The sequence below is a fragment of the Stegodyphus dumicola genome, chromosome 10 (assembly GCF_044657685.1).
Source record: "Stegodyphus dumicola isolate Sdum_Otavi_A_Nest chromosome 10, ASM4465768v1".
In the NCBI taxonomy this organism is placed as follows: Eukaryota; Metazoa; Arthropoda; class Arachnida; order Araneae; family Eresidae; genus Stegodyphus; species Stegodyphus dumicola.
In genome coordinates, this window is record NC_140777.1 from 4,403,123 (window position 1) to 4,475,211 (window position 72,089).

The window sequence follows — 72,089 nt, forward strand, 5'->3', positions numbered from 1 at the left end:
CAAAACATTGGGTCATTTACCATTGAGTTCTATGGGATTTGACGCGTTCGGGTGTAAATATTTTGTAATTACGTCGCAAATGTACATATAAATGTATATATTTTCTTTTTCTACAACACTTCAGAGTCCTAAGTATGTGAAAACAACATATTTTAAAACAACATTTCATTCTGAACGGAATTATATGCTATACTTTTCACAGGACAGTTTTCTCAGAATGGTTTAATTTGAATGAAATATTTTCACAAGTTTTCGTTAATTACATTAGAAAAAAAAAATTAAGGTAATTCGATTTTATTCGGTTAAGGTACACAAATTAAGATCAAAATTTATTGCATTATTAGTATTAAAATTATGCATTATTTCTTTTCTATTTATAGAGCTTCTTCCTAAAATACTTTCTTAAATATGACATGATTTTTTGGCTTCTTTTAAATCGAAAAATGTAAGTCAATTTATAATTAATGCTCTATTCGGTTCATTTTAAATTAGAGAATTAATAGGAATTAGCGAAATACTTATTTAAAGTATTTCGCTAATTCCTAATAATTAAATAGGTATTAAATAGTATTTGACTTTCTCTGAACATTTCTGAAAGGGAATAAAATAAGTTCTCTCTCTCTCTCTCTTTTTTTTTTTTTTAAGTATTATTTAAAACTTGTAACTGAGTTATTATAAAATGTAAAGGGAATAATTCTTTTAATTATACTTATCAGATGCAACGATACATGCAACGATATATCAGCGCGTTGCCTGAAATTGCCGTATTTCGTAGCATAATTTTCCTACTTTTTTATTAATTTTATAAATTCGGAAGTCGAGGGGGGACGATGCGAGCAATATAATTTCGGAAAGACGCTGTTAGAATACAACAATGTTCTGTTTTCCCTCAATTTTTTATCTCGTTTTTCCTTATACATCTTATAAAAAATATTTATTTAGTTAATTTGTGATTAATAAATTTTAAAAATGCCTTTTTCTGCAATCTCTTGCACACTTCTGGGTGAATTTGTAGGATGTTTTTATCTAACTGGGCAGGGCGGGATTGGACTTGATGAGGCCCTAAGCTATTTGAAATATGGCACCATTTATAAGTCTCTATATTTTGATACTATATTTATACTTATTTTAAATTTTTTGGTGCCCTCCCCCCCAAGAAACTAGGGTTCTTAAGCTACCACTCGTCAAGAGCAGAAGGCACCCAGAAGACAAGACCGCTCTGTCCCCACCCTCAGTCCAGTTGAAGAAGACGGTATGGGATTGGTCAAATGGCAAAAGATATACTTTGCGGGGATGGAGGGAGAATTTTGCTAATGTGCAACACACACTATGACCCACGTTAACAATAATAATAAAAAAGGAACCAATATAATTTCCTTTTCTGGAGTATTTACTCATTAGGATCCCCTTTTTAGAACAGGAAACTGGTAAGGGCTGAAGACCAGTCACTAGGAAAAGGATAAGGAAAGAAGGAACGCTCATTCTCCTCATTCCTGGCGCTGAGCTCGTTGAAACCATAGAGCTGTAATGTACTAGAGAGAGAAACGGCAACTCTGAAGGGGAACAGGAATGCGAACCACGTGACATTTGGAACATTTCCCAAATCGTATTTCCCGCGGATCTTCCTTCCCATTACAGTTCTATGGAGAATTTGTGAGAAGCAAATGTTTTGCATGTACGCGCATTGTTTCGGACTTCAAAAATGGTACTTTCGTGCTCCGCATATAGATGAAATTCCAGATACGTGAAAGGTGGAGGAGTAACATTTCACAGCTGAGCTTTTTCTAATGTTTTAAAACGTAATTATATAAAATGTAAAGGTTTTTTTTATCCACTCTACTTGCCGTTTTCTAACAAAAAATAGATTTTCTAATTTTATATAATATATGCATACTTGAAATAACACTTAAATAAAAGTATCTTAATATATATGTATGTTTCTAATAACTGTGTTCCGAAAAAAATGTTAAAATTTTAGTAATACAATATAATTTTAATTAGTCTAGTATTCTGCTTTGGCGACATTTTTCATACGCCAACAGACTGCTTTGAATGCGTTTGTTTATATATTCTTTGTATGCGTTTGCTTATGCGGACGTGTGCGAAGTAGTAATGTATGTATTTAATACTTGGTAATGTTGATGTAACACTGTGTAAGAACTGCATAAAATTATATTTTCTTTGGGGGGGGGACATGAATGACTTTATTTTATCCCCTTTTCTTGCATCCAAATATAACAAATATGTTTAATTTCAATCACGTATTTTCTTTCTTATATCATGTTTCTGGCATTTATTCCAATATTAAGAATTTGTTAAGTATTAAGAAAATAGAAATTATATAGCAGTTAAATTTCAAAACTTTAATAGTTTTAAGTTTCTTTTTAAAAATAATGAGCATTATTTAAATTTTACCTTCTAAAATTATTTAAAATAAGTGCGACTACATTGTGCAACATGCATAATATATATATATATATATTTGCTAGTAAAAGGAAGTCTTAATTTACCACCTTTTAAGTTTCTTAATTTAATTATTTACCACTCTCTCTCTTCCTTTTAACTTATATCTACTATATTGACATTCATTTTTAGTTCAATTAATTTAATATCTTTCTCACTTTGATTCACCTACTCTGTAGTTCTCTGTAATACACCGTATTAACATTAAATTTCCTTTTCGTATTTATATTAAATTTCCTTTTTGTCCTATTTTCTGTTTTCACTCATTTTTCTTATGTTATCCATTTTTTTTATTCTGTCCTAAGTACTAAAAAACCTTCTTTTTTATTTATTTATTTTTTAGTTTGTTATTAGTTTATTATTTATTATTTAGTTTATTATTTATTATTTAGTTATTAGTTTATTATTTAGTTTGTTCTCTCCAGTTTTTTTTATTTTATTTTAAATTTTGTAGACGCCGAGGAACATATTACAAAATATTATTCTACAGCATGAGAATTATTTAAATTTTAAAAATTAAAATTTAAAATAAAGTTAAATTTTAAAATAAAGTGTCCAATTTTAGGGAAATTAATAATTTTGGCTGGTGTTTATCGATCTAACCTCTTCTGCAAATTCAACGGCAGCTTCTGCGAAATGACATCTTTCCAAGTTCGCATTTCAAACTAAGAGAAAAGAGAGGAAGAAATTGCCAGCCATGGCGATAGTACGCCAAAGTCTGGGTTCAGTTCCATTTCATGCCCATACTCCTGCAGCTCATTCCTGTGCCGCTTTTTCACCCGGTTTTGAATGGCGATACTCCGTCTAGTATATAACAGGTCTATGGTTGAAACGCTTCCCCCCCTAAAGTTCCCAAACTTGACTTCTGGTGAATATATTGTTTATTATACTATATTATGTTTGCTTGGTATTAAAGCTTGAGCAATTGTTATCATGGAGAACACAGAGGATGGAACACCTATTCAAACAACTGAATCTGTTACATGCAAAATTAATTCCCTGAAAATGGCTAAATTCTTCAATAATTCTCAAATTCAGGACAAAGAATGCGGAGAAAAATCTTTTAATCCGTTCCAAAAAAGGTCAGGTAATTCCAAAAAAATTAATAATTAATAATTCCAAAAAAGTAAAATTCATTACAATCTGAAATCACTTCTCGCGAAACTACAAAAATCTCAAGATTCCACTTCTCAGCAAACCGTCGAAGAAAGCCTTTCTAAAGTTTAAATCAGCTAAATTCATCATGGACAAAAGTTGCAAGTTGGCATAGCTGCCGTAGACTATTTCTCAAGCTTTCTTGATTTCAATTTATCTTGCACTTAAATCATAAAATTCAGTTCAAGATCAATATCGCAAAATAATTTTAAATTGAACATATTTTTAGTATTTCCGATACACAGTCTCACGCGCTAGAGATAAAATGTTCCCGCTTCGAAATCGTAGAGTTTGTTAATCAAAAATTCGTTAAAAGTTTTACAAAATATGAAATCGATAATGAAACAAATTTCAAATTTGGGCTTTCAATGCCTGTATTCGCAGAAGAATTAAGTCATTCAAAATTGGATGGCTCTAGGTACCGTTGTTTTATCACAATGCGAGAAACATGCATACGCAGATTCTTCATTATTTAATTTCTTCAAATATAATACGAGGCGATAATATTTGGTGGCAACAGTTCGACGCAAAAGGAAAACTATAGTCCTCAGGGACAAAGCACCTTTGGACTAATAATCTAATGTATAGTATATTTAATAATTATATTTAAAATCACCAAAGAAATAAATTTTAATATATTTTTAAAATTATTTATCACTTTAACCATTAATTATTTTAATGATTAATGATTTTATTAATAATTTTATTTATTTCTTGTTCTTCTTTCCTGAGGCCTACGGTAGTGCTCCGGCTTTTCTAATTTTAGAAATGAACCCTACCCTGCATCATGTTGCCAATTGGCTACAGAAAAATGTAGCCATGAGGCAACACTGTGCATTAAAAGTATGTTTGGACTTCTTTTGATTCAGTTATCACCATTTATTCTCAATAGATGGCGGTAGGTGTCCGTGGATAACAGTAAATGGAATCATAGCAGTAGACTTTTGAAATCACATAAATGGCCATATTTTGAAATTTTTATTTACTATTAAATGTTTTCCTAGGTCCATTAAAAATCATATGCATAAAATGAACTATTAAAATTCGTTTATTAGGCTTTTTATCTTAAAGCGAATATTTAAAAAAAATTTACGCCATAATATGTATCTGTAGCCATTTGGCAACATCATGCAGGAAGGATGCGATGACCAATTCAACTCAACACAGTAGTTCAGAAAGCATGTGCTTTGTTTATGGATCTTACGTTAGCTTTTGTCTTTCTATTTTGTCTGTGGAGTTTTAATTATGAGTTATGTGATATAATTAGAAGCAATTTATTTTTTATTTGAAATTCTATGAGCTAGAATAATGGAAGGGCATAGGTCTGTTTACTTTGTTGACACAAATGGTAAAAAGAAATTATTGACAGATGAAATATGGAATGCTCTTTCAAGTGAAAGTGATGATGATTCGGATGATAGTGATGAAGATCCTACATTTAATCCTAATGTTCTCTTCAATAGAAATCCAGAGGATATTTCTGACAATGAAAATGATTCTGAATCATGTGAAAATGAAGTGAATATTCAAAACGAAAGTTCGACTTCAGGTAACAAGACGTTAGAGAAAAAAAGTAAGAAAGTTAAAAAAGCAAAAATTAAACTTGTATGGAAGGAAAAGTCTTTGCAAGTAAATCCTGAACTCATAACTTTCAGTGGAGATACACAGTTACCTCAAAATATTTTGAATTTAGAAACACTTTGTGAGTTTTTTTCATCCAGATCTCAACTTTTATTACTGAACAAACTACACTGGTGTACAAAAATTAAGGACGAAATTAAAAAAATTAGCTTATTTGCGAAACGAAGAGGAAAATCAGACTGAAAGATGAATCAGGAGATTAACTAGGGTCAGGTACGGTAGCACATGCGCATTTTTGCAGCTAGACATAATGGGGGAGTGTCGGAGGAATATAAAGATTGCTGGAGGTGTGAGCCCAGCATTTCTGGGAAGCTATTGCATGGCGTATATCAGTTTAAACGACGTCGAGTTGATGCCTCAGTGTGAAATGTTGAACAATCAATCTGTTAGATGACATCTGAATGATTTTACCCGAGGTTGAATTATTGGAAAGACTGATGCATGTCGAAAGGTAACAAGTGTGGCTACGAAGTTCGGGATTACACACAGCAATCTTTCACGACTTTGGAAAGCATTTCAGACTACTGGAACAGCTATCCGACAGATCAGCAGTGGTTGCTCACGAGCAACCACGGCAGGACATGACTGGTTTATTCCCCTACAGGCAAAGAGGACCAGGTGGCAGTCGAAGGGAGAAATTTCAAGACACATGGAACAGGCGATTGAACAACCGATATCGTGTTTTACTATGGCCAGGAGGCTGCACAATGGTGGTCTATTTGCATGACGACCTGTACGGCGTATGCCATTAACGCCTATATCGTAATAGGCATTTTCTGTGGTGCAGGTAACACCGTAATTGGACAGATAATCAGTGGGATCGAATACTCTTTACAGATGTGAGCAGATTTAGTCTGAGTAGCGATTCTAGATGCACACACATCTGGAGAGAGCAGGGAACCCACAATAACCCCTCTAACATCATCAAATGGGACTGGTTCGGAGGTCGCGGATTTCTCATTTGGGGAGGCATAATGCTTGCTAGCCGTACCGACCTTCACATCTTCCAAGAAGGTTCAATCACCGGGGGCCGTTGTTGTAACGAGGTTCTCCTTCCTTACGTGCCTCTTTTCAGAGGTGCTTTGGGTCCTTAGTCCCTCTTCATGGACAATAATGCTGCACCTCATCGTACAGTTGCTGCCAAAGAGCTGTTGGAGAGTGAGGCTATTGAACACATGGACTGGTCAGCAAGGTCTCCAGACCTAAAGCCCATCCAGCATGTATAGGGCTTTCTATGGAGACACGTGGCAGAACGTAACTTATCGCCAGTAACGATTCCGGATTTGCGATTGGCGCTACGAGTGGAATAGGCAACAGTGCCACAACAACTCATTGACAACCTGATACTCAGCATGGACAAACGATGTTAAACCTGCCCAGCAGTCAGGGGAGATCATATTCCGTAATAAAGGCTTGATGTTTCTTACTGGACACCTGTCACATGGATGTTTCGGCCTTCAGTCACATTGCGCTCCATGCAACTTTTTCAATAAAGTTCTTTTTTATTCTTTTGATTTCCTTTTTTGGGACGGTTTTGCTTACATTACCCATGTTCTTACGTCTTGTAGTATTATTGTGTTGATTTGGAAAGCTTTTGCACAATGTTATATTGAAAAACCGTCTTGTCCTTAATTTTGGCACACCAGTGTATTCTATATAGTGTACAACAGATACTTGAGAAACCTCTCAATGTAGGGGTGCCCCTTGTCTTTTGGGGATTCTTTTTTGACGCCAAGATCGGCTCCAGGAAGACACAATTTCAAGATGGCCGCTACACAAATCCAAAATAGGCACAGCTTTAGTATTAGTCCTTTTTGGTGAGAAATTATTTTGGCACGGTGAATGAAAAATTATGATAACCTTGTTATGTATGGTAACCCTAAATACTGAGGTGAAAAACATGCCGCCATTTCTGTCCACGTAACTTTAACGAATTTGGTAGGTATCAGCATTGATGGCAAGAGGTATAAACAGCATGTTTTTCTTAAAATTACTTTCGTGTTAGGAAAGAACAACATTTAAAATATTTTTTAAAAAGCCATAATTTGATATTTAAAACTGATGCTTTTAATATTACATCATATGAGTCTTGATATTTCTTGTGTCAACTCTGCATATTATAAACCATGGTCTAAAAATACCTTTTTGCCTCATTTCTTAAATTAGAACTATAGGGATGTGTAATTGCATGAATTCATAGACCAAAATCAGGTTTCATTAATGCTTTTATAACATTTTTAGAATTTGACTGTAAAAAATATAATGTTGCTTAGATTATGGAATAAATTGCGTATAATTTACAGTTCTCAAATTTTGTAAGTCTCACAATCTAATAGCTGTAAATGAATAACCTTCACTGAGTATTATTACTTTTATTAAAAGTATGTTGACATAACAGTCGACGTTTTATTTTAAATTTTATGCAAATTTTCTACGTTACTTTAACATTTAATCTAACAGAAATCTGATTTTTTTTTGTAATAAAAACTCTAATAAAAGTAAGAGTACAATTTATATATAAAAATTTGACTACATGGCAAGCACTTAGATACTGATTTCAATGTCTTTAAATGTAATTATTATAAAGTTTAGATATATTCTTATTAAGATATACTCTTATTCTGTTATAAAGTTTAGATGTACAGAACAGAAGGCACACTTTGTGCTTATGACTCAGTCAACCACTTGTGGCAAGATAACTTATGATAACAATTAAGTTCAAATGTAAAATTTAAATTCAAATAAATTTGTAGCCAAAGGCTACACAAATCAATTAAATGCAAAGTTGGTTCAAAACTTAACCAGGATGGAATTCAACTATCAGCAATTATAATGCAAGACTACAAATCTTATCTTATCTAGCAACCTAGTAACATGGCCTCTAAAGGCAAAACATCATTTGTTTTAGAAACTAAAAATAAAATAACTCTGGTTACAAAATAAAGGAATGTTGCATTATACATTGTTCCCTGATTAATTATTCACTACATGAAATAGTGTAATGCATTTTTGTTTGCATCAAATTATTTATTTTATTTAAATGCTGTCCAAAACTGAATAGGATTTTGCAAATATATTGACCATATTTTTCGACCTATAGATGCAACACTTCTTCACTTCAGAAGTAAGATTTAGAGTTAAGAAATAAGAAGAGAGAGTATGTAAGAATAGAAAATAAATATATACGCTGGCTAGCAGAAGGATGCTTTCATAAAGGACTTTTTAAGAGAAACTGGCTCAAATTCACATTGCATGTAAGGAAAACCACAAAAACTCCAATATAGCCAGCCTGAACTACCACTGTTCAGTGGTTTATCACTCCACCGCTAGTGGATTCCAATGATTGTTCGAATCTTTCACAGAAATCATCAGTTATGATGATTGTTGTTGTTTATTATTACCATTGGTACAGAATTTACTAATTATGATAATTTAATTTTAGCTTTTAAATTATAATCATAAATTACTTGTAATAAATAGTGATTAAAAAATACACACTTCTTAATATTTTTACCATTTGCAAAATTTAATCATAAAAAGTATTTCTAATGCTGGTACAAAATTTACTCATTATAATTTAATTTGATTTCCTTCACTTTGAAATATTTTTTTACTTTCTTTTAATAACAGAATCTAAGAAACTAAAGTAACATATACTAGTTTGAAATGCATTTATTAACCTTTTGTAAATTTAAAATATTAGCTAAATATAACATAAATATTAACTAACTACTTAAAATATTAATGTTTAATACATTAATATTATATTTTGTAATTTAAAATACTAAACTTTTGTAAATTTCATTACTCATAACATAATCACTGCCTAAAATTTCCAAGAATTTATCATAGCAGTACTAGTTCAGTGTTGAAAATTAGAGAAAGGCTATTTGTTCTGATCAAGAGCTTATTTTTTAGAATTGTTTAGTCTAGATCGGGTTTTGTTGACAATCCGCCATTTTTTTACGATCTTCAAAGCCGGGTCTACCTTGGCGACCGAAGTTTGTCGCCTAATCAAAAAATCGCCAAAAGAACCAATACTAAAGCTGTTCCCCAAAATAATAAGCCAAAGAATTGCATAAACTTTGTGTTCATGTACACATCGATCTGTTTTCACTTAAAAAAACATCCCAGAATTGCACAAACTAGGCATTGCGCACTGCTTTAAATTTGTCCATGTACACAGCAATCTATTTTTATTTAAAAAAATTGTCACTAATCGAAGAGGCACCCAATTCTACACTAGAACCCTCAATGTAACATCATCTGATATAAGAAAATATTTGGGAATTTGTATATTTAGTTCTGTATCAAGGGTTAAAGACTTTAGATTGTACTGGAATCCTGTTGTTGGAATATCTCTCATTCAAAATTCTATGCTAGTTAACGAATTTGAAAAAATAAGAAGATATCTTCATTTCAATGACAATAATGCATTTTCAACTGATTTGCAAGGAGGCCAGGATAAGTTTTTCAAACTGAGACCTTTGACTGATGAACTTCAAAAATCTTTCCTTTCCATTCCTATGGAAGAATCTTTTTGTGTCGATGAACAAATGCGTGCTACTAAAGCTAGACACCATTTAAAACAGTATATGCCTGACAAGTCTCATACAAACTCTTCATTTTGAGTGGAATATCCGGATTTGCATACAATTTCTATATTTATGGTGGCAAAGAACTTGATGTTGCTCATATACCTCAAGAGCCTGATTTAGAAGCTAGTAGTAATGTAGTTATTAGATTAACTCGTCCTGTTCAAGAAAATGTTAATCACAAACTTTACTTTGATAATTATTACAATTCTATTCCTCTGCAAGTATATTTGAAGAAAAAAGGAATCTTATCTCTTGGAACTATTAGAAGAAATAGAATTACAGACTGCAAACTTCCAACTGAAAGGGAGCTGAAGTTACAAGTTCATGGATCCATCACTGAGTTTGTCGCTGAATATGATGGTTGTAAACTGTCAAATGTATCATGGAAAGATAATAAAAGTGTCACAATGCTCTCTTCATTTGCTGGTACAAACCCGGTAAGTGAAGTACAGCGCTTTGACAGGAAACAAAAATGTCATGTGAAAGTAAATTGTCCTTATGTTATAGCAACTTATAACAAGCACATGGGAGGTGTGGACTTACTTGACAGTTTGATTGGAAGGTATAAAATAATAATGCGAAGCAAAAAGTGGTATTATTGGTTGTTTTACCATTTATTAGACCTGACAATTATCAATGCTTGGTTGCTGTGCAAGAGAGTGCACAAACAAAAGTGTAATAGTGAAAAGCCTATGAAACTTGTTACTTTTAGATTGCAGTTAGCAAACCTTTGTGCTTACATGGACAAGTAAAATCACTAAAAAGAGGGAGATCATCAAGTGCAGAGGAAAGAAACAGTTGGAAAACAATCAAAAAAAGCTTCTCGAAAGAGCCTCCAAAAGATATCAGATTTGACAGAATTGATCACTGGCCAGAGCATTCTACAAATAAACAATGATGTAAAATGTTGAATTGCAAAGGATTTACAAGAGTACAGTGCATGAAATGCTCAATTCCTCTATGTTTTTATAAAGAGAAGAACTGTTTTAGAGACTATCATTTACAGTAATTTTTCTCTCTTGAATGTATGGTGTAGCCATTTGGCACAGTTTGTTTTTTTATTTTTTATGCTTAACTGTACGATGTTGCCACTTGGCAACAAACTAACATTTGGGTTTTCATCCGCAGAGAACCCGTTGGCGGCGTTGCAATTTTTACTCGCCAAGCTCGCAGCCGTAAATGTGATTTTTAGTGCATGTAAATTCAAGTTAGCAGACAAAATAGTATATTAAGCTTGCAGACAAAATAATATATTAAGCATATGGTAGTAAAAATTCACAGGTAATAAGCATGTAGATGTAAAACTAACCGGTTAAACTGGATATATGAAAATAAACCTATCTTTTTCATAATTTATTTGACAATACAAATAACCTTCAACAGTAATCAAATAATAATACTAGAACTAAACTAGTTATATATACTAGTTAATAAAACTAGAACTGGTAAAATCCTAGTATATGGTGCAACCTTGGCGTGACTTTGAAAATTATCGCCAATACCAAAAATGGTCCAAAGAACGTCTATATATATATGTACTATAACACACATAGTATATGTATATACACACATAGTATACATAGTATATACTATGTTTAACTGTATATGACCCGTTAACTACTCATCGTATATGTCCCGTTTTTACTGCTCATCATAAAGTCGCCAAAAGTAGCCAAATCCCGTGTGCACCAGATACTAGGATTAAACCCTAGAACTTTATACATTTTATTATTTTTCAAGAGTCATTTGAACTGTATTCCTTACACTAGCAGTGGTTTGCTAATTTTGATGACCATGGGGATGCATCAAACTACTATGTAATCTTAGATAATCAATAATATTTTTTATTTCAATTTAATCAGCTATTTATGTCACACCTGCCATCCTCTGAAAGGTTATTGTTAGAAAAGCATTAGCAATGTAGTATCTTGTTAAAATTTTACGCCATAAAGATTGGAGCCAAGAACCGAAATCTATCGATGAAAACTTCTTTAATTATACAAAAATATTTCTATCTATTCGTTGTTACAAAATTCAGAAAAAATAATATGGAAAAGCAGAAAAAATAATAATAAATAAGAGAAGAATAATATAAATCTCCAAATGCGAACAACGACAGGGATAATTCAACAAAATGAACACAAGAGGAATGGTTGTAACCTTCAAACAGAGGAATAGGATGAATCCGATAGGTTACCAGGATTGAACTATTATCGCCAAAGTTGGCGATGTTTACATTTACCGGGTTCTCTGCGGAAGCACTTCCTAACATTTAGTTAAAAATTAATGAAAATTTAGACTTAAATTTTTTAAAATATTTTTTCATGTTTTCTCATTACATATATATTTTTTTCAAGGAAAAATAAAAATGCAGTGTAGGGTTAAGCCCTGGATCAACCAGCTCATTCCGTCAAGCATACTTTTCAGTTTGTTGTTGGATCCTTTCGAGAAAATGAGGTAAGTTATTCTTTGATTTATAAGGTTTATAGTAACGACCGATTGCTTTTGATCTAATTTGTTTTGTATTTTTAATTTATTTTTAAAAATTCTCTTAATTAAATCTAAATATTTGTTTTCTTAGGGAGTTTTTAAAAATCACACCAATGTTATTTTAATATATGTCTTATTAAGCTTTCCATGTTTAGTTTTTGAAGTTATTTTAAAGTCATTTAATGTTCTTACAAATTCCGTATTTTAATATTAGAAATGTTTAAATATTTATTTTGTTTTCCAGTTACTCTAACCGTACTTTATTCTTTGTTTATTTTGACAAACATTTGATTTATAATATACATTTAATTAATAATAGGTGATGATCATGAGCAACTGCAGCATTTTCACAATTCATAAAAAATTTTCCAACTCCCTTATATTCATAGCTTGGCATTTCAGCATCTTTCTCATATCAAGCTTTCATGTATCTAGAGTTTGTATATTGTTTTATTGTATTTATGCCAACTTATATTTAAATAATTTTCATTAATTCCTGCATCATAATAATGAGCTAGATCGTCTGTATTCTCTACAGGAATTTATAATTCTACAGCTTGGAATTACGTACAAATTGAAATCTACAACTTAATATATGCATAGCATAAAACTGATACGCAATCAACCTATCAAATATCGGATTTGTTGCGCACTTTAAATTAGTTTACTTGTCTAGATAAATATTAATAAATCTTCTTAGACAGAATGGTTTTAAATTTCAAATATTTACCAATTATTGTTAAAAGTTCTAATGTTAAAAATTCTCTTTATTAAACCTAAATTTAGGTTTCTTACGAAATTTTAAATTCACACCAATATTATCGTAATATTATTAAGCTTTCCATGTTTAGACATTGAAGTTATTTTGAAGACATTTAGCTTTCTTACAAATTCCATATTCTAATATTATAAACTTTAAATATTTATTCTGTTTTCCAATTACTCTAACCGTACTTTATTCTTCGTTTCTATTGAGACACATTGAATTTCTAATACAAATTTAATTAATAATAACTAATAATTCTGAACATCTGCACTATTTCCATAAATAATGGAAAAAATTCGAGTTCTCTTATATTCATATCTTGGGAGTTTTAATTTCCTCTTAATTATTTGTTTTTCATAGATCGTTTTGTATTGTATTCAGATTTTTATCTATGTATAATTTGTATATTTTTGTACCGCATTTATGCCAATTTACATTTAAATGATAATTTTCATAAATTAGCATCATAAGTATAGAAGAGGTTTCTAACACTTTATTTTCCAGCCTAGTTTTAGGCTTAATTATTTGCAAAATTAATTATTTGTAAAGAAAGATGGTCACTAAATCTCGCTAATAATATTTCTAACTGTAGTAGTTATAGTACAACGAGTTCATGCAATTTATAATATACCTCATTTATAATTTTTTAAAAATGTTTCAACAGTATTGGAATTAACAGCAATACATATAATTTTATACAGTTGATTGCAATGACTTAGATTGCCATTGCCTTTTTTTGTTGAGGCTTTTGTGTTATATTCCTAATATTTCATAACGGCATACACATCAACTTAATCACAAACATGTAAATCTATAATTCAGCATACTTTTGTGTTTACTAATGCTGTGTCTTCGATTTTTTTAATACACTTTTCAACGCATAGCATTTCATCAGCCTAGTTTTAAAAGGTCTCACGTTCAAGCGGAAAAGTAAAGTCATTAAACATTGGTAGTTTGACCTGAGTTTCAAAACCTAGAGTTACCCCAACTTTTTCTTTCTCTGTACATATTTACTGTGGGAAAATGCACTGTAAAAATTTCAGTTTATGAAGTAAAAATATTTTTTAAATTTATTCTTTAAAAATATTCCAAAACTTTTCACCTTTACCTTAGCATATCTCTTTACAAATCCCTTTATTAAGAAAAAAAATAAGTAAAGAAATTAACTCGATTTCTGTGATCGATATCTTGGTACAAATTATATGTAACTTTTCCCCCAAACATAATATACGGATATCAATGAATTATGGATTACTTCTCCAAGTTTTGCTTACATGTTTATTCCAGAATTTTCCATTCATATTGAAAGTGTTTTAACTTTGTGAGCTTTATTTTATGACTTTTGGTTTAAAAAAAAAGTATGAATTTTTGGTAAAAGAAATTAAGCTATTATTTATTAAGAGGATTGATTGATTATTAATTTGCAGTACTCTTTATCTAATTCTTCCTTTCTAGATAAGTTTTAGAAAAATTTTCGGTACTTTTCCGTTTTGCCGGCGCAAGCGATAAAGTCGCCAATAATGGTACAATCGATGCCAAACGAAATATTCTCGCTGGTAACCTTTTAAGCCTCATTTTCAAAACAAGTCACAGCATTTTCTTATCAGATTGATTGTTTCTTTCAATACTGGCATATAATTACATAGAATTTTTATCAGGTAGTTCAGTTTTATGTCTAAGGCCATTTTCGGTAATTAAGTCAATCAGGATGCAATCACAGCACTTAACCCGAAGCCGAAAATATAGAAAAGGTAAAATCAAGGGTTAAATTCATCAATTCTAACGAGAATGCATTAGCGAAGTAAAGCACTGCAGTTTTACATAATTTCTGAGTAAGCTATTCGTACGAATTGAAATATTTCTTACATTTAAACTTGTGTTCCAAATTAAGATTTAACGTGAAATTAATGTAGATAATTACTGAGAGCATTAGATTTTTGTAGAGTAGTTTACGTGAGATGAGATCACTTGGGGTCACGTGATATAAACCGGCGAATCAGGATGTTGAACTATGAAAGCATAGTAAATTCTTAAATTAATGTCTTTTTATAAACTTATTGTCTTTATTTATTGGCTTTTTATAAAATTTTATGCGATATTAAAATGTTTATGCCTTCAAAAAAAAAGAATTCTTAGAACTAACGTTTTTTTAATATTTTTTATGTGTATACTGTATGTTGTCGCCAATAAAGTCTGCTTGGCGAGATTTGCGCCGGCGAAACTGAAAAGTACCAAATTTTCTTAGCATAATAATTTTAATTTATTTAAAATATATATATTATACGTCAATATTCCAAACGCGTAGTAATGTTTTTGTAATAAACGTCACACTAAGTTATTTTTTTTTAATCTAACTACTAATTTCTGTAAAAATTTACATGATTACTTTAATTAAAAAATATTTCTAGTACATTTTAACATACTTTTGTACCGAAAAATCGTTAATGAAAGACACACATTTCTAATGTTAACATTTGTCTTTACTAATAGCTTGTATTTTCTTTGCCAGTTCTTGCATTTATTAATGTTATTCAAGTAATTAACCTGTTTGTTCGATGACTCTTGGCTGCTATTGGCTTCTGAAAGTATAATTGTAACCTTCAGCTTTTTGAAAGGGAGAGGTCTTCTCAAATCCATCTTGATGGGAGAAGGCCAAAACTAACGTTTGGTGACGCCACAGCTAAGGGCAATCAGCCAAACTGATCTTGAGTCAGGGCGCTTTCTTTTTCCCAGTAGTATATAAGAAACAAATATATTCTTCTCTTCCTATAAGGAATATTTAAAAACAAATACCTGAAGAATGGATTACTAATCTTTTAAACTCAGATGACGGGACTGCATCTTAGGGGAGTTTCTCAAATAATATTAATATTTGCTTGCTAATCAATAGTTTACGATACTATAGCTTTTGTTACATACCATTATATGCAGTTTAATAGCATTAAACACTGTAAATTCAAATAGTTTTAAACTAATTAAAATGAATATTATATCAAATTTTTAACCACGGTGTGACTAGCATTTAAAACTAAATATTTTCTCTTATTTCCAAGCAGTACAAGAAATTATGTTTTTATTGTCTCATGTAAAAAATCGTACCCAGAAATTCGAGAGCTGCAAATATTAATATTTCATGTTAAGTTAAAAGGTTTGACATTCGAGAGAGAGTTATGCATTTCTTAGATATAAGATTTATCAATGTTTAGATTTAATTGTTAGTAGCATAATTTTAAGATAAAAATATATTATTTTTGAATTAATCTGGGAACATAGCGATATAAATGCATTCCATTTCATTATTTGGTTTACACATAGATTTTGACATATTGATTCTTTTTACATTTGGTATGCATAGACACATCTAGAAATATGTTCAATGTAAAAATTTGAAGCAATTAAAAATGCTCATCTTCATAACTAAACATCTGTTTCATAAATTTAAATACCCACCGAAATGTCTTCAACGAGATACTCCACATTACTAATATTAAATTAATGTATTAATAAGGATTGATTTTTAAATTTCTGGGATTTTGTTCGTTTTTTAAAACGATCATTATCATTAAAAATTGAATATTGGGTTTATTGAACTAAGGGAAACCTTACAGTGCTACAACAGTCTTTTTTTATCAAAATGTTAAACTGCAGTAGAAACATTTTGCATTTCTAAAGAGGTTGAATATAACACTTTTTTTCGAAAGTGCTTGAGCTATTTGTATAGAATGGTGCTGCTCTATGATATATAATTTTTTTTCAAATGGAATAGACTTGCATAATACAGCTTATTATCTGTATCATTTAAAGATTATGATTAAATGATTTTGAATGATTGGTTTCACTTTGGTTCAACCTATTATTCCTTATATATTTCAGTAAATAAACTAAATCAAACAGTAAAAAAATCTCTTTTCCCAAATAAAATTCGTTTTCAATAGCAGACACCACATGACCATTACATAGCATTTATAGTTAACATAGTTGTTGGAAATTATGGAAACAACCTCGAAGCCACAATCATGAAAACTTTTAACACCTGTAATGTCTGAATTTTTAAATCGTTTGGCTTAAGGTTATCTACAGGAAACACTGCAACAACTTCTTTATTTGAAGATATGATTGAAGAAATCACAATGGTTTGAATTGTAAGAGCTTTTTGAGGAACATTTGTACAAGACAAACCTTCAGTTTTACCGTTCTTATGTGCAATAGTAAGTTTAATACAAATCTTATCAAGTGAAAGATTCCCAACCTCTTCATGATTTTGTAGTCATGAAGATTTTTGAGATAAATACTTTGCATTTAACCTTGTTGTCGGGGGTTAAATGCAAAGTATTTATCTCGTAAGTACCCAGCATTTAACGTTAACATTTTTAAGAAAGAAGGATGCCATAAAATGAAGGACGAGCTTTCTTGTATCGGAGAATAACACGTAGGACTGCTTTAAAATAATGTGCAAGTTCATGTCATCATTTCAGCTGTGTAGGTTGGGAATTTAGCTTTCAATAATGAAATCTTTTCCCTAAAAACTTAATCGGTATATCATAATCTGTTCTCATGAACTTTCAGAACACAGATGCTGGATTTGGTATACCAAATGCTGGATTTGGTAACTGAACAGAGAGTTTCAGTTACCAAATCCAGCATTTCTTCGACTATTTTTGAGGTTTTCTTATAACTGTTCAATTGATTTGAAAGGTTTTCAAATTTTGACCATTTATTACATAGTATATCTTTTCCCAAAAGACATTAAAACATATTTGTTATATTTAAACTTTCACGAAAAACTGAAACAGTTCAATCATGCTCGACTTTAAATACACAATCACTGCTGGGCAACACTTCAACTCAATACGCAAAAAAGTATAGAATCAGATGCTTTCATTATTGCCCATGCATATGATAATATATTGCTATTAAGTTTCAAAAATTCTGAAAAGGAGGCAGTGTTGTCTGCAGCACACAGTTTTTTTAAGGGGACGGTGTACTTTAAAATAGCTGAAAATCAACCAAAATATTGAATCTGTGTTTTGATTCTCTCGTAATATTCCACATACATAACTACATCATATGCAAAAAAACGAGTTGAAATAGTCTAACTTTTAAAGAATTACAAGCATTTAAAATGTGTAAACAGCGAAAACTTTGCTCTTTAAATTTTGGAAAAAATGTAAAAAAATGTATTTCAACAGTTATTTACTGATGTTATAATTTATATATTTGGCAAAAGAAGTGTTTATTTTTTAGAAAAAGGCTATAAATGTCAGTATTGACAACTATTAATGAATTTAACTTTAGTTATGTAAATGCTATAGGCTTAGAACAGGAGGAAGCGTGATCAACGTCGCTTGAACCAAAGCAAAAAGAGAAGTTTAAAACTGGAAAAATAAAAAATAGTAAAAAATATTGTATTCGGAAAGTATTAAAAGATAATGTAAATGAAGGTAAAACATAGGATGCGGGTGAATTTTAAAAGTTTCATTCGATATAATGGATAAATTGCTTCTACCTCTAACTTTGAATCACATACGAATTTGCCATATGTTTATTTTTCTCAAATTTAGTATTATGAGATTAAAAATAGTTAAATCACACAAAACTATTATCCAGTGTCTATATATTCATATTTAAAGTTAATTTGCTGATTCTCATGACCATGTATTAAAGGTAAGTTTGAAGAAAGCTTTAAATTCGGTTTTCTCAAAACAAATCTTTTCGCAGTTCGCATGTCTTGAAAATGCTTCTCATTTTTAATTCAAATTGAATGATATTTGGAAAAAACTATCTTGTTATATGTTACAGTAGATCTGTGTACGCATTTTTGGATATGAGGTTATTAAGAAGTTTAAGCGTGTGATAAGTTTTAACAAAAGGTGACTTTTTCAGAAAACTGGGTTTAAGTTCACAAAAAGCCTTTTTAGAAATTTCTGATACATCATATTCAATAACGGATTACACAAAAACTTTATAACTAACTTAATCCCATCAAGATGGCCTTAATCTTCTTCAGAAAGTATGAAGACTCCCTGTAGTGTTCTAAGGGGATAGAAAAACTTTTGCTTTATGTGGTCGTTAAATTCTCCAGCTAGAAAAGGGGGACGAAATTTTGATTCGCTGTGTTGGGGTACACCCACATATTTAAATTATTTTGGAACCTCCGTATAGTTTCCTTAACCTTCATTTCAGTCTGCCAATTTGGGATAGCAATAATTTATTCGAAGAAGATTACATCTGATTAAAAGGGGACTTAGTACCCCCAAATCGATGAAATTTCCCTCTTTTTTTTTTTTTTTTCTTTTCCTTTCTTTTCTTTTTCTTTTTCTTTTTTTTTTTTTTGCTATAAAAATACCCTTTGTGATACGATAAGAACAGAAGTGGGGGTGTAATGAAAGTGATCAAGTTCCTGACTGTAGCATTATTGAATGCTGCTGGAACAAACAATTAAACTTTTTATTAATTAAAATACACCTGAATTAATTTAAAATGCGATTTGTATAGGAGAACAAATCGCTAAAAGAAGAAAAGAAATCACATATGTCACTGAGGGGTTTTAAATGTTTTATGTCTATTCAAATTTCAAATTTTACTTTTTTGAAAAAAAAATGAATAAAACGACAAATTAATATTATTACTATTGATTATAAATGTTTTAGAAAATATATTAAAATTAATTCTGATATTAAATGTGTTTTAAACATGTTTTAGAAACAAAAACAGGTAAAGAAAAATTCTACTTGCATTTTATGATTTTTTTGGCAATATTTCTGGCCACTTAAGGTTTGTAATTAAAGCTTGTAATGTATTTTAATATCAACCGTTATATCAATTGTATGCTTATATCAACTGAACAGTACTAGGTTTTATTATATATATAATATGTGTGTGTGTACTGAAATTCAGTAATAAAAATTTAAAGAAATTTGAAATGATTTAATAACCATTCAGACAGTTTACATTCTTTAAATTGCACTTTTTCAATACATCCTTTTACTTAAAGTCCTAAACTTGTACCGATATGGACTAAATTATTTAATATTTTTACTGCTTATTTAAAATTATTTGATTAATAGAACCAAGGATAAGTTTTGCAAAATAGTGAAAAGAAAAAATATAAGAAGTGAAAATGTATTTAAGATCATATGTTGTTTTTAAGTTTTTACATAAAACCCTGCTTTTTTTTTCTCAGAAATAAATTCATTAATTTAAAAATAAACCCTTAATGTTATGAAGAACACTAATAAATACAATAAAAAAATTTGGGACAAGTACATTGAAAATTGTGGGAGAAGAAAGAATTTTTATTGTTAAAGTTTTCTTCAGAAAATTAAAATTTAAGAACAATTACTAGCAAAAAAAAATTTTTTTTCAGCTTAAAATCATTTTGTCTTATAAAACCACTTAATAATATTCATAAAAAGTAGATGAAAGTTCTTAATCAAAAGAAATAACTTAAAATGTATTTTAAGTCCCCTTAAGGGAAGAATACTTTTTAAGTGAAGTCATTTAAAGTATTCTGTTCACTTTTGTTAATTCGAATTTTACTAAAGAATATTATCCTCCCTCAGTTCTCAAGAGTCTCGGACAATAACAGAGGACGGTCCATCCCGACTGATGATGTTTATGGAGGCTCGCCTAACGCTGTGTCGCCTGCTGTGTTGTAACGTCGATGTGCTGATGTTTCAGGAAATTAGAGCTTTAGTAAATCGCAGGAACTGTCAATGGAACCCTTATGAGAATGCTGACCACTTAGACGAAGCTTTTGCTAATTATAGGGATTTAAACGAGGCCTGGAAAGTATTCCAAACCAGTTACGAAGGTTTCGGAAATGTGTGTGAAGCTTCAGATGAAGGGATTGCTAGCACCTCTCAGCAAATAACATACAGCGTTTCACCATTTGATGACTCATTTTTCATCTGCTATCGAAAACAAATTTTAAATTTTAGAAAAATTGTCTCTATTATTACATCTGCATGGAATGAAGACTCCAAGTGATCACCTGAAAAAAACAGGTACTGTTTCTAAAGTTAAACTGTTGGCAAAAAGAGAAAAATCCATCGCTACAGACATTAAAAGTCTTCAAATACAGACAGACAGAAAGAAGTACAGGAGGCACCAAAACATCGCCATGGGCAAAACTTGTACCGCCCCACTGCACTAACCATCTATAGAAGTGTACCCTGACCGGGCACGCTAACACCATGCTCGGGAATTAGTTTACATTGCAGCAAGCAGCATTCATAATACACTGTTATATATTAATGGTGCATAATTTGCATTGCAGACAATATTGTCTCAGATATACTTTACACGGGTACTTTGCAGTTGAATGGATAGATACAATAATTACAATGCATAATTACAATAAGTTATTTACATATGTATATACATATTTCTTTTGTGTTTCGGTTTGGAGGTTTGTTGGTGGGGGGGAGTGTTTATGGTATGTGGTTCGTTGTTTATTTGGTTTTTTTGTTACACAATTAACAGTTTATAAGTTATTATTCATAGTGCAATTCATAATACAGCATACAGTTTATGAATTCGAGTATTTAAAATACGGTAAAATCCTAGCAAACGGTACGGCCTTGGCCCGATTTTGAAAATTGTAGCCAACACCAAAATAACGCGTTTACTTTTGTCGCCAAATCTTTGGAATTGGCAGAATGAAACATAGGCATAAGTTTGCGTATGTGAAACCCCAAACAAAATAATAATGTCACGATGAGTCTTTAAGAAGAGCAGAGCAGTTTCTTTGTGAATAAGTTAGTCTTCGTTAGATTGAAGACGTGTATTAGTTTAGGCTCCTTTCGAAATCTTTAGTGTCATTCTGCTACAACATTAGTTGTTATTTTCCCATCTTATGTTAACCAATATGGATGTTTTAGACATTATTGGAACTAAAAGGGGAAAAAATCTTTAGCCCTTTATAAAGGTTATCAGAATCGAATTCAGAATGAAAATAAGGAAAATGTAGTTTGTTGGATTTGCGTAAATGAAAGAATTAAAAGCTGCAAAAAGCGAAATTAAGGCCAACGAAGTCGTCGTGTTAGAAGTGAGCACGTAGTTTTAAAACGAATATTTATTCTGAAAGATTTTATAATAACCCACTTTTATGCAGAATTTTGGAGGAATATTGTTTCTTACTTTAGGAAACAATCTTTTAGTTCATTGCTAAAAATCATCGCAGAGTTTGAACATTTCTCTTCCTCCTTTTGAATACAGTATTAACTTCATTTATGCAAAGATCTGAGATTGTAAATATTTTTCGATTATTTCTTTTAAAAATTCTTTTTAAATCTAAAAATTTTTTGCCTTTCTACATTTCGGGAGAAGCCATGGTCCACTATGGGAACGGGGTAATGAAGATTCATGATTTCTCGGAAACAGGAACGCTTCTGACAACCGCGGAAACAGGAATCGAAGAGAAAGGAAGACACCACAGTGAGATAGATATGTTACGGCCAAAGCCCGAATTAGACGGCCAAATCGCGAAACAGCCAACATCACCTCACAATGATCGGCCAATGTCCGATTTTTTCTTCATTTCGGGGTTTGGCCAGCCAGTTCGCGAAATAGCATGGTGCGATAGGCCAAAGTCAGAAGAAAAAGGGTCATGAACAGATTTTGGGTGTTCGCATACCGTAATGCCAATGATAATCGCATTATAGCTGCGACAGAGGAGTTTTCAGACGAATCCGTCCCTCTTAGGTGCCAAGGATCGTCCTTCGGAACAAAGGCCAAGGAGGTACACTGGCCCTAGGTGGGCTGTAGTCTGAAGGGAGAAGTTTTAGTGAGTAAGGATCTCACAGCACCAGAAACCTCCTGGTCTCTTATGAAAATTTTCTCTCCCTTGGAGAAAACAAACAAAAAGATAATCACATTATCTACTGAGTTTATTACAGAAAATTATCAGTATCATCACTTGTTACAACAAGATGAACTTTTATGACATTTCGAATTGCACAGCAGTTTGCTATTTTTACATCTGAAGCGATTTGTTGAGCACTTGGTGGTGCAACTACATCGAGTGTAGGCCGCCAGTCAGCGATTGTGAAGAGGTAATGGTTCGTAATGATTTTTCCTCTGTGCCCACGGATGCCAATGTAAGTAGTTTCTCTTGCAAAATGGAAATCTCACTTCTCGAGTACAGTGGCCAGGAAGTTCCGGGCACTTCGCGAAGTGGCCGGCCAAAGTCGCATATACGCTATTCATTTCCAGTACATCGGACATTGGCCACACACCCCGGCCAATGTGGAAACTGGCCGAACTTCGGGCTTTGGCCGTAACATATATTAGAACAAAAGCAATCATTTAGAAATTGAAAATAAATTAGCATTTAGAAATTGAAAATAAGTTTTATGGGCTAATCTTTGGAATATGGTAACAGGTAGTTTGGCGACATTTTGGAAAGGCGATAAAGGTTACTAGCTAGGACTTTAGCTATGTACATGGATAAAGTCAAGAGTGTGCGCAATGCCATTTTTGTGCAATTCTGGGATTTTTTTTAAGTGAAAATAGCTCGACGTGTACATGGATCATACCGTGTATGTGCAATTCTTAAAAACGCGGCAAACAGTGGACGATTCTGCACTTTCTTCGAATTTCGCACCTAACCTTCGTCATGATTAAGCACTTTTGTTTCATAAAAGTTCTAGCATAAGCGTAATTCGGCTAGCAGATTCCTGAAAAAAAAAAAAAATGTTGAGTTAAAAAAAAACATGCCTTTACTTCGTGAAAACAAAATGGCGTCCCCCCCCAAAAAAAAACTAGCAGGTTGCTGTCGCCGGGTTGGTCGCCAAATTTTTGCCAAAAATCGCCAAGTTACTATAATCTAAAGATTAACCGTTTTATGATTCTTCACAACAAATATAAAACGAAACTTACTTCGATAGTAAGCTTGCTTCTATTGTCCATTGATGTAAAGCACGTTTTCGTTTTAGCTCCAACTTCAAAAAATATTTCGAATTTAAATATTGATCTTCCATTACACTGCTCATCGTAAACAAAAAATACGCTATTGAGCTAAAAAAAATCCTTATAAATCAATAGAACTAAAACCATTCATGTTCACTGTTTGGCTAAATCTCGTGTGAACCGTACAAAAATCCCTATAAATCCATAAAACTAAAATCATTCACGCTTACGAATGCAATATAACTGTACAAATGATAACTCAACAAAAAAACAGAAATTACGCATTAGTTTTAGCCTTATGGAAGGGAAAAAAACTAGAAACCCATCCCCAAAACACTGAGAATGTAAACTTTATCGCCTCCCGAATTTCGTCAAATCTTCGTGTGTACCATACACAAGAATTAAACCGAAAAAATACAATATACATTATTGAATTTTTGCAATAGAGTCATTTTTAAAAATAAGGAATAATTATATACATAATGCATGCATGAATTATATACATAATGCATATTTTACACAATATGTATGAACAACTGTTTGATTTTAATGTAATATTTCTGGTTTTATTTTAATAAGTTTTAATTTTTGGTAATTGAATTTCATGCACATTTTTTAACGTTTGGGATCGTTTTTCTAAATATTGCATGAAATTTCCAAAATTGGATTATTCAATCATCTCAAACACATTTCATACTGATTTCTAGTTTCTTTGCTTAACTTTTGAATAACAATAATTATTAAGAATTGATGCTTTATTTCATTAGCTTCTAATTTTACAAAGTTTAAATCTCTTACGTTTTTATTCAAAACATCAACTAAATTTCGGTAAAATCCTAGTACACGGTGCAGCCTTGGCGCGATTTTGAAAATTATCGCCAACACCAAAAATGATCCAAAGAACGTCTATATATATACTATATACTATGTGTGTATATAAACATAGTATATACTATGTATAACTATACATATTCTTTGAATGACCCGTTTACTACTCATAGTATATGTCGCGTTTTTAGTGCTCATCATAAAGTAGCCAAATCCCGTATGCACCGGATACTAGGATTAAACCTAAATTTCTACATTAGCTAAAACATTTATTTTCGTACCTATCAGATGAAACCTCAAGTAAAGACTGAAAGCTGTCTTCTGGTTTTTACACAGCTTTCCGCTTCTCCTTTCAGTGCAGAACACAATTAAAACAATTCTTAATGTTGCTTAGACATGTTTGCAACCAAATTATCAAATTGTTTTTTAAAATTACTTTCTCAATACAGGCGTCCATCTCTAGGAAGCTTAAATCAGGTAATTTAATACAAACAGACTTAGTATTCTCAGTCTTATTCGTCAAGGTATTATCAATTAAATTAAGTTTTAAAATAGCGTTTTAAGCTTACCTTTATTTCTTATACTCGGTCTTCCAACTCTTCAAATTCTAAATCCACATTTTGATAAATTTTCATCGTCAACATCACAATGTTCAAATTACAGCGATTCGGTATGAGCTATTTCCACGCCGTCGTATTTTCCGTGATGCAGGTATAATTTCCACGACGTCGATTAAGGAATTTTAGTTTTTCAACAGACAACAGTATTGTAGAACTTTCCTTAATTTTTTTGATAGTGATCAGAATTTGACATTTTACTTAAAAACCGTCAAGACACAATCGAAACCAATGTTTTTAAAGCTCAAAACGACAATTTATTTTGGATGATGCTCCTTTGGCGGATATATGACTAAGGCGTTCGCGGAAAAGAATACTGAATTCAAACGACACAACCAACATTTTATAATTAAAAAGAAATACTTCCTCTTAACCTTTAAAACAGCATATTCACCTTTGTATATGTTTAATACATATTACGATTTTTTAAAAATAAAAATGTGCGTTATTTTAAGAAATAAGGCTTACGGAATAAATAGTAATGGAACACCAACTGGCAAGAATAAATCTTTTCTGGATGTTGCCACTCAGCAAATCTTAATAGTTGCAAAAAGGCATTAAAATATATTTCCCCTCAGCAAATCTTAACAGTTGTAAAAGAAAATTAAATTATTTTGCCACTACAGAACCACATGTTCACCTGTTATCATATATACTATTAAATCCAAAAACATGTTAAAGTTTTTATTTTATTTTTTATAGAAATTCTACTTCCAAAGAAGTGCAGACGCCCGAAAGATTAAAGTTTAAAAACTATAATTTTTTAATGGCAGAAAAGGGTTGCCATACAAAGTATTACAAATACAGCCAACCGGATGCGATTACATTTTGTTTGTTTGTTTTACAGAGTGGCGCTAACAATATATTAAAATATTGATCCCGTGCAGTGTTCTAAAAAATTTTTCAACTAAAGTAGTAAGCAAAAGTAGCAAGTGACGTCAGAGATCACGTGACTTCTGTGACGTCATAGTTTCGCGTGCTCACATGACCTCTGACGTCATTACAAATTTACCGTCTATTGGTTCTGTGAGTTACAGACTATATTCGATTCTTAGTCTTCTTAATAACGTATCTTAGCTTTAACGAAAATTTTAAAACTATATTCAATTGTTTATATATCCATTTCTTTTTTAATTGATCCTATTTAATTTAAGTTTCTATTTTTAAATTAATTTGTGCATATCCATTCATAAGAGATTCCTCACATGTAAACTGTTATCGCTTTTGTACTAAATTTCTTTAGTTGGCAGTTAATTTTTTCTAGTTTATACGCCGTTGCTTGATTTTGAAGTCATTCCCATTTCTTAATTCGTAACAATATTATAATCAGGAGAATGAATTTCATCTCTTTGTCTGGGTACCCAATATATGGCGCGCAAACTGCGAGTTCTTTTGTCCGTTCCGTTATTACCATAGAACTGGAGAGAAGGAATTGATTTAAAATTAAAACACACAGGGACAAGAAGGAAAGGTAAGAGATCCCGATGCAGTTTTTTTCCTTTCATTCTCGCTTTTTCCCCTTCCCTAACCCCCTTCTCTTTATACCGGCGTCAGTCTATGCATAATACCAAATACTGAAATTTTAGTAGCACAAGTGTGTTAAAAGTCGCAAATTTGGGGAAGATCGCACGATCTGGCATCACAGATCCCGTGCGTTGGTTTTTAGAAATCTTAGGTAGACGGCTACTTTCACCTTGATTTGAAAGTAAAGTTTACAAAATTTTGTGAAAATCGGAATAACTTTGAAGATTTGTACAAGTGAGAAGTGACGGAGGACGCGGGCACTGTCCCTTTACCATTAGGTTAATCGGTATAGCACCGCGTCCACCCCTGTCTAGAGACAACAATTTGTACAGGTGACAGGTGATGGAGGACGGGAACGCCTGGCGTCTAACAGAGGTAAACAGGCATATGTCCCACACCCTCCCCTATCCAGACGCAACAACTCCCTGTGGCCCCATAAGGGCGCACCGGGAGTTTATCGATACTTCAACATAAAGTACTACTTACTCATAAACTACTGCCTACTGATAACATATAAATTCTGCTTATTCGTAAATTATCGCATACACATAAGTTACTGCTTGTGCTTGTACCTGAATTACTGCTTACACATAAATTACTGCTTACACATGAAATACTGCTTACATTAATATGATTACATTAATATGGTGCATTAATATGATGCTCAGTTACATATACATGCTACATTACACGTTAATTTGATACATAATTACACATTATTATGATACAATTACTGACAAATACTGCTTGCACATTAATATGATACACAATTGCATAATACATTGTACATATGGCAACATTCAGATCGCAGTTCACTCATATTGGGTTATTCAGTGCGGAGTATGAAACAAAATGCTGTTTCAGTTAAAGAATATACTACATAGTTGCCATGCACCGTTGCGTTACACACATATACTGTTGCACTATACATAACTGCTACTTTACACATAAGTTACTGCCTGCTGATGACACATAAATTATTACTTATATAAGTTACTGCTTGCACTTAAAATTCTGGTTTTACATTAATATGATACATTATTATAACATATAGCATTGTACATATGGCAACATTCGGATCACAGTTTACACGTATTTGGTTATTCAGTGCGGAGTATGAAACAGCATGCTGTTTCAGTCAGGGGTTATATTACATAGCTGCATTGTGCATAGTTGCGTTATATCATTGCATTACATACATATTCTGTTGCGTACATAAATTACTACGTACTCATGAATTGCTGCCTACTGATGATACATAAGTTCCTGCTTACACATAAGTTACTGCTTACAGACTAGTATGATGCATAAATACTCATAAATTACTCCTTACACATAAGTTACTGCTTGCATATGAAATACTGCTTGCACATTATGTTAGATACTCATTAATTACTGCTTATACATAAGCTACTTGCACATGATTTGCTGCTTGCCAGAAGATACTACTTACATATTAATATGATACATGATTACATATACACATTACCTTACATATTAATATACTTACATATGCACATAAATATATGCATTATATTACACATTATTACTCCTAAATTACTGTTTACACATAAATTACTACTTACACTTGAATTACTGCTTGCACATAGAATGCTACTTACACTTTAAATGATACATAATTACATATACTCATTACATTACACATTAATATGATACATGATAACACATTAATATAATACAAGTACTGCTTACACATTAATATGATACATTACTGCCTACGCATAAGTTACTGCTTGCACCTTGTTACTGCTTATGCATAAATTACATGTTTATGATTACATACATATTCAGTTGCACTGTACGTAAATTACTACGTACACAGGAATTGCTGCCTACTGATGATGCATAAGTTCCTGCTTACGCATAAGTAACTGTTTACATATGAAATACGGCTTAAACATTAGTATGACACATAAATACTCATAAATTACTCCTTACACATAAGTTACTGCTTACACATTAGTGTGATACGTAAATACTCATTAATTACTGCTTACACATTAGTATGATACAAAAATACTCATTAATTACTGCTTGCACGTAAGTTACTGCTTGCACCTAAGTTACTGCTCACACATATTCCTGCTTACACATGATTTGCTGCTTGTACAGACAATACTGCTTACGTATTAATATGATACATAATTACATATACCCATTACCTTACACATTAATATACGTAAATATATGCATTACATTACATATTATTACTCATAAATTACTGCTTACACTTGGGTTACTGCTTGCACATAAAATACTACTTATACATCAATATGATACATAATTACATACACATTATATACATACATTATTACATATACACATTACACATTAATATACGGACGTTGTTCTATATATGTACGTAAAAATAACACTAAGTAATATGTTTGCTGATGAAAGTAAAATCAAAACACATTGGCTTGTCATTTTATAATTAATGCGTAATTAATGTTGCATTTAATGCATTTGAATTTCAGTTTCTTACATTTGACTTGAAGAGAAAAAGCAAAAAATGAAATTTCGATAGCTAAAGTGATAAAATACAAAGGATAAATTTGAAAGCCTATTACAAATATAAATATAAATTCTGGCATAGAAGATCATTAGTTCCAAGTCCTATTTGCTAATCTTCCATAGACTAAAAAATATCTGATAACCTAAAATACCAAATACAGAAACACAAAATAAAAAAAATAAATCTGAAAACAACGAATAGAGTTAACAATCAATTTTTAGAATTAAAATTAGCGTTTCTGCGCAAAAGCAAGAAATTCGGCCAGCTGGTAGAAGACAAAATTTTCGGTATACAAAATTGAAAGTTAACGTTTCGTTCCATTGGGCAAAAAGACACTGAAATTGATGCCCAACTGACTTAATTCACTATTCTACTAAGAAATTCAAACATCAACAAATGGCGACTACGTGGAACATAATAAATAATAACAGTACAACTCAATCACTTTTAAAGCGAAAACGCACAATTTACTGACATATAAATAATATAAAAATCAGCTCATTGATCTAGGTAACAGAGTGAGTATATATATATATATATATGTGTGTGTGTGTAATAATAAAATTCCATAATCAAGAATACACTTAAAATTCTAACTGTATGTTCTTTTCATTTTTAATTGCGACGTTCTCTTATTTGAAAGTACGTGGAATTAAATGCACAGCCCCGTAGTCAAGTTGTTTTTCCCGCCTTTTCTACACTTACAGTTTTAGAATGTTCTCGAAATATTTAAAGCGAACTGGATTGGCTGACGTCATTTCTTGGAAGCTCCGCCTTTCCAGAGGCTATAAAAGGACTCGCAAAAGATATATCGAGGCTTTTTCTTAAATGTCACGATGCAGTAAACTTCATACAAAAAGTTATTAGTAATTCTTTTTATTTACTCCTGATATCTGATTTTTGTAATTGCTATTTCTCCTGAATAATAATAAATGGATCCTGTTTTTTAAACTTATCGTCTGACTATTTAAGCTACGACTACATTTATATTTCTTCGGCAATCTTTATTTTGGACTAAAGCTGATACTTCATATATATATATATATATATTTGCATTTGATGCGGCTGATTACAACAAAAAAACAGAGATCGCAAAAAAATTCTCTTCTGAGTAAATTTTAAATTTATTTTATAATCGATTTTGGAAAAAGTGTCCTTTATTATGTCTCTACATACAGATGTCACGCAAAAACAAACTTCAAGTGGGTTGGAGAGCGGTCAAAATGGATATTTTCCTTAAATTATGATACCCTAAATTTTTCGTGATTACACTACTTAGTGTAATAATCCAATTCTTACTTTCTTCGTACAAGAAAGTAATCTGAACTAAGACAGATGTCTATTCCTTTTAAGTCCTAAAAATCCTGCAATTGTAAAATTATTTTTAATATAAAATAGAATGCAGCAGATGTGACTGAGTGTTCCTTTTTTTTTTACTTTAAAACAGTTACCATGCATGCACCGAAACTTGAAGGCAGCTTACATATAATTGTACATAGAAACAAAGAATATAATATTAGAGAAAGATATATGTAGGGCGATCAAATATGAGCCTTTATTGGCTGAACGACTTGTATGTGCTTGGGCAATTAAAGTCGTTAGGCGGGGTTGGCTCATGAAAACGTGAAACCAAACGAAATATATCGCAGTATGATGCCCAGTTCGGAGAAGCTACACTTCCATGGTCAAGCGTGAAGGTTTGGTGCAATGAATTCAAGCAAAGATGTGAACCGGTTGCGAATCGAAGTCATCCCCGTCGTCCTTGCACCAATGTGACAAATGAAAACATTGCACGTGTTCGTGAACTTATCAAACGGTGTCGACGCTGCACAGTGCTTCAAATTTCAGAAGAACTTGGTGTCAGCTGTGGAAGTATCCAGTCAGTCATCAGAAATCAGTTGGGCCTGAGAAAATTCTCAGCTCGTTGTGCTCTAAAGTTACAGAATAATAATAAAAAAGCTGGCCAAGTACACATTTTTCAATTGTTTCAAACTCGTTTTGAAGAAGAACAGAAAGCTCTTTTGCATAAAATTGTTACCTGTGACGAGACGTGGCTTCATCATTGCACTCTCCCAATCAAAGCCTGCAAGCATGAATGAAGACGAAAAAGCAAAGGAAACCCATGGAGGTAGGAAGTAAGATGGAGTCGCCCTAAACAAGTTTCTCCCGTACCCTGCTCTGAAGCACCGGCGATCCCTACGTGGTGACCAAAACATTGGTTCATTTACCGTTGAGTTCTATGGGATTTGACGCGTTCGGATGTAAATATTTTGTAATTACGTCGTAAATATACATATAAATGTATATATTTTCTTTTTCTACAACACTTCAGAGTCCTAAGTATGTGAAAACAACATATTTTTAAACAACATTTCATTCTGAACGGAATTAAATGCTATACTTTTCACAGGACAGTTTTCTCAGAATGGTTTAATTTGAAAGAAATATTTTCACAAGTTTTCGTTAATTACATTAGAAAAAAAAATTAAGGTAATTCGATTTTATTCGGTTAAGGTACAAAAATTAAGATCAAAGTTTATTGTATTATTTATATTAAAATTATGCATTATTTCTTTTCTATTTATAGAGCTTCTTCCTAAAATACTTTCTTAAATATGACATGATTTTTTGGCTTCTGAGGCTCTTTTAAATCGAAAAATGTAAGTCAATTTATAATTAATGCTCGATTTGGTTCATTTTAAATTAGAGAATTATTAGCAATTAGCGAAATACTTTAAATAGTACTTGACTTTCTCTGAACATTTCTGAAAGGGAATAAAATAAGTTTTTTTTTTAAGTATTATTTAAAACTTGTAACTGAGTTATTATAAAATGTAAGGGGAATAATTCTTTTAATTATACTTATCAGATTTTTTTTTTTTTTACTCTTCATTTCAACAATACATATTCCAAAACTCTTTATTACGTTCTTAAGTGCGCATCTCATAGCATTTGCTTTACAATACCCTTTAACAGATTGCTTTCCAATACGAACAATTCTTGCTTAAATAGTTTTATAACGTATTTGTCAACAGGATTTCAGTTTATGTTTACAATTCAATATTAAGTTTATTATGTATTTAGATAACATTTATAATCATTATAAATTAGATACATTTAATCATTAGATTTCTTCACAGTACTTTCACAGTTGTTTATATGTGAATAAATTCTTCATTTCAAATACATTTATAAATAATTTAATGAATATTTAAATATTTTGTCAGATACATGCTTTTTGCAAGCACATGCATAAATACCCATACATATTTCCTATTTATCATTTCCGGCATGTGCAAATCTTTAATTTCTGTGCATTCACTATATTTTTCGTTTAAATGTACCGTAAGGTATTTTTCATTCTTTAAGCATAACATTTTTCTTAAAATCTATATTTTTGTAGTGCAACAGCTTAGAATTTTATAAAACAAATTCATAATCAAAATCGCTCTTGTTAGTTATCGAAAAATAACCAAGATGTGATTTTTGCGTTAATGTCAGTAAACTATACAAATTGCTATTATCCATCACACTATGAATGTTTCTTTCATGCGAAAGTGTCCCTTTTTCGATTTCTGTGGAACTGTCGTGTGTCGAAATACTATCAGAATCTTGTCAAGCGAGCTTTTGAATGTAAACAAAGAACACCCCGTCTGGTGACCCAAGCTTCAAAGCAGTGCTTCACTTTTAGCGCGGGTTGGCCCCTCCTCCCTTTCCTACCTCCATGAGGAAACCAACGACCAGTATATTATCTCGTTGGAGGAAACCCGATGAAAGCCCAAACTCTATTGTCTGCGGGGAAAGTGTTGGCCAAGGTCTTTTGAGACTGGAGGGGGGGGGAGGGTCCTACTGGCGGAGTTCTTACCAGGACTTAAAAGAGAAGGGCTAGCTCATAGAGCTTTTCCCCCTGAAACAGGCAGCGGGGAGTGATGACGTAGCCATAATGACACTGAACGCGGAGATGCAATTGACAACATAGAAATTAGTGTTTTAAATTTGAAGAATCAGCGTTTAAAATGAGCTGTGTGTGAAAGACAGTTATCATTTAGAAGAGACAATGTTACTGTAGTATGCGTTTTACACTGAACATTAAAAAATTTAATTTAACAAATTTTAAAATAACAAATAAAATACGCTACTCTTAACATAAAGTTCCTTTTTTTTAATTTGCAGGGATTGTTTTTAAATGCCTGTTTATTTCTAATCATTTCTTTATCTGAGATTTAATTAAAAGAACTCTACTACTGCTTCTAAGATAACTATAATAACAGCTTTTTAAAATTAATCAAAAAGCAACCTTAAATTGGCATAGTTCTCAAAATTTCTGCTAATCTGAGTTTCAGCCTAATTGTAAATTTTACATTGGTATATTTCCCGATTCAATATAATAACATAATTCATATATATTTTTTAATAATTTTGTAACTTAGGCTTACATCAATATTACATTTAAATAAATGCATGTAAGATTGTTATTTTAATTTAGACAAAACAACTTTACTCACAGTACCTAAAAAAAAAAAATTATTTAATTTTTCAAAAGTGGGGGTTAAGGAGGCAGGTCTTCTTATGTCAATTACTTTAATTTTATATTATTATATTTTATCTAGAATGCTAAGCTAGCACAACATCGAATCAATAATAACACAGGATACAATAAAAATAACTTTAACAATAACTTAACAAAATTAGTTCTCATTTGAAATATGCTTTACGCTATTAACTTCTAAAATGTCATCTATAAATACTTCAAATCAAAACATATTATATATGCTTTCTTGTACAGTCACAATGCAACTACCTCTGCAAAATAAGCGAATTGCTTCTCTGTTAACTTCAGGATAATGTTTCTCCAGTTTATTAATTAAAGAGCCAATTACATGCTTCCCTTTATAGTAACCTGTACCATGAACTGCACAAAATATATTTTCGAACTCGTAAACTGTATTCATCTATGAATGGGAAGGTGTAGTCAAACCTCCAATCTATTAATAAGTCCAATATTTTAATTCAGAATGAATAATTTAATCCATTCTGAATTAAAATATTGGTTCATCAGCACTATTTTTAGATATTGTTCCCAATGATGGGTCTTTGTTTCGCACACGGTAGGCAATATAACCTGCAACATATGTTAATGCTTCTTTTTCGGCGGTCGAAAATTGTCTGGCGGAATTCAATTCTAATTCCCAAGATATAGGAGAAGGTTCCATAGGAAAAAGTGGAAGCCATAAGAAAAAGCGGTTTCTCAGTAATTTGAAGCAGTGCGCTAAATCTGCAAAAACGCATATTTTTTTTTTCGTTTGCAATACTGTATTTGGAAACTGAGAACTATTAATCGAAATCTGTAACTCTTTCCACAAAGTACTAGATCATCCTAAATCAGACACTATTGCTTTCCCTTCTACTCCAGATGATTGTGTTTGCGTGTGTGATTATGGCAAAGCCTCGAGGGCTATTTGCCTAAGGGATGCCCTCGTGGAGGACTTTCTAAGGGAAACTGGCTCGTATACATGTTACACATGGGGAAAACCACGAAAACGCCCATGCAGCCAGCCCGTTCGCGGGATTTGAACCTCGGACGGAACTACCAGTGTTCAGCGACTTTTCCGCCCAGCCGCTGGTGGGCCCAGATGATTGAATATGTCTTTTTCATTCGAGTGTTAAAATCAAAAAATATTGGTTGTTTCCACTGCGAAATGAGACCTCTGATTAAACCAAACTGCACTTTTTGAAAAAGGACCGAGAATTTGGTCCAGTTTAGAGTCATAGCTAAGTTTAGAATCTATATGCATTTCGTCGAAACCGAGAACGCATATTTTTTCTACAGAGTTTAAATATTCGCATCGTTCCTTCATTACAGGAAGAACATCACTCTGAATTCTTGAACTACATGAAAATTTAGCGCACCATCTCCTTAATATGTTAGTGCTAGGTAAAGGAATTCCCAATTTTTTCTTACCAAAAACGTTCCTTATAGATGACAGAGCTCTTATGACAATGCAACGTGAAATATCTTCACTAGTCCACCTGATTTTTTCCTTCTCTTCTAGCAATGCGTTAATCTGCGTCTTTGTAAAAATATGCTTTAGACCGTTTTTCCTAATTCTCCGATCCGTGCTATTTTTTCCTAAATTTCGCTGTTTGGGATTTTAATTTCTAAATTTCCGATACAAATTTCTTTATAGATGTCCACCTTCTTTGTCGCTGAGCAAACATTCTAAAATTTTTCTTTTCTCTATTTTTCAATATTTTATTACAATTTTCTAAGGATATTATTTTGTTCTTCAAATTATCAATACATTCTTGTTTATCTTTACACTTAGGGCATTCAGGGATATTTTCACTTAGGACATTGTCACTTGTGAATTTTATTTCAAAATCATTGACATTCGATTTATTATTGTCAGCTTCAATTTCGTTCTCAGCTTCAAAATAAATTTTCTTTGGTATTAATTCATGTAGTTTTTCAAAACCACTCTGCATTACTTTTCTTTTCAAATGTCTCCGATTTCTTGGTGTTGTTTCGTTTATTGCATACGATAAATTTACTTTCGGCACAGTATTGCATTTCAACAGTTTCTTTTGCGGCAATCCAAGCAAGCGATTTCTTATGTCATCTTCATAATCACTGCACAGAAAATGTTCGCCATAAATTCTTGCATTTTTCACATTAATAGAATCCTGTCTTCGACATTCATGTATCCATTCTTTCGTCAAAAGCAAATTGTCCTTTGGGAAAGCATGAAATACAATATCTCTTCCTTTCGTATTTCTATAAGCGTTACGGCACGTTGCTACAGCACAAGAAGCCATATTACATAAAGGATACTTTAAATATAGAATTTAAAAGGAAAGCTGACTAAAACTATATCTATATATATACAAATTATTAAATATTTGCATTATTAGAAAACAAATATGTATGATTAAAATTAATTTGGGATATGCGACCTCCAGAAAATAGTTTCGCAAGTGAATGAAAGTACAGTTTTAAACGCGCGAAATCAGAGCAGGTGCAACACAGACACGTCAGATTACTTCCAATTCATCCCCTCCATGAGGCTCGCGTCGGCGAGGAGTCGAACAAAGAAATGACCTAGCCCTTCTATTTATCCCTGGTTCTTACAAGAACGTCAGACCATTAATGCAACTTACTACTTCGATCTCTTGGATCAAGTTAGGCCTCAGTGCAGACGCAAAAGATAGGCCGCCCCATCTGTCAAGTGTTGATCTTCCACAACTTCAAGCCCCACTCAGCAATTGTAATGCAGCAGAAACTCGCGGAAATGCATTGAAAACGCTTGATGATCCACTTTACAGCCCAGACTTACGCCAAGCGATTTTCGCAATTTGGACCCCTCAAGAGAGCACTTAGAGGCAAGCGAGTTGAAACCACCGATCAAGTGAAAACATTCGTGCGCAACTGGTTAGATACCCGCCCAAAATCATTCTACGAGAACGGAACGGAAATATTACGAAAACATTGAGAAAAATGTATCATAAAAGGAGGAGATTATTTAGAAAAATAAATTGTAGAAATGCAGATGTTTTCTGTTAAATACATTTTGTTTAAAAGGCTTGTTTATATTTAATACGCCCTCGTAGAATATGCTTTATTTGCCGATACTTTAGCATACCTAAAACTTCGTCTTCATAGTCTTCATGAATTTCCCACATGTCTAAACTGATACCTGAGGGGTCCACATTCAATGCATTTCTAGTTGAAAATATTCTAACAAACGAACTTCTAAAAACATTCTAAATTCGGAAGTTTAAAGCAGATAAATGCGTAGGTAATCTTACTAGATGTATAACCTAATGCCCATCATTTGTAGGAATCATATGCCAAAGAAGTCTATAATAAGAATATCTTATTAGCATTCACAGTCTAAGTCTTGTCCATGTAAAGAAAAAGATAAGGTTAAGTTACTTAATTACGGCAAAGCCTCGAGGGCTATCTTCCTAAGAGAAGGGATGCCTTCGTGGAGGAATTTCTAAGGGAAACTGGCTCGTATACACGTTACACATGAGGAAAACCACAAAAACACCCATGCAGCCAGCCCGTTCGCGGGATTCGAACCTCGGACCGAACTACCATTGTTCAGCGACTTTACCGCTCGGCCGCTGGTGGTCCCTGTAAAGAAAAAGAAATCTTCATGAAAACAAGAAAGTTTCATTCTCACAGGAATGACCAATACTCTCCATTTCCTTAATTTGAAATCGATGCCAAAATGGACTTGTATCTCTAAGGTACAGGCCATGCTGATTGCTGCCGAGTATTCTTTCATAAAAAGTACGGACGGTCAATATCAAAATAGGAATTTTATTACTCGGAAGGTCTGTGGAAAATAAGAATAGATCTACTGAAACGGCTATCGTCTAGGCTACTGGTAAAATTGCCTTACATACGAAGAGAAAATAATTATGTACTGAAGTAAAAACAAAATATAAAAGTTATTTTTAGAAAGTTAAAAAGTGCACATGAATAATCATATCGTAGGAAATTTTAAATGCAGCTTTTGTTATTATACGAGAAATGTAGAAATATTATTTCATGTGAAACAAAACTTTTGTAAGTAAAATTATAATTTTATCTTTTCCAAAAATAATAAAACGTGAAAGCATATAATTTATATATATGTTACCGGCAAAGTATGAAACGACAGCATTCTATAGAATGCCTAGGCATAGTATACAATGCCGCACGTTTTTAGGCAAAGTATGAAACGACAACATTCTATAGAATGTCTAGGCATAGTATACAATGCCGCACGTTTTTAGGCAAAGTATGAAATATGAGAATTATTACATACTTTTCCTAGGCATTATATATAATAACTAGGCATTCTGTAGCATTACAGATGCTATTTGGGCTTATGAAAAAAGGTTATCGTACTAGGCTTATGAAAAAAGGTTATCGTACTAGGCTTATGAAAAAAGGCTATTATTTATAAATGATGCGCGTTCCTCAAAAGGACTGATGTTTTACTGAGAAATTAATGAGTGCTATTAAAAATTTTTTATTCGAAATAGATAAAGGAAAATGAGAAAGTTATACAGAAAAAAATTGATGCCTTTCTTATTAAGGGGCACAAAATTTTGATATAAAAATAAGAAATTAAAATTAACCTATTGTTTGCAACATTATAGGCTTGAATGACATTTTGAATTATATTTTTCCCGTAAAGACATTTCATATTTTGGCACTTTGTTTTATACATACATTTGACGAATCATTGGCCGCTTCCACTGGACTGAGCAACTGCAACTGACCGGAGAAGAATTTCGTGGTCGGGAATACCTTCAATTCTAAGCAAGTTCTTAGGACGTAACTTGAATTGTGATTTCTCATATACTTGTTTTAAAATTTCACCGCCCGGTCGGTATAGTGGTCAGGGAAGCTGACTGCGATGTCGAAGGGCCTGGGTTCGAATCCCGGGGAAGGCATGGTTGTAACTGTCCGTCTCTTCATAGGAAAGGCGATAGTGGCCCACCTATTAGGTGCCTGAATCCGGCCTTGTATAGATTAACGGACTGGGTTACATTTGTAATTGTTCACAATCTGCCATAGGAAAAAAAAAAAAAAAATTGTTTTAAAATTCCTTCAGAATTCCAAGTCGGTAGCAACCATCCTCTGAAACACTCATTCAACTGCCAATATATAGCAAGAAATCACCTTGGCCCAGTAAGGAATAAGTCAGGAATAAGAACTCGCACAATTAGTTCCCAAAGCAGTGAGGATTTTTGCTTTTTCGAATTAATTTTCATTTTTTTTCCTTTGTATTTTCAGATTGATTTTTGAATTTATTTTACTTTCAATAGCATTTTTCAGGTTTGAAACAAAGAGTGCACAAAACATCCATTCCATTATCTTTACTAGCATGGCCACAAAGAAGGTATGAATTTTTTTATGACACTTTTTGCATGTAAGTGCATCACTCGTTTCCTTTAACCCTGTCCTGCACGCTACCTTTTAAAATTGGAATTTTTATTTAAAAAAAAAAAAAAAAAAAAAAAAAAAAAAAGGAGGCAGTCTAATTAGACCTAGAGGAGTACACAAGAAAAATTTTGTAAAGATAGCACTTATCGTTTTAATTCCGTGGGTGTGCCCAAAGTGGCACACTCATTGAATAGAGCTTCGAAAAGAGTGCTGAAACAAGCATTGTTGTCAATGAACTGACCGATGAGATGCGGAGAAACAAAGAATACAGACTCTCAGTTGTCCTAGAATATCGGTGAGCCCTGTCTGGGTACACCTAGGGTTCCGCGTTTGATTTTAAGCAAGATTTTAGGGTAAAAATTTAAAACTAATATAGGATAAGGAGATTAGCATACAGCCAAAAAAATAACATAGAAATTTCATTTTAAACAATTCCTTTTATACTCTAAAATAATCTGGAAGATTTCTTTGAAAAATGAGGGTTTTAAAAAACTAAACATGGCTGAAATATATGGACTGGTTTGTGTTGAGCTACCATCTACTATAAATAAAGAAGGTTCAGAGTAACTTAGAGTAACCTATAAATCCTTTTTCATTCAATTTTTTGTGCGTACAGAAGGAAATGTTTAGGTGTGTCCAGAGCGGACACACTGTGCCGCAAGCGGTTAAACCACTATTAAATTGTTGATAATTCCGCAGCTTTTATGCAGATTATCTAAAGGCATAAAAACCTTAATCGGAAGAACAACATAATACAACCATTTTTAAAGCAAAAAAGGCGCAATTTGCCAAATATAAGAATAAAAAACCTGAGCTCACGGAGCCGATACAAAATTTCAAAGTTCTGAGTGCGAGATACATACATACGTACTTACAGACGTCAAGTAAAAAGTCTCTTTTAAATCCATTTTAAATCAATTTCGTTATTCGTATGGGGAGTCTTTTATTCTGTCATTACGTACAGATGTGACGCAAAAACATCGTTAAAGTGCATTCGATAGCGGTCAAAATGGGTATTTTCGTTGAACTATGACACCCGGAATTTTTTGCAATTACAATACTTCTTTACTTCGTACAAGGAAGTAAAACTTGATGTGGGCACAACATAGCTTCCTTGCGAGGTCTGTTATACAAAACACATTTTATTCGGCACTTAGTTACAACTTATTTCCTCGAATTTCACTACAGCTGTATTTCTCATTTAATCAATTCAGTTCTCACTTCGTGGCAAGCCAAAAATACATAAAACCTCAAAACATCTTCATTAAAAATTGTAACAGATAAAGAAAGAGATAAAAACAGATCAAGAAACAATTTTAAGAATTAAAAATTACAGTTTGTGTGCAAAAACAAGCTATTCGGCCAACAGATACGAAGACAAAATTTACGGTACACAATATCGCAAGTTAGCGTACGGTCCTACTCGGCAAAAAGACTGAAGTTGATGAACCAACTGACTTAATTCACTATTCTACTAAGATTTTCAAATGTAAACAACCTAGATGCCGATTTCAAATTTTTTTTCATCAATTCTTAATGTTTAGGATATCAGACTAAGCTGCATTCGTCGGATATCGTATGCTTTCGCATTGCCCACCAGCCGGCCGAGCGGTAAAGACGCTGAACACTGACAGTTCGGTCCCAGGTTCGAATCCCGCGAACGGGATGGCTGCATGGGCGTTTTCGTGGTTTTCCCCCTATGTAACGTGCATACGAGCCAGTTTCCTTAAAAAGTCCTCCACGAAGGCACCCCTCTCTTTAGGCAGATAGCCCTCGTGTGCTTTGCCATAATAAAATAATCCAATCCAATCGTATGCTTTCGCGTATTTGTTATCTCCGTATTTTTTAAAAAACTATCAAAGTGCTGGCGGGGAGAGGGCAAAAAGTATATTCAATCAATTAAATTTTTATATTCCAAACTGCTATGGCTTTTTTCTCTCAATTAAATTTAAGATATGTCTTTTAATGAATGTATTAAATAAATGCAATGAACCAATTAAAAAATTCTAATTATACAAATATCTTAATATTTGGAACTTAAATATCTTAATATTTGGAACTGAACTTGTAATTTTAATCCTTCATATATTTATATTATATATTTTAAGATAAGAAAGTTTCTGAAGGTGTTGGTGTATTTAATTATAGCAAAGCACACTAGGGCTATCTGCCTAAGGGGAGCGATGCCTTCGTGGAGGACTTTCTAAGGGAAACTGGCTCGTATACACGTTACACATGGGGAAAACCACGAAAACACCCATGCAGCCAGCCCGTTCGCGGAATTCGAACCTTGGACCGAACTACCAGTGTTCAGCGGCTTTACCGCTCGGCCGCTAGTGGGCCGAAAGTTTCTGAAATATACAGAGATAATTTTAAGTAGTATCAATGTCTTAAGCAAGGGCCGGAGACATCCAGAACTCTTTACTTTGAGTTTTCCAGCATTGCTATTGAGCGAGACAAAGAAAATGTGCTGAATAGTACGCCTTTAACTTTTCCGAAATAACCAAACTTTCCCACACGAAAAAAATCATTAAGATATGATCATCCCTATCAGGGTAGTACGTCTAAATGGCATGAGGCGGCTCTGTACTCGATCCTATTATACAAGGGATGCCGGAAGTGACGTCAGATAAAAAAGCAATGGACCGGCTATGGCTGCAATTGGTCTACGGATGTAGTCATCAGCCGTTGAACTTTCTCACGTATTCGAACGTGAAATTTGAACTTATTGCTTGCGCTGTAGTTTGTGGTCGTTTGTCATAACTTTTCGATAATTTTTATTCATATAGGAAAACTTGCGTTCATACTTATCGCTGAAATCCGGTACATATCTTCTCTACTGTACGTTGATACTGCTCGGAAATGTTAATGGTAAGTGCAATCAAATATTTTACACTGATACAGCAGAAAAAATTCACGAATGAACTTCATTCTTTCATTCAATGCACACAGTCCTTTAAAATTACGCGAGGAAACTGCATTGCCATTGCTAGTCAAAATTTTACGCGAAATTTTGCATGAAATATTAGCTGCTTTATTACAGCCGGCAAGGGAAAATATTCAGTTTCATGCTAACATGGAATTAAAACTTGGATTTTGTGTACTTTAGCTACACATGTTTGACAACATTTTAAAGATAAAAGTCGTTTAAGGAAATCATCAAAAATTTAATTATTAATTTAATAAAAATTAATAATTAAATATTAATTTATTTCTTTAATAAAAATTAGACCACCGGCTGGGTTTGACTGCACACAAATTTTCTGTAATTGGAAATTTTGTCAGAAATACATATGAGAAAAATAATCGATTTTTATCCCGTAATATTATGTCTATATTTTCTTTGATATTTTGTTTAAGTATAAATATCGGTACTGTTTTCTTGCTTATTAGAGCGCGAAACATATATTTTAATTCTGAATAGTAATATTTACCTTTCATGAAATCTGTAAGAACTTAAATTAGTTAAATAAATTATAAGAGTTACATAAATTATTTACATTCTGAATTCTTTAATATTTTAATAAATCCTTCTCATTTCTCAATTTCATATTCGAATATATATGTTACCGTGAAAGACCGAAATCTGGAGAATGTCGACTTTCACCGTTGAATGTCAACATTCACATAGTCTTTGGTGTATGTCCGAAATATTTTCCAAATACTCTTATTTCTGACTTACACCGGTCAGTGTCGACATTCATCATGTACTAATGGTGAATGTTGAACATATAACAATATTATATTTTCTTCTCCGTAATTCACTCGCGAATAAACGCACTTGAAACTTGAAATAAGAACTTAAGAACATGAGAACCTAAAACGCACAATACATTCAAAATGAGAAAGGAAAATAATAGAAGTTAAAAACTTACTTAATTATACAGTACGTTCTAAATGAGAAAATAAAATAACAGTAATAAAAAACTTACTAAATTATGTGATTCAAATCTTATTTATTGCAACAACTTAAATTATTATGGCACTTTATGACCTCTCTTTTCGACTTACACCAGAGCATATCTGTGATTGTCGACATACACCGGTGAGGGTCCGAATATACAAGAATGTAGTGCAATATTCGATCTTTCACCAACGTATTTTTATTAAATTCCGTTTTTTTTTTTTTTTTTTTACAGAAGATTTTAGTTCTCGTTCTGACAAACTAAAAAAAAATTAGATCTTAATGCAAAATAGGGATATTTCCAGATATTATATAGAATATGCAATGTACAACAGGCACTATTAAAACAAATACTAAAATAGAAAGACATTTTTAGTTCTGACAAAAATTACGCTGCAGTGAGTCCTATTACATCTATAACGGGGGGGGGGATTCTATGTATAAATCATTACAGAAATATTATATTATAATATATATAATATAATATTATAATATTATAATTATAAAATAATATTATAATTAATAAATAATTATAGGGTTTTACATTTGCTCTAAAGAATTGCGTAGTTTTCTGTAATGATTTATACATAGAATCCCTCCCCCCGTTATAGATGTAATAGGACTCACTGCAGCGTAATTTTTGTCAGAACTAAAAATGTCTTTATATTTTAGTATTTGTTTTAATAGTGCCTGTTGTACATTGCATATTCTATATAATATCTGGAAATACCCCTATTTTGCATTAGGATCTAATTTTTTTTTAGTTTGTCAGAACGAGAACTAAAATCTTCTGTAAAAAAAAAACGGAATTTAATAAAAATGAAGTTTACTTTAACGCAAGGAATCCTCTGATATATTTCATTATTTTCTTTTAGAAAATTATGATTCCGCTTCACTGTCTGTAGGCAAAAAGAAGAATTGGAATGCTGCTAAGACTAATTTGTACTCTTCTTTGTTGTTGTTGCTTATCATGTTATGACAAAGCATGTAGAAATGCGTCTCTAAGGGACAGATGGCCTCGTGATGGCTTTTTCAGGAAAACTGGTTTGTGTTTATTTTACAAGTAGAAAAAACGTGAACATTTTCTGATGTAACTTGTTCACCGGGAAGAAGACCCAAATGGAAACACCGGTTTTCAATGATATTAATCGTTTGGGCGCTGGTAAATAGATTTATTTTTCATATTACGTTTGAGCCCACTAGCGGCGGAGCGGTAAAGTCGCTGAACACTGGTAGTTCGGTCCGAGGTTCGAGTCCCGCGAACGGGCTGGCTGCATGGGTGTTTTCGTGGTTTTCCCCATGTGTAACGTGTATACGAGCCAGTTTCCCTTAGAAAGTCCTCCACGAAGGCATCCATCCCCTTAGGCAGATAGCCCTAGTGTGCTTTGCCATAATCTCAATAAACCAAAACCAAACCAAACCATATTACGTTTGACAACTTTTGCAAAAAGTGAGGCTTACTAAATTTCATATCGATTTACACTTCTGCACCTCATTACTAGAAGTAAAATCAAAGGTACGTCTTGAAATAATTATTTTATAACCACGGCAACTGCTTTGAATTTTAAATACGAAAGCCCATATGGCTGTCAGTCTGTTGCTGGTTTTGCGTGGATAATAGGTTTTTGATAAAGGTATTCAAAATAATTTTAAGTAACATCTCTTTTCCTTTTTTCCAGCTGTAGTTTTGATTTAACAATAGAAGCATATTAAAATGATAATTGAATTTATATGCTTTGTGATACTGCTTTTCTTATATTAAACCCAGCAGTTATTATTAGCCTAAATTAAAAAAATCTTATGTGTACTCTACATGACTTCCTTGTACAGAATATTAAATTATACGCATATTTTCTTGCATTTCATTTAAGCTTATCGGATTGAATTAAATCTACTTCGTCGACAGCGCATAAGATGCAATAGAATAAATGCAATCTTTAAATTCGCTATATTTGTTTAGCATAGCGACACTCTTGCGCTAGGTTTACTTATCAGCGTTACATTTCGTTCATAATATAACTCAGAGTGCACAAAATTTACATTATTTGAAGAATTATTTAATCGTTTCCACATGTTCTATTCAGATACCCTAATAAATCTAGAGCGATGTATAAAAGAAATCAAGCAAACAAAACAAAAAAGAAACAGTTTTTCACAGACGATTCAGTATTTCTCATTCAATGAATTCAGTTCTCACTTCGCGACAGGGCCAAAATACATAAAACCTCAAAATATCTGTATTAAAAAATACGAAGTAAATTTTCTACACTTATTTCCTCGAAAAATTCCAGAAAGGATTAAGCATGATTTAATTCGCAATAATAAATGAAGGCGTTATCTTTGTTGTTGCGAAGCTTAGTCTCTCTAGGCAGGCAAGAAATCTACTATTCTGCTATTTCAAATGTAAACAAATTTGTCCGCCATGTTATTTTAAAATTGGGGTTAACCGCTTTTAAATAGCTTTTCAATTGTTGATAATTCTACAAATATTGCTCGCAGATTTCCTAAAGGCATAAAAACCTTTAGCAATAATTCAATCATTTTTAAAGCAAAAAATGCACAATTTACAAACATAATAAGAGTAAAGAAACTGAGATCACTGAGCCGGGTAACAGAGTGGATATTATATATATATGAATATGTTTATGTACGTTTGATACGGCCGATTGTAACCAAAATACGAGGCGCGCATCTACATGTTATAGCAGTTCTATATACAAAATTTCAACGTTCTGAGACTACTCGTTTTTGAGTTATGCGAGATAGATACGTACGTACTGGTACGTAGAGACACCACGAAAAATTCTCTTCAGAATTCATTTTAAAGCAGTTTTATAATTTTTTTGGAGGAAAAGAGTCTTTTATTCTGTCCTTACGTACAGATGTCACGCAAAAACATCGTTAAATTGCATTCGATAGCGGTCAAAATGGATATTTTCGTTGAAATATGCTGCCTGAAACTTTTCGGGATTACAATATTTCCTTTTTACTTCGTACAAGAAAGTAAAAAGTAGTAATTAACAATATTATGTATTGTCAGCAATATTTTTTGAAAAATCAGCACGTGAGACAAACCGTATATTTATAAAATAGTTACATATGTATCTCTCGATAAACTGACGTTGCTTTATAAAAGAGAATTTTAAGTACCCTGAAAAATATGGGAAGTTTCAACATATTTTTCTAATGTGTAAGCCAACTGATCGTTATTTTACTTTTATTATTGTGCGGAGAAGAGACTACTGTGAATAAATGCTGTGATAAATGCGTATGGTTATTATTTTTTAAATTGACCAATTCCAATATGGCACGTTAAATTACAATTAAACCTATAAAAATTTATATCTAAAACTACCAAAAATGACTTACTATTATATCTCTAAACATTTTTGTATTTCTAAAAATTTCTGGAACAATCGACAATAAAGTACCCCTTTAAATAGAATTTTTAGACTTTATTTATGTACTTAGACACCAAATTTTACTGGAAATAGAATAAAACGAGCGTTAGTTTCAGAACAAACTATCACTTCCAAACGATTCTATAAAATATATGTATACAGGTATATATATATGTATAATGTAATATAGAGCAAAAGAGACAAGGTTACAGCTAATTCATACAAAAAGGTATTTCACGAAGTCACCGAGTCTATTCTTTTTAATATAACATCTTCAGAATGCAAATTTATCAGATAGAATTTAAACTGCAGTTTCCGGATTAAATTAAGATTTAATTTGGGTAGTCTTTGAAAATGAGTGTAATTTAAAAAAAAAAAAAAAAAATATTTGACTGTTGTTTAGTTGTATCACCAAAAGCTGCGGTTAATTTTGTTAGCACAAGAGCGCACAATTACTTTAGATTAAATAAAAATCTTTTATTTAAACCCTTATTAGACTCTGTAATTACTTTCAGACATAACGATAATATGCTTCAGGTCTGTTAGGGATTTTAGGGTTACTTAACTTTTACCAGGTAAAAGGACATACCATGTATGGATTAATATTTAGAGGAAAATAACACTTACTTTATAATTAATCTGAACGTTTGATTACTTTTTATTACTTTCAGAGACATTTTAGTTGTGCCATTGACAAGGCATGTCGTGATTTTAACGTATTAATGTATGAACGGATAATGTGTTGGGATTTAGCTACTTGTAAAGAAATGTAACATACAGGCACATCGATTCAGTGGAACTGAATGAAAAAATAACGTAAAGCTTTTTACTTCCTTGTACGAAGTAAAAAGGAAGTATTGTAATTGCGGAAAGTTTCAGGCAGCATATTTCAACGAAAATATCCATTTTGGCCGCTATCGAATGCAATTAAACGATATATTTGAGTGACATCTGTACGTAAGGACAGAATAAAAGACTCTTTTTCCTCCAAAAAATTATAAAAACGCTTTAAAATGAATTCTGAAGAGAATTTTTCGTGGCGTCTGTACGAACGTATGTACGTACGTACGTATCTCGCATAACACAAAAACGAGTAGCCTCAGAACGTTGAAATTTTGTATATAGGACTGCTATAACATGTAGATGTGCACCTCGTATTTTGGTTGCAATCGGCCGCACTAAACGAATATAAATATATTTATATATATATATATCCACTTTGCTACCCGGCGCAGTGATCTAGGTTTCTTTACTCTTATATGTTTGTAAATGTTTTGCTTTAAAAATGATTGAATTATGTTGTTCTTATCTTTCGGTTAACATTTTTATGCCTTTAGTAAATCTGTATGCAATATTTTTAGAATTATGAACAATTTTAAAGTTGTTTAAGTGCCGCTAAGCCTAAGAATTTTTTTTATGGCGGCCATTGCTTGTTTACATTTGAAACAGCAGAATAGTGAATTTTTTGCCAATCTAGAGAAATTTAGCTTCGCAACAACGAAGATAACGCCTTCATTTATTGTTGCGAATTAAATCATGCTTAATCCTTTCCGGAATTTTTTCGAGGAAATAAGTTTTTAAGATTTACTTCGTAATTTTTAATACAGATATTTTGGCGTTTTTACGTATTTTTGCCTTGTCGCGAAGTGAGAACTGTGTTCATTGAATGAGAAATACTCAATCGTCTGTGAAAAACTGTTTCTTTTTTGTTTTATTTGCTTAATTTCTTTTATACATCATTCTAGCTTTATTATAGCATTTGAATAGAACATGTGGCAACGATTAGATAATTTTTCAAATAATGTCAATTTTGTGCATTCTGAGTTTAATATCAACGAAATATAATACTATTAAGTGAAGCTAGCGCCAGAGTGTCGCTATGGTAAACAAATACTAGAGTGCAATTATTCTATTGTGGTTTATGCGCTGTCGGCGAAGTAGATTTAATTCAATCCAATAAGTTTAAATGAAATGCAAGAAAAAATGCGTATAATTTAATATTCCGTACAAGGAAGTCATGTGGTGTACACATTAGATTTTTTATTAACTCATTCCCACCACTAACACAAAACTTTAGTGTACTGCTGCACGTTTTTACCATTTTTAATAAAAAATTTGTATCTTGGAGTTTAAAAAGGAAGGTTTTAAAAGCAATGAATGGTTAAAAAAATTTTGGATTTCATTCTGTTTATTTTCGTGCGTTACTCTGTTTCAAATCATTGCGTGGCAAATTAAACGCATTTGGCAAATATATAAAAATACTCAAAATAAAGGTTATCTTGAAAAAATGAAGGCATGTTACATCTGAAAGTCATATCCTTTTTCTATTTTCATATTAAAAATGTTTACTTTTTCTTTCAATTTGCAAATTTGTTTTCGGGGATTGTACCGGCCAATTGTGTAAATATAAATTTTTAAATAGCGCTGCTTTTGTTTCATTATTGACAACTTTACACCCCTGAAATGTATAAATGTATGAAGGTGAAAGGACAGTCTGTGCCATCCAAAAAAGCGGCGACCTATGGAGAGGGATGCCTTCATGGAAAACATTCGAAGGGAAACCGGCTCGTTCGAACCCGGGCCAAACTACCAGTATTCAGCTTTACCGCTCGCCCGTTGGTCGGCAATGCTTAATATGAGGTAAGTTGTGTTCTAATTATCAGCTAGAATTTCCGATTTTTGAACAAGATTTTAAGATAAATAATTGCACCTAATTTATTTTCTGTTCATCGATAATTTACCACACTTTTTAGTTCATTGTTCATACGGCTATTCTGTTGCTAATGATAAGAATACAACATCTTGCCATGAATGCTTACTCTTATCAAGCAACATACTTTGCAGACAGTCACAACTTGTGGAGATTTTTGTAGCCGAGTTACATAAATATTCAACTTAACGCGGAGATTTCACAACAACGAACAGTGAAACATTTTGCGCTCTTAGGGAATAAAACACAATTCTGGTAGCAAAAGAAAAATTTTCATGTGTAGCAAACATACAAGCAACTCGCTTGATGTTTTAATTCATCTGTTCCTCAGAAGTGAGTAACGTAGGTATTATTTTCACGCTAAAAGAGTCACGAAACCCTTTGAGAACACAGGAATTTTTGTTCTGACATTTAGAAGATGTTGGCAAACACCTAACATTCTTTAGCAATTGAATGTATCAAGAATATGCGAATGAGTAGAAGTTGCCAACAGATAATTGCTTCAAAACCGAAAATATATGCATTTGTTTCATTAGACAACCAAATTAGAATATTATGAGCATAAGCTGGAATGAGTATTATACGTAATTGAAATTTAATCAGTTCCATTTTAAGTAAAATGTTGTCGCCAAATAGCCTGACCACATCTAAAGTTTCTCACTGGTTTGGTTTTGGTTTACTTCATTATGGCAAAGATCGAGGGCTATTTGGGAGGGGAGGGATGTCTTCGTGAAGGACGTTCTAAGAAAAACTGGCTCGTATATAAGGTACATAGGAGAAAAACCGCGAACACATGTAGGCAGACCGTTCAAGGGATTGGAACCTCGGTCCGAACTGTCAGTGTTCAGTAACTTTACTGGTCGCCCGCTAGTGTGGGCCAGTTTCTGATTGAATCAAATAAGTATGGAGCCATCGGCATGACTTCAAATCTGTATTTGTCGACAGGATTAACTCTAAAATACTTTTGCTTACATGATTTAGCTTTTGCTTACATGATTAAATACTCTGAAATACATTTATGGAAAGATCTGTGGAAAAGTTCAACAAGAAAAAATAATTTGCTGATTAATATTGAAATTACAGATAAAGTTTTAATCTATGATGACATTGATATGAATCAGATTATCACCGGACATGGTAGGTTTCCTCATTATTTAAAAAGATTTCATGTACAAGATAATGATCTATGTCCAAATTGTAATGTTTTGGATGATGCCAAACACTTCGTGGTGGACTGCCGATTGACTGATTTTATTAGACGAAGTTTTTGTGATTTACATTTTGATTTATTGAATTTTGATTTTAAACATTTGAAATTATATGCAAGAGAATTGATGGCCTTTATTAATGGCAATAGACATGCGATTGGGGTTTTTAACTAAGTTCATTTTATTTTCAATGTGTTTATTTTAGAATGTCTTTTCCGTAGTGTTTTGATGATATGTGTGACTGTATGTCATATTTTCGTTGTGTGTTTTATGTGTGTTTTCCTTCCTTATTTTATGCTATCATTTTTACTAATACAGTTTTCTTGATTTAGTTATTTTTGGTTTTCTTCTTTCCTGTTGTGTCGTTCATCCAGCCATTTAAAAAAAAATTAATAAATAAAAATAAAATTAAATTATATAGTCGTATGGCAACCTTGCTGGGTGTATAATTATTATTTTCTTTAGTTGATTATACTAACATTTTTAGTTACTCGGAATGTGCTGTGAATGGGACGCCCCCTTTTTGGACCATAAGATCACTTTGTGATCAGGCGGGTTGGGGCGTTCTAGCAAAAACAAAAACAAAAAAGAAACTCTGAAATACATGAACTCTAATATACTTTTGCTTACATGATTTAGCAAGAGTTAGAGATTTCAGAAGTAAATTAGGAATGAAAAATAAATTACCGTTTAAATTAACCCATTTTGAGTGATTTTTTACAGTAAAAAAATTTTAATAACCGTAAGGCTGCGTTCAGACGGGGACGTAAAGGGCATAGAGGCATAGTCATAAGGGCATAAAATACAGGAGTTCCGTTCACAGCTGCGAGAACGGAGTGTAAGGCTTGGCCAACGAGAGAAGCTAAATTTGCGCATGCGTGGTTGTGTCTACAACTTTCCGGCGCTGTTCTCCTCCTCGACTGATTTCCCTCCTTCGCTCTGCTTGTTTTGTAACACCGAAATCTTCTGTAGAACACCGCTTCGTTTTAGCTTCGCTCTGATTGGTCGACGCTTATCCCAAACTCGGCGTAAAGTTGAAATCTTTGAACCCTATGCCACGAGCCCTAAACCAGATTTTGTGACGTAGCACAGACTGGTTGCCTTGGCAACGGAGCTCGGCTTTAACCACTTATGCCCTTTACGCCCCCGTCTGAACGAAGCTTAATGTGCAAGAACTATGTGCGTATCTACATAATGCAAAGCACTCTTTGTGCATTTTTATATTAGGTTAGGTTATTTAAATACGGCAAAGCCTCGAGGGCTATCTGCCTAAGGGGAGAGATGCCTTCGTGGAGGACTTTCTAAGGGAATCTAGCTCTTATACACGTTACACATGGGTAAAACCACGCGTAACGTGTATAAGAGCTGCAGCCAGCCCGTTCGCGGAATTCGAACCTCGGACCGAACTACCAGTGTTCAGCGACTTTACCGCTCGGCCGCTGGTGGGCTCGTGTATTTTTAAGCATTCGGATTTCGAGAAAGCGCAAGAATATGCAGTTAGTTCTCAAGAAGTCTGACTGCATATGGAGCACTGACATTTCTCATTCTTTTGAGAACACAGGAGTTATATCATTTGTTATTACTCATTCTTTGAATTTTGTATTAATTTTTTAAATACAGATATAAGGAACTGTAATTATTAACGTTCTGCCCACAAGCGCTATAGTCGCTGAGCACTGGTAATTCGACCTGGGTTCGATTCTAGGCGAACGTGCTGGCTGCATGGGTGCATTCGTAGTTTTTTTCCATGTGTAACGTGTTTACAAGTCAGTTTTCTTAGAAAGTTCTCCATGGAGGCATTCCTTAGCCTAGCGTGCTGTGCCAAATCAACCAAACCTATTAGCGGTTATCTTCTGTTCAGATGATGAAATAGCTCATTCAGCTTATACTTTCTGTCACATAAGCAAACAGTAGAGGTGTTAAAAATACTTTAAGAAACTCTTCAGAAGAATGAGTATTAATAGAATATGGCTACTGACGGCTTTAATTACTTTCTCAAAATAGGGCTTACATTTCTAAGTGTTCTTTCCAGAATTCTAAAATGATCCTTCTCTCCCGAGTCATAACTCTTCTTAAAAAGACCTGGTTCTTATGCTGAGGGTGTGAATTAGGTGATGCTGTTCTTGTTATATAAGAGCTTCAGAAGGCTATTAATACTTCGAACTTCGGTTTCAGAAGGTCAATTATTATTTTTATTCTTTTGATTATTAAAAACCATTTTTGAAGTATTTCACCTTCAATCGCCTGCTGAAGGGGTATCAGAGACCCCTATACCGACAATGTTAAATTGGCCATTTTCGATGTACCTTTTCTCAAAATCTGCTGTAGATACAAGCTTGAAATTTTTTCTGTAATTAAAGTATACCTATCTGATTATACTGAAATGGGCTTTGGAAGCATTTTGAATTTTAGAGTAAATTACAGAATATTTTGTTAGGCATAGTAGAATTTAGCACTTTTCTCACACAAAAAAATTAAAAAAATTTTTTTTCTAAGTTTATTACGAAAGCTCATTTAAGTAAATATTAGGAAACCTAATAAATAAGCCATAAAAAGTTTAGATACCTGTGAGCAGTAGTTCCTGAGAAAAGGTACATCGAGTATAATAAAATCACGTTTGGAGAAAAACGCGTTTTTATGTCAAAATCCTCATTGATCAAAGCAGTAGATGACAAATTAAAACTATATCTTTTACAGTTCTAATTTTCATAGAGATTTAAGAATGGTATTTTTAGAAAGATAAAAGTGTAGAGAATTTGAAAATGCAAAAACCCGAAATTACAATTTTTTTGAAGATTTTGGGGTTCCAACACCCCTGAAGCAAAAGGCAGAGCTTCTCAATGGAAACTAATCAAACCCCCCAAAACTTTACTTAACCTCTTCGTCGTCCATAACGCGTCTAGCGCGTTCATATGAAACTTCCGCAGGGCGGCCGTAACGCGCTACAAGCGTTCTTCTACATTTCAAAACTTTTAAACGTTTAAAACGATTTCTAAATGTTCACTTGTTTTAGTTTTTATTTTTGTTTGTTCTAATACCTCTTAGAGGGTAGTACTAATCAGGTATTCTATTTCTAATCGAATTGGCCCTGGGTTTTATGAATATTCGCGCCATTTTACATAAGATACAAGACAGTGAGAGATGGTTTCAACGTCTACTGAGCAGAAAAAGTGAAAAAAATGAAGTTGTGAATTGGAAAGACATGAAGGATATACGTTTGATGAGTACAGTCCATAATAACTCGATGATTGATGTTGGAACACGGAAAAGAACTGTAAAAAAAACCAATAATTGTAAAAGATTACAATAACAAAATAGGAGGAGTGGACCGCCTGGATCGGATGTTATCAAATTATCCTGCTGTTAGAAATAAGCAGAGATATTATATTCCATTAAGCTTTATTTCCTTATAATTTTACTTAATATTCATTGACATTCATCCACTACGAAAGCCGTGTATGGAAAAGTTATGATGTACAGAGAAAACAACATTACATGCTACGAAAAACAGACGGCCGCTGAGGGGGGGGGGATTTTCGCGTACAGGAGAGGACGACGAAAGTGTTAAATCGCTGCACGGAAATGCACTAATGATATTGCTATAAAATACCTAGGTAATCAAAATAAGCTTTGTAATCATTTAATTCAATTTTAATATTTTAATGAAGGAATTTACTGTTTTAAATATACTTAAAATCTATGGAAACTAAATAATATTTTACTGCTATTTATTTTTAAACTAAATAATATTTAGGACCATTTTACTAAACTAAATAATATTTAGGACCATTTTCATAATTTTCGCATGTGACTAATACTAAATATGATGCGTATTTTTGTGAAAACTTAGTTTTATTTTAATTTTTCATTATTAATTAATTAATTATTCTTTTTGTTTTCTAGTACTACACTCCATTGAAATACGACGTTTATCCGTTCCCCGTTGGGTGCAGAATGGTACGGAGGACTATGTGGTCCTTGATTGCGATTACACTTACGACGAGAATGATTTAAGAATCGTTGTCAAGTGGTTCTTTGAAAACGATGTCAAGCCATTTTATACGTGGATTCCAGACCTGGAGATGAGACTCGTAGGGAGTGTTGTCGTCAATCGACCTGACCTCAGTTTTGAAGTTAATACCACCGATGCTTATTCAAGGTTCAGAGCGGTCAAACTAAAGCCATCCATTGAGTTCAGTGGCAAATATACTTGCCAGGTGTCTTCAATGGCTAACATGGATTCTAAAGAACAATTTATGACAGTATTCGGTAAGTTTTAGTTTGATAACATCACATTTCTACCACTTACATACAGGGGTTGGACAAAAATATGGAAACACCTTTAAAAAAACATGTTTCTTTGCTTAATATGGTGTAGGAAACCCGTTGGCATCCAAAACAGCTTGCAGTCTTCTCCGAATGGATAAATACAGTTCCTGTATGTTTGCCAAGGGAATATTATACCATTCTTCCTGCAAAACGGTGGCAAGTTCAGATAACGATGTTGGCGATGGATAACGAGAACGCACTTTCCGTTCCTATGTAGACCCCAAAGGTTCGATAATATTCAGGTCTGGTGACTGTGGTGGCCAGGGGAGATGGGACAACTCATCCTCGTGCTCAGAAATCCAGTCCTGGACAATGTGAGCTGTGTCAACAGGGGCTTTGTCGTCTTGGAAGACACCGTCACCATCGGGGAACAAAGTTTGTACCATGGGATGAACTTAATCGGCCAAAATGTTCACATAAGTTTTGGCAGTCATGTGCCCTGACACAGTTATCATGGGGCTAGCAGAGAACCACGATATGCCTGTCCAAACCATAACAGAACCCCTGCCATGTTTCACTCTTGGCAACAAGCAGTCTGTATTATAGGCTGTATTGAGATGGCGTTTTCCAGACGTAAACTCGGCCAGAAGTGGGAAACAATGTGAAAGAAGACTCGTCAGACCATATTACTCGCTTCCACTGCTCTATAGTCCAGGCTTTATGACTTAAACACCACCTTTTCCTGTTACGGGCATTAGCATCACTGATGAGCGGCTTTTCAATTGCAGCACGGCCAGCAATTCCCTGTTTATGAAGCTCCCTTCTAATTGTTTTGGTACTCACAGGGTTCGGTAACACAACATTCATTTCAGCAGTAACTTTTGCAGCTGTGGTCTTCTTATTTTTCGTCACAATTGCCCTTAATGATCGTCTGTCACGATCACTCAGGACACACTTTCGTCAGCGCTGTGATTTAGCAGATGATGTTTTTCAGCTTTTCAAATGTGCGGAATAAATCTTGGATACAGTACCTCTTGAAACACTAAACACCTCGGCTACCTTGCTTACGGAAGCACCTACCATATGTGCTCCAACAATTTGCCCACGTTCGAAGTTTATTAACTCTGACATAATGCAATGACAACCTCACATAACAGTACTCCAACAACAACTGAACATTTACGAAGTTGTATAGGTGGCGTCAGTAGTCAAAAACGCCAGCGCCACCTACATATTTCATTAAAATCAATCTTTCGTTTCAAACATGCATTTCACAAGGTGTTTCCATATTTTTGTCCATCCAGAATGTCCAGAATTCATTAGTGGGCTATGTGGTTAAACAACTGTAAAAGAAAGAATTATCAAAGATCGTTGTAAAAGTCCAATGACAACACAACATAGGAGAGGGAGGAAAACACCTTTTATTGGAATTATAAGTTTCCATCATGCTCACCTTCGCAGACACGATAACGTCTTGTATACGATAGACTGTTGATAACAATGGCGAACGTAACATGCAGGAGCAATCGGTATAACTTCAGGCATATTCTAATATAAAGTATTCTTGAAAATACAAACGTAATTTTATAAAAATAAAGAAAGGAAGAAAAGATGAACGTTTGTATCTCCTCATAGCAAGAATATTTAGCGCCTTTTCTATTCTAAGTGAAATTATGTTTATACATTGGCAAAGATAAATTTGAGGAAGATCGCGCCCATTATGGTATGGCTAAATATCTCAGTTTTGTTCTTGACATAGAATAAACTCAACAAACGAATTAAAAATTTTAATAAAAAATTCAGCAGTATTTTAACCGATGATCTACGAAATTCTGCGGAGACATTTCAAATTTTCAACCGAAACGTATTTTTTGAAACCTAAAAAATAATTTGAAAGATTTAATAGCAACTCATGCAGAATTAACAGGAGCAATTTTCCAACTTCCCGCAGAATTTTCGATAAACCAATATTATAATGTATTGTTTTTTAGTGTTGTTGTCTTGTCCATATTACATGGAATAATGTTTGCCAGAGCCTACTCCGAAGAGAGGTTGGACTTCTTCTTAAGGGAGGGATTCCTTCGCGGAGGACTTTCTAAGGGAAACTGGCTCGTATACATACTTTCAATCATTGATAACTTAAACTATAATAGCTCAAGACGGTTCAAAAAGATCACTTTACTTTCTTTGGAGAAAGAATTACAGCTACCAGTTAAATAGTATGCATGTCATCCTTTTTGTTAGGGTTATTAAATTATGGCAAAGCATTTGAGGGTTATTTACTTAAGGGAAGGAATGCCTCCATGAAGGACTCCAGTCCCCGTCCGGCTTTTACTAAGCATTGCCCAGAACGCTTCGTTGCTAATTTTAAAACGCTGTCACCTTGCCTCCGGGCACCACTCCATCGGCAAAACCATATTGTATTAAGGGGACTCATACACCTTAAACCCCTCAAGATCTTCGAATATGTGACTGTTGCAAGAATTTGGATATTTTATTTATTTTAAAAGCAATTACTTCCAACTTTTTGCAGCTGACTACATAATATAGCTGCTTTAGAAACTAGTAACCAGAAAGTTTGTGTTGCCACAAATATTTTTGTAATTTAATCCTCTTTGTGACAAAATATTTCGCCGTGTTTCCACCTAGCGCGCATGATATTTTAAAAATGGGTAATGGTGCATTATTGAAATTGGATGGAATTCTTTATATGGGCACTATTTTCGAACTGAACCAACAATCTGATAAATATTTTAATATTGAAAATTTTTATGGACGAAAACATTACAAATTTTGTTAATAAAATACATTTTATAAACTCAACTCAAAATAAAATAAAAATTGAACATGAAATTTTTAGAATTTTAGGTTCACAGTAGTTTCCAAATGTTATAAAAGCTATATATTAAATATGGAATTAAATTATGAAACAGAATGTTTTAAACTGTGCGCTCAAGTTGGAAACATGACGAAAAATGTTGTCACAAAGCGGATTAAATTATAAAAATATTTGTGGCAACACAAACTTTCTGGTTACTAGTTTCTAAAGCAGGTACATTATGTTGTCAGCTGTAAAAAGTTGGTAGTAATTGCTTTTAAAATAAATAAGTTATCCCAATTCTTGCAACAGTCACCTATTCGAACATCTTATGGGTTTTAAGGTGTATGAGTCCCCTTAAGGTGCTCTGTCCGCTTTGTCAGTCCCCGCCACGAAAACTGAATGGGGTCAAGTCCCCGGGAACTCAGTCGACAAATGCACCATGTAGCTCCACCACAGCCGAAGGAACAGACACGACAATACCAGTACGGTCCCTGCCAAGCCTGAACCAACCTGAGTACAATACTCGGGTTCTAGTCCTGTGAAGATAATTTGTATACCCCCGTGGTTGAGACTGCCTAGGTACAGATCCTAGCCAGTACTTCCCAGGCGTTCGCCTGAGTCAACCCCTGGGGGGAAATGCTGTTGGACAGGTAATAGTCCTAGTCAATAGTAACAAGGTTTTAAAATACAACGGTGGGTGAATATTTTGAGATATGCGAACGAAATCAATCTTGGCCAAAACATGACACCTCGTATTTCCAGAATGGCAAAGTTAATAAGCTACACAGCTTTACATTTATAACACGCCTCACAAGAATTCTCATAATGACAATGATGTTGTGGATTATAGCCACAAACAATTTTATGCAGCTCACAAAAACATTTCAAACATGTCTTGTTGGAAATATGATGCTGCAAAGACTTCAAGTGTTTAGTTATTTGAAATTCCACTTACAACAAGTACCTTTCGTTTGAAACCAAGCCAAGGTCTTATGTCGGCGACTTCACTAGCCACACCATACGGCAACATATACTTGAAAATGATTCTACAGTGAAGCTTTGTGCAGCCTCGCTTTAAAAATAAAATCCTGGGAACTCAAGCTCACTGGAAAAGCCTCGCAGAGGTTAAAAAAGAAAAATGATCCCATAACAGAATGCCGTCATGGTGCTTGTGTCGAAGTCATGCATTTGAGCATGACCGTTCAATATTATGATTCCTCAGACAGAAATTCCATTTCACCAAAGTGGGCGATTTCTGTTATGTCGGAGAGATAACAGCTTGTCCCTGGCTTTCTCCAGATGACTATTTGTCAAGCATCATTCTATGTTCTAAATCTCAGCTCATAACTGAGGAGGGTTTTACTCTAATCTTAATGTGCCTAACAATGATGCGCCTGGTTAAAATGAAACCGGGTTTTTATCTGAGATCTGTTGCGGATATATATCGTGGACTGCCAGACGTAAAGGGTCTTCTCTGCCGGGAGTCCTTATTCAGTTTGCCTGCAGATTTTGTTGCAAACGCAATTGTGGCATTCTAAAAGAACTTTTTAGTCTTTATTTTCTGTGATATGGTACTTTTAATGTCATTTACTTATCATCTGAAAGTATCGTGTCTTTTGGATACCCTTGACACAACTTCTTGGTGATGATATGTGTAGTTTAGAATCTATAGGAAAGGCAAAATCATTTGGTATTGCACAGTAGCTTAGATTATATAAAAAAAAAATTCACTATAATGATAGGATGTTATGCTCTTTGGTCATAGGCTGACCATTTCGAAACATTGATTTTTTTAACGTGATATTCTTTCGTCTGATGCACTCATGTGAGCAACAAACTCAGACAGCATGAAAAACGCTGCAAAATATAAGGCAATGTGAGAAGAAAATGGCTCATGGATTAAATTCTTGCGATCTTACAGTGGCATATTTCCATCTTTTCCGAAATTATTTTGCATTACTTAATGAGTTAGCACAAAAGCTGCATTGCCTATGGAAAGAACCAATATACAGGGCCGATTAACCGGGTGCGGATTATCCGGTTTCCGGATTATCCTTGTATCACTAAGCACACGCCCGCACACTTAACGCTACGGAAGAGAGCGTGAAAACACAAACACGTGCAAGTCATAGCATGCACTAGAAACGTCTGAAGTGCGTCTTTAGGTTTAGTCTCAACGATTACTTTGTCTTCTCATAACTCTTGCTGAGGAAGATGATGAGTTAATGAAGTTTTGTAAAATGTTAACTGCACTGGATGCCATTATACGGAGTAGCAAAAGTTTGACCGTAAGTACAACCAATAACACTTATTCGATCATAGAGAAAGGTTCCTGCGAATATAAAAAATCTGAGATTTACCTATTGTGAAAGCATCGAGGCAATAACTGAAGTTGTATGCCGAAAAATTAAAAATCGATCTGGAAAATACCGAGGTTTGATTCAATGACGATTCGACTGAGCTGGACATTCAGTGCTTGAGTGACATTTATCTCGTTTCAAACGTCAAAACAACATAAGAGGCAGAGAGTGGCAGTGAAAATGACAAGCGAAGACGGCGCTTACAATTGCATTAGTCCTGAAACAGCAATGAGTTTTGTTGAAACTCTCTTGAACTTCGTTGACCAAAGGGGATTCGATAACATTACTGATAGTTTTGAAGAACAAAATACACACAATACGTATGAAAATGAATAGTTTAGCTTATCCATTTTTCTAGTATTGCATTTGTCTTAGCGATGCCAGCAAACCTAATCTAGAATAATTATTTTGTATACCTTTTTGCACTTTTCTGAATTGAATAGTTGGCCTGTTTTTGTGAATTTTATTGGTTTTACTTGAGTTCTATATTGTAATATGTGCATTTAAGGCAGTATTTTATAATAATTTTCTTTGACTTATTTTTAAATGTTTGATTTATTTTTGAATGTTTGATTTATTTTTGAATGAATGTGGTTTTTGAATTGGAAATTTTTCATATCTTTATGTTGGCTTTATTCTTGTACTGTATTTCTATCGCGTTGCCAGCGAACCTTATGTAGAGTTTTTATATTACTTGGAGTGGTTTTGTTTTTAAACCAAGTTTATGTTTTGTATTGTAATAATATCTCAGGTTCAGTGTATTTTATGATAATATTGTTCAGTTATCAAAGTTATTGGTTCTTAATTATGAATTCATATGAAGAAATTTTATTTGGCAGTTTATTATTGTCTTAGTTTATCTTTATGCATTTTTTTTCTAAACTGAATGGTTCTTCTTGATATTGTGAATCTAATTGAAATTAATTGTGTATAATACAGTAATGGATGTATTATATTTTGTTTGTTTGTTTGTACCATAGTTTTTATTTAAATTAGTTGGACTCAGTTTTGAAAGTATTTCGTATTTTCAGTACAAATTATGAAACTATACTCGGTTTATTGTTTGAATGCTATAGGTACTACTTGTAACATGCTTTCTTTAGGGTCTATTAATGACTATGTTACTTATGTCCTTGTGTTCTTGAAGGCCTTGTATGCCACTGTAAACTTATTCTGCCTAGTTATAATAAATAGCTTCTGGAGGCAGAGGCTTTAATCCGTGTAAGGCAGACATCATGTCAGCTAGGTAAGGGAGCCCCTGTTCTCTGGTTAACGGTTAACAGTTTAGCTTATCCGTATTTTGCAGTTATCCGTGAACTGCTTTCCCGGCATTAAAGCGGATAATTGAGTGTACACAGCAATATTATAACTATGACTACAGAATTACAGGAAAAGTGAAATTTCTATGAATAAGTTACTATTTATTGTGCTTTATATGAGTTATTTAAATGCTTTCATTTTAACAATATTTCATATTTCTCTTTTATACAGACGCCCTTCACGAATTATCTTCAGCGTCCCATACAACGTGGTTGTCATGGTTACCTCTAGCTTGGAATGTCAAGTTAGCTTACATTTGGAATTGGTTATGGCATTGAAGGTACTTTATCGGTACTGGAATTCTCGGTTTTCATGGGTGCTCGACAAGATGTTTGTCATTGCGGTGAACGCCAGATATTTCAGAAGAAAAGTGCCTGAATCTATTCTTTTCCCTGTACATATCATCAGTTAAAAATCCCTATATTTTGCATAAAATTATTAATCATATCACTATTTATATTATTATATATTATCTATATGGTATCACTATTTATATATTATCTATATGGTAATCCAATGCATAAAATGTAAGAATTAAAAACCGAATAGATTTACGAAAGTGGTTCATAAAAATGGGTAGAAAAAATATCTATTAATATATTTACATTATGAAACTAGTTTTTAAAGCATTTTCCGAATTTCTTTTCTTTCCGAATTTTATTACAAAGTTTGCAATTAAAACTCTCATTAACAAACATAATATTGAGTATATGCATCTATATTAGTTTTTAAATTCCTTTATATGTTTAAATATTTTCCCTAAATTTGCAAAACAGTTTTCTAAACTTAGCTACAAGATCAGTTGCAACGCAAATGTTACGACCTAAGCCTTTCAGAACATATTTTACTCATAATTTTTAATTAAGCCTTATTAACATGGCTCTTTTCATAAACATAACTATTGTTAAATATTTAATATGATCCTTTTTTATGATGATTTGTTATAAAAAAGTTCTTTATAAGAGAATAAGCTGACAGAAGTGTTGACATATTACATCCAAAACAGGTCAAGATTTTGCAAGAAACTAATCCTTTTCAATAATAATGTAAATTATAAAATAGATCAAAAATGAAAATAATTGCATTTTTGATAAAAAGCATCAACTTTCAAACTTTATTAATCAGGAGCTCTTATTTATCTGTAATTCGTTCTCATTGCGCTCCATGTTTTCCCCTTTTATACAATGAATCAAGAATCTATCGAAAAGAACTCTTTAAAATCCGTTAATATAGGATCACCACGCAGTTTTAATAGCTTCAGTATTTAATTAGCAATAACAAATTCATGAATGTTTTTGAATTTTAAACAATTAATTTGGAGTGTAACTTTTGCTACAAATCTAAGCATACTGTACTATATGTAATTTTGTTTTCAGTCAGGGAAAAAAAAAAAAAAAAAGAAAAAAAGAAAAAAAACCCTTGTACACCTCAGATCAACCACTTTTATTTTCTTGAGTCTTTCGTTATAGATTTTAATATCAAAAAAACCTTAACTAAAAATACGAACTCGGTGAAGTATTGTTTCTATGTAAACGTCTCAGATGCTTGTTATCACTTTCATATGTAAGATGTCTGAAAAACGGAGTGTTGTTTTTTAGGCTTTTAAATATGAATATTGCTGAATATGAAATGTTTGTTTATAAGCAGCATATGCTTGAAATGTTAATTGATGTTGTTATACGCTCACATTTATATTTTATCTTGTATTTTGCGTTTATAATAACGCATCCTTTATAAAAAAACATTTTGGAATTATTTTATAAATAATATAATTTTTTGCTTGCTGATGCTAACGTATCATGATACAATGTGAAGCTTGTTATTTAATACATGTATTACATGTACACACATGTCTAATACAATGTGTATAATACATTATACATTTATTCCAAGGTATGTCCTATAATGACTGTGAAAACTGTATGTAAAATATGCCGTTTTATAAAGAAACATCCAAGAACAAATGTAAAATAAAAATGTGAATTGATTTTGAATGTTTTGTTGTTATTTCCTTATACTAGCTGTAAATTTACAAAGTTTAAATAGACTTTTTTCCAGTGAATACTTGCAATTATTATTTTTAATTCTTTTGATTATCAAGGTTTAATTCAGATCAAAAGGAATTCGGCAAATACATTTCGGCAGTAATAAGTTTCAGAGTAATCATCCATGAATTCATAGCAACAACACAGCAAATAACATTTTTATTTGGAAGTTATTTGGATTATGAAATTTTGAAATCGGTCGGATTTCAAAATTTTATATTCGCTTTTTTAATTAGGCTGAAAATTTATATTAACATCAAATGTATTTTTATGCCATTTTTAGAAGTAGAAAACTATTTTAAATTTTAGATGCATCTTACATAAAGAAGAAAATAATAATTACATTCGCAATGCTCCTTCGCCATTTCGTTTTAAGAACAAATTACCATTACTTATTCTCTCACGTGCAAATTTTTTTACGCATGTATGAACAAAAATAAAGGAAGCAACATTTATAGCACTTCATCAAAATTATTTGAAAGAATTTTCTGGTTTGGTTTGGTTTTTATTAGATTACGGCAGAGCAATATCTGCCTTAAGGGAGGAATGCCTTCGTGGAGGACTTTCTAAGGGAAACTGGCTCGTATGCACATTACACTTCAGGAAAGCCACGAAAACTCCCATGCAGCCGGCTCGTTCGCTGGATTCGAACCTCGGACCGAACTACCAGTTTTCAGCGACGTTACCGCTCGGCCGCTGGTGGGCCCAAAAGAATTTTCTGAATTTGTTGTCAGAATGTGAGAAAACACAGCAGTACACAACCGACAACTAAAGGGAAACACTTCCAGCAGCGTAAAGATTATGAAACAACATTCTTTAACATCACTTCCGCGTAGCTTTATAGCAACATAATTTCTACACAAATTTGTCATAGCGTAGCAACATTCAAAACTATATTACATCAGTCATATTGCTTTAATGAATAATTTTATTTTATTTAGAATAAGAAATCAAGCTTTATTCATTTTACTGCAAGCATTTTGTCTACGCTTTTGTCATAATATAAGAAGATGGGGCCCACCCATTCTCCGGTTCAGTCTCAGAGAGCCAACATTTGAAGATTTTCGATAATTGTAAAATAAAGTATCATAATTGAAAGTTTTCTATCATTTTATATTTTGATTTTTTGTACTAAAACGCATTCTTTATACTTAAGGTCCCGCACTTTAAACAACTGCTCTTAACAGGAGTTAAATAGCTCAGATCTATTGTGAAGTAGGGGAAAAAAAAGAAAAAAAAAATAATCAAATTAAGGATTTTTTCAAATTACATGAAATTTTAATTAATGTCATGCTAAAAAATACAGCTAATTTTCTAGCATTTCAAGCAGTAAAAAAGATTGGGATAACCTGAAAATAAATTTTATAAGTTCTAAAAATCCTCATCTTTTGAACTATTTTATGATTCAGTTAAATCAGTTTTACTTTTGCGCTTCGTTTTCAGTATTTTGTATTTCTTAATATTTACATGGATCAAGCATTAAGTAATAAATGTCTAAATGAATGCCTGGCAAATATATATCTCAACAGAACGTTTTAAGTTGAGATATATATTTTTATGTAGATATAAATTATATAGAGATATAAATTTAACTTTGTGGGAAGTAGAATGTTTATCTGAAATAGTTATCTCTTCCAATGAAAAACGAGAGATACATAGTTACAATAACCGTTTAGGTATTTTAACGAGCATTTTAGGTTTAACAGCTGAGAAATTTATAAACTGTATTAAATTAATTTTAATAGCAGATAAATTTCTATGTGAAGTTAAATAAAGTGTTCTCTTAATCGTTTCTGAAATGTTAATGAATTTTTCATATTTATCCTTTTCAAATTTTGTATTTTTAAAAATAACATTTCATATATTTATAATCCTTTTATTGAAACTTTACTCCCACAAAATGAGTATTGGAATCATCTGACTTGAAATGAATTTCAGTTAATGATGCAAGAGCTTAGTTTTTTATTTTGCTCTCTCCACAACTATAAGATTATACAACTAAAAATTAAACAATCCAAACCCATTTCAATTTAAGTAACACTCTGTAGGAGTCCCTGATTTCAAAACTAAAAATCTCGAAAACAAAGCAATATAAAGGAATACAACAAGCGGTATATTTATTGTCAAAACTGTAAGATTGTTGCAGAGAAGTTTTTAAATAATAGTTACAAAATCTCGAAACAGATGGTGCTGTAATCGCAGAACGTAAGACTTAATAAATAGTGCTCTAAAAGACGTAAGAGCAATCCCGCCGTCTTCTATTCTGTCCTTTTGGGCCAACTGTATTGTACTCAATATATCTGAAGCATCCTCTTACAGACAACACATCTGGAACACAGCATGAATTATTCGTGCTAATCTCGACATATAGCGAAAGTTGAAGAAGTTGGAGTAAGAACGATCAGTTGCAGCATTGAAACGTGAAAGTTGGTTCGCGTGTGGAAAGAAGAGGTTTAAATTATTTATACCTATTGAACGTGCATTTTTGGCACTGGTATACCAGAGGTTAGATCACAGTCCTGTGGCAACGCGGCGTAAACACGACTGAATGTTTCCAAAGGACTCGGTGTGAAAACCATTCACAAGCTCTTCGCTAAATGTCCAAAGGAAAGGCAGCGTGGCGGATGATCTGATAGGGAGTTTGGGTGGCAGGCAAACTGTAGTTACTCTTGAAAATGTTGTAACATTTTCTGGAATTATTCAGAAAATCCAAGGATATCCTTCCGGAGAATTCAGCGGCCGAGCGGTAAAGTCGCTGAACACTGGTAGTTCGGTCCTAGGTTCGAATCCCGCGAACGGGCTGGCTGCATGGGTGTTTTCGTGGTTTTCCCCATGTGTAACGCTTATACGACCCAGTTTCCCTTAGAAAGTCCTTCACGAAGGCATCCCTACCCTTAGGCAGATAGCCCTCGAGGCTTTGCCGTAATTAAATAACCTAACCTAACCTAACCTTTCGGAGAACTACCGCAGAGGTCTGTTTGAAGCATTCCAGCACGCAGGAAATACTAAGAAACAGTTTACACGTTTCCATTCAAAATCCAAAGCCACCAAGCGCCAGCGTACAGCGCCGTATTGTAACTATTATTCGTATTATTTATTTATTATAAACTTTTATATATCATTCTTACAGATTTCATAACAAATATGCCACTTGTTGTATTCCTTTACCGATTTTTTGTTTCGAGAATTTTAATTTTGAAATCAGGATCTCCTTTGCTGAACACCCTGTATATATACTTTAAACAGTCGTAAAATGGTAAAGAACTATAAATTAAACATATTACATAACTAACTTCCATTTAGGTACCACTATACAGGCATTACTTGAATTCGCTTATTTTAATTTAAACCTTACCCATTATTTCACTATTTCATTTTATATAACTCGTGCATTTTTGAAACTCAATAGGAAATATGCATATATATACATGTGTAACTTAACCCCATACAAATTCTATAAACATAGAAGCTTAACGTTCTCCATCAATAAGCAAGATGTTAATAATGTAACTTGAAATTTCCGAAGGAATTACAAATTAATTCACAATATTTATTGCTGATAGCTGAATAATGAATGGAAAGAAGAAGAAGAAGTTTAAGGCATTCCCCGTATCGAGAACTCAATCTCATTCCGGATCCACTCCCACTTCGGGCACATCATGGTGGTTCAGCCTCCACTATTACCCTCCAGGAGAGCAGCGCACCACCTGGGACGCACCCGAGGCAGCACCGGTCGTCTAGTGCACCTACCAGTCGCTTAGGCGAGCCCGTCGCAGCGGGACATTACCCAGCGACCCAGGGGGAGACCCCCGGGTTACTAGAACCACGCCGCGCTAGGACGTGCCAGACTCCGGGGCCGGCCAATAAGTGACTTTTCCCAGAGCCTTCAGAACCACCAAGTTCATAAATTTTATACCCCCCGTGGCCGAGACTGCCTAGGTACAGATCCTAACCAGTAGCTTCGCAGAGTTCTCTACGTCGACCCCCGGGGGGGGTAATGAATGGAAATGAAATCAAATTAAGCGGTTGCAGAAATAAAGTACTCTAACAAAGACCATGAATTCCTCTGCAGAGACATTACGTTATTTGGAAGCCAGGAGAGAAGAAAAATGAGCAATGCCCTTCTCGGGATTCGAACCGCAGACCTCTCGACCGCCGAGCGTGCTGGCCACTACACTACGATACACCTGCAGATGATTCTCAATACAAACATAGCCATCAATGTCTCAAGTCAAAATTGTTCTTTAACTATCCCCAGGTATGTTTTGCAACATTGCTTTAGATAAAAACCTCATGATAATGAGTACTTTAAATGTGTACTTTTCTATTCTGGAGAAATGTATTACGTCCAAAACTTCAGATTTTCCTCATTACGAATATAGCCATCAATGTCGCAAATCAAAATTGTTCCTTGATTATTCAAAAAGCATTTCTGACTATTTTCATTTCACAAAGCATAGAGATCCCCGAAGTATGTTTTGCAACATTGCTTTACATGCCAATTAAAGTGAGTAAATATAGGGAAGAGAAAAACCTCATGATAATGAGTATTCAAATGTGTACTTTTCTATTCTGGAGGAATGTATTACGTCCAAAACTTCAGATGTTCCTCATTACAAATATAGCTATCAATGTCGCAAATCAAAATTGTTCCTTCATTATTAAAAAAGCATTTTTGACTATTTTCATTTCACAAAACATAGACATTCATCAAGCATGTTTTGCAATATTACTTTACATGACAATTAAAATTACTAAATATAAGGAAGATAAGCCTTATGATAATGAGTATTTTAAATCTGTACTTTTCTATTCTGAAGGAATGCATTACGTCCAAAACTTCAGATTTTCCTCATTACGAATATAGCCATCAATGTCGCAAATCAAAATTGTCCCTTGATTATTCAAAAAGCATTTCTGACTATTTTCATTTCACAAAGCATAGAGATTCCCGAAGTATGTTTTGCAACATTGCTTTACATGCCAATTAAAGTGAGTAAATATAGGGAAGAGAAAAACCTCATGATAATGAGTATTCAAATGTGTACTTTTCTATTCTGGAGGAATGTATTACGTCCAAAACTTCAGATGTTCAATACAAACATAGCTATCAATCTCGCAAATCAAAATAGTTATTTAATTCAAAAACATTTTTCACTACTTTCATTTCACAAAGCATAGAGATTCCGCCAAATATGTTTTCGACATTGCTTAAAATTAATAAATATAAGGAAGAGAAAAACCTCATGATAATGAGTATTTAAATGTGTACTTTTCTATTCTGGAGAAATTTATTACGTTCAAAACTTCAGATGTTCCTCATTACAAACATAGCCATCAATGTCGCAGTTCATATGAAATATTAAATTAATAAAAATGCATGAATACTATTTCAGAAGTTATGTTTATAAGAATCACTAATGAATGCCAGATTAATACACACACATGTATATATATATATAATATTTTAGAAACATTGATGGCGTACTACACTAATATCCAAAATTACTTTTATATGCATCAGAAATCACGGATTCCTCACAAACTCTGAATTAAAATTTTATGAATTTTTGTGGAATGACAGACAGCACCATAACACATAAACACAACAGAAAAAAAAAAAAAAAAAAAAAAAAAAAAAAGAAAGAAAAATGCATATGATATAATAGTGTAGCTTGAAGCAGTAAAAATGGTAACATTACGATACAAACAGAGCTCAGAACATGAAATACCACATCAAAAAAGAGCTTATGAATGTAATGTGTAATGGGATCTCCGCTGACTTGTATACATATGTCACAACATGTTTTCGTGCTGGCAATAACGTTGTTAAAACGATTTTAAACTAAAAAATCGACTCATCAAAAGAAAACCTGGTCCATTGCGGTTCAATCACGGTTTTGATGTTCTTTGGACCAGTTAAAGCGATCTTTCTTTTCTATGTGAAGACATGAAAAGAATTACTTTTGATTATCTACCATACGGGCCTTTTCCATTAAGCCTTCTGTGTGTAGTTTAAAGTGATAAATAAGTTCCAGTGGCGGCAGCAAGCGCTCTGAACTTAACTGCCGAGCAGTTATCCTATTACAATGTGAAGTTACTATCTGATATCGATCTTGAAAAACAGTTGTAACTCATTTAAGACCTTGTTTAGGCTTCTTTACAGCAATTTTAGGATTTTTGTAATTGCTTTCATCGCATAGAAATTGTCTGCCTTGAAATATCTATACATTTCCGAGTTTAAACGATTTTCTTTCCTGCTTATAAATCGGCGATGATTCACCTCTTCCTAATGATATTCCGGATTCATACTGAACTGCTTTGAGTCCTTACACACTGAAATCAAAAGCTCTATTGCAGAAATTCACTCAATATTCACATTGCGCAACGAGCTTGATTCACTGTCGGATGATGTACAGCCTTGATTGCATGTAGAAAACTGTTTCAATATCTTTGATTGAATTATGCTAATTAGGTCTGTCTTTTACACGTTCGTGGTAAAAATGAATTACATCGATAGGACATTTCTCGGTATTTCGTTATTTCTGTGCATGTAAAGATAAATTTTGACTTGAGTGTAGATGCTTAAGCGGATTCATACACCTTAAAACCCATAAGATCTTTGAATATGTGACTGCTGCAAGAATTGGGATAACTTATTTATTTTAAAAGCAGTTACTTCCAACTTTTTACAGCTGGCTACATAATATAGCTGCATTCTGAAATAGTAATCGGAAAGTTTGTGGTGTCACAAATATTTTTATAATTTAGTCCGCTTTTTAAAACATTATGTTGCATAATTTTATAGCTTTTATGACATTTGAAAACTACTGTGAACCAAAATTTCTAAGAATTTCATGTTAAATATTGATTTTATTTGGAGTTGAGTATATGAAATGCATTTTATTAAAACAATCTGTAATGTGTTCCTGCATAAATTTTTTAATATTAAAATATTCATCAGATTTTGGGTTCATTTAGAATATAGTGTCCGTATAAAGAATTCCATTCAATTTCAAGTGTGTACCATTAGCCATTTTTAAAATATCATGCGCGCAAGGTAGAAACATGACGAAAAATTTTGTCACAAAGCGGATTAAATCACAAAAATATTTGTGGCAACACAAACCTCTGGTTATTAGTTTCCAAAGCAGCTATATTATGTAGTCAGCTGTAAAAAGTTGGAAGTTATTGCTTTTAAAATAAATAAAATATCCTAACTCTTCCAATAGTCAAATATTCGAAGATCATAAGGGGTTTAATGAGCCCCCTTAAAGAAGAGAAACAGCAGGCTAGCTACACTTAGAAGCAGAAAGTGAGTACAATGTATTCAAGACGATGTTCAAAGTGAGCTTGTTCCGAGTAGAGTACCATTTTGATGAGCAATTAATTACTCTCTAAAATTATTACTGGGTCGCCCAGGCAGTGAACTTAGGGCGCAGCAAAGTTCTCATTACAAAACAAAGTTTGCCCGACCTTATACGGACTACGCCAGTTCAAAAACCACAAACGAGGACAAACAACGATCCAGCGATGTCCCAACTAAACTACAAAGAAAATTAAGCAGCAGAAATTAAAACTAAGCACCGGGAAACCAGGCCTCGGGTCCGAGTAACTAAAAAGTTAATATAAAGCAACAAAAGAACTTCAAAATATACATTCAGCCAGCATTTCAAAATATAGCTGCTGAATAAAGTTTCTTTTCATAACCCACAAGGAAAGAAGAAAAACGGTACTTTTCCGTTTCGACGGCGCAAATCTCGCCAAGCAGACTTTATTGGCGACAACATACAGGATACACATAAAAAATGCTAACAAATGTTAGTTCTAAGAATGTTTTATTTTGAAGGCATAAACATTTTAATATCGTTTAAAATTTTGTAAAAAATCCAATTAATAAAGACAATAAATTTGTAAAATGATATTAATTTAAGAATTTATTATGCTTTCATGTTTCAACATCCTGATTCGCCTTTTCATATCACGTGACCCCAAGTGATCTTATCTCACTAACGCTACAAAAATATAATTCTCTACGTAAATTTCAAGTTAAATCTTAATTTGGAATACAAGTTTAAATACAAGAATTATTTCAGTATTTACGAATAGCTTACACAGAAATTATGTAAAACCGCAGTGCTTTACTCCGCGGTGCATTCTCATTAGAACGGATGAATTTAACCCTTGACTTTGACTTTTCTATATTTTCGCCTTCGGGTGAGCTGTGTGATAGCATCCTGATTGACTTAATTATAGCGAATGGCCATATGGCATAAAATTAAACTATTTGGTAAAAATTCTATGCAACTGCATGCCAATATTGAAAGAAACAGTCAATCTGATAAGAAATGGCTGCGAAATGTTTTCAAAATGAGGCGCAAAAGGTTTCCAGCGAGGATATTACGTTTGGCATCAGTTGTATCATTATTGGCGACTTTAATACCTGCGCCGGCAAAACGGAAAAGTACCAGAAAAGCATAAAATAATCGCAACTAATCAAAATGGTATGTTAAGAATTAAATAAAACTTTAAAAAGTATTAGTAATGAACACAACACCACAAACACCCACTCAAACACA

At 33.0% G+C, this 72,089-nt stretch overlaps 1 protein-coding gene and 1 long non-coding RNA gene across 5 annotated transcripts; both read left to right on the plus strand.

The window, feature by feature from the left end:
• The first annotated feature begins 1,607 nt into the window (after positions 1 to 1,607).
• Positions 1,608 to 31,464, plus strand: LOC146994851 (uncharacterized). Of its 2 annotated transcripts, none has more exons than XM_085824578.1 (4): positions 1,608 to 1,814; positions 3,029 to 3,331; positions 12,215 to 12,314; positions 20,676 to 31,464. In XM_085824578.1, exons 2-4 carry the CDS (start codon positions 3,253 to 3,255, stop codon positions 21,100 to 21,102), a joined length of 606 nt encoding a protein of 201 aa, XP_085680704.1. In that variant the 5' UTR covers positions 1,608 to 1,814; positions 3,029 to 3,252; the 3' UTR covers positions 21,103 to 31,464. The 2 variants fall into 2 exon arrangements, with proteins under 2 accessions (XP_085680704.1, XP_085680705.1); XM_085824579.1 differs by having other exon boundaries at positions 1,608 to 1,799.
• Positions 31,465 to 39,249: 7,785 nt separating this feature from the next.
• LOC146994852 (uncharacterized) lies at positions 39,250 to 63,459 on the plus strand. 3 transcript variants are annotated; one of them, XR_015043261.1, is made up of 4 exons: positions 42,128 to 42,343; positions 49,259 to 49,417; positions 54,599 to 54,964; positions 61,637 to 63,459. It is a non-coding gene; the product is annotated as an uncharacterized LOC146994852 (long non-coding RNA). The 3 variants fall into 3 exon arrangements; XR_015043262.1 differs by lacking the exons at positions 42,128 to 42,343; positions 49,259 to 49,417 and adding an exon at positions 39,250 to 39,428; XR_015043260.1 differs by lacking the exon at positions 49,259 to 49,417 and having other exon boundaries at positions 42,129 to 42,343.
• The last annotated feature ends 8,630 nt before the right edge of the window (positions 63,460 to 72,089 follow it).

Coding starts and splice junctions, on each gene's coding strand:
- LOC146994851 (XM_085824578.1), top strand. CDS start 3,253: ATGGCGATACTCCGTCTAGTATATAACAGGTCTATGGTTGAAACGCTT. Junction 3,332..12,214: donor GTTCCCAAACTTGACTTCTG/GTGAATATATTG, acceptor ATTTTTTTCAAG/GAAAAATAAAAATGCAGTGT. Junction 12,315..20,675: donor GATCCTTTCGAGAAAATGAG/GTAAGTTATTCT, acceptor ATCCTCCCTCAG/TTCTCAAGAGTCTCGGACAA.